Consider the following 71838-nt stretch of genomic DNA (forward strand, 5'->3'; position numbering starts at 1 on the left):
AACATGCTTAACTAGGAAAGTCAATAACACTATCCAAAATTCTAAGTTCCTAGAGAAGCCAATCATTCTAAACTTCAAAGAAAAAAGTGAGATGCCAAAACTGTTCAGAAGCAAAAAGCTACAAGTCCCGCTCATCTAATTAGAATTAATATTCATTGATATTTTGGAATTTAAAGTATATTCTCTTCTTTTTATCCTATTTGATTTTCAGTTGCTTGGGGACAAGCAACAATTTAAGTTTGGTGTTGTGATGAGCGGATAATTTATACGCTTTTTGGCATTGTTTTTAGGTAGTTTTTAGTAAGTTCAAGCTACTTTTAGGGATGTTTTCATTAGTTTTTATGTTAAATTCACATTTCTGGACTTTACTACGAGTTTGTGTGTTTTTCTATGATTTCAGGTAATTTTTGGCTGAAATTGAGGGACTTGAGCAAAACTCTGAAAAAGGCTGACAAAAGGACTGCTGATGCTGTTGGAATCTGACCTCCCTACACTCGAAATGGATTTTCTGGAGCTACAGAACTCCAAATGGCGCGCTCTCAATGGCGTTGGAAAGTAGACATCCAGATCTTTCCATCAATATATAATAGTCCATACTTTATTCGGAAATTGAAGACGTAAAGTGGCGCTCAACGCCAAGTACATGCTGCTGTCTGGAGTTAAACGCCAGAAACACGTCACAACCCGGAGTTGAACGCCCAAAACACGTTATAACTTGGAGTTCAACTCCAAGAAAAGCCTCAGCTCGTGGATAGATCAAGCTCAGCCCAAGCATACACCAAGTCGGCCCCAAAAGTGGATTTATACATCAATTACTTACTCATGTAAACCCTAGTAGCTAGTCTAGTATAAATAGGATAAGATACTATTGTATTAGACATCTTTTGACAATTTAATCTTTTGACTTTGTAGTCTTTGATCATTCGGTCTCTTGATCATTCAGGGGGCTGGCCATTCGGCCATGCCTGAACCTTTCACTTATGTATTTTCAACAGTGGAGTTTCTGCACACCATAGATTAAGGGTGTGGAGCTCTGCTGTACCTCAAGTTTCAATACAATTACTATTATTTTCTATTCAATTCTCTTTTATTCTTATTCCAAGATATACGTTTCACTTCAACTTGATGAATGTGATGATCCGTGACACTCATCATCATTCTCACCTATGAACGCGCGTGATTGACAACCACTTCCGTTCTACTCTAGGCCGGGCGCATATCTCTTAGATTTCCCAACAGAATCTTCGTGGTATAAGCTAAATAGATGGCGGCATTCATGAGGATCCGGAAAGTCTAAACCTTGTCTATGGTATTCCGAGTAGGATTTTGGGATTGAATGACTGTGACGAGCTTCAAACTCCTGAAGGCTGGGCGTGATGACAAACGCAAAAGAATCAAAGGATTCTATTCCAACCTGATTGAGAACCGATAGATGATTAGCCGTGATGTGACAGAGCATTTGGACCATTTTCACTGAGAGGATGGGATGTAGCCATTGACAACGGTGATGCCCTACATACAGCTTGCCATGGAAAGGAGTAAGAAGGATTGGATGAATGTAAGAAGAAAGTAGAGATTCGAGAGGAGCACAGCATCTCCACATGCCTATCTGAAATTCACACCATTGAATTATATGAGTAACTATTTACTATCTTATTTTCTGTCTATTATTTAATCCAATTACATTTGACCCTATGAATCCACTTAACTGAGATTTACAAGGTGACCATAGCTTGCTTCATACCAACAATCTCTGTGGGATCGACCCTTACTCACGTAAGGTTTATTACTTGGACGACCCAGTACACTTGCTGGTTAGTTGAACGAGATTGTGGAAAGAAAATGCTGAGTTAATGTTTTTGTGCACATGCTAAAGAGCCATTATTGTTGATCACAATTTCGTCCACCAGTTAGCCGTGGACCCCAAAGCTAAACCAGTAGCACATAGAAGACGAAAAATGTCACCGGACCGAGCTGCCGAAGTCAAGAAGCAAGTCAAAGCCCTCCTCGAAGCCAACTTCATCAGGGAACTCCCGTACACGACCTGGTTAGCCAACGTCGTATTGGTGAAGAAATCTAACGGGAAATGGCGAATGTGCGTCGATTACACGGACCTCAATAAAGCCTGTCCAAAAGACGCCTTTCCTCTACCAAGCATTGACGGATTAGTAGACGCCGCGTCCGGACATCGATACCTCAGCTTCATGGACGCATACTCCGGCTACAACTAGATTCCGATGCACCGGCCTGACGAAGAAAAAACAGCATTCATCACCCCCGAAGGAACATATTGTTACACTGTAATGCCCTTCGGCCTAAAAAACGCCGGAGCCACTTACCAAAGACTCGTCAACAAAATGTTCCAGGATCTATCAGGAAGCAAACTAGAAGTATACATAGATGACATGTTCGCCAAAACTGAGTCAGGAGAACAACTCGTCAGCGACCTCAACCTCATAATGAGCACCCTACGGAAACACCAAATGCGACTCAACCCAACAAAATGTGCCTTCGGAATGGAGGCAGGGAAATTCCTTGGCTTCATGATCATGCAACGTGGAGTCGAAGCAAACCCGGAAAAATGTCGCGCCGTCCTCGAGATGACAAGCCCAAAAAACCTTAAAGACATCCAAAAGCTCACCGGCCGATTAATGGTGTTATCATGCTTCCTCGGGGCATCGGCTCAAAAAGCGATCCCCTTCTTCAAGCTGATGAAAAAATGAACCCCTTTCAAATGGGAAACAGAATGCGAAGTGGCTTTCCAACATTTCAAGAAAGTCCTGGCGGAACCACCAATACTCACCAAACCCCAAACCGGGGAAACTCTATACTTATACCTTTCCATAACAGAAGAAACACTCGCCGCGGCGCTCATCCAAGAATCTGAGAAGAAAGAACAAAAACCGATATATTTCATAAGCAAAGTCTTACAAGACGCGGAAGCCCGCTACTCACGCTTAGAAAAGCTAGCTTTCGCACTCCTTACAGCCTCCCGGCGCCTACGACAATACTTCCAAGCTCATTCCGTGACGGTACGAACCGACCAGGCGGTCAAGCAGGTCCTACAGAAACCCGACCTAGCAGGAAGAATGCTAGCATGGTCCATCGAACTATCCCAATTCGACATCAAGTTCGAACCCCGATACGCAATTAAAGCACAGGCCATGGCTGACTTCATCGCCGAAATGACCCCGGGAAACCCCCCTCCTGAGACATGGAGATTACACGTCGATGACGCTTCGAATGTAACTTCCGGAGGCGCCGGAGTCATTCTCGAAAGTCAAAACAGCGTCACGATTGAACAGTTGGTACGATACGAATTCCCGGTCTCAAATAACCAAGCAGAATATGAGGCCCTCCTGGCAGGCTTAACCCTAGCCAAAGAAGTCGGGGCGAAAATCCTAGAAATAAACACGGACTCGCAAGTGGTCAGTTCCCAAATTAACGGAGACTACCAAACGCGAGATCCCCTGCTACAACAATACCTCGCCAAAGTTAACAAACTAAAAGAAGAATTCGACCAGGTAACCATACCGCACGTCCCCAGGGAACGAAACGCCAGGGCCGACCTCCTCTCTAAACTAGCCAGCACTAAACCAGGACACAACAACAAGTCGCTAATTCAGGAGATCGTCAAAACACCATCCATATCCCTAACGGTTGACGCCCACCTGACACTCTCCCACCACGAATCATGGACCTACCCCATCCTACAGTACCTCCTCAATGGAACACTGCCCAAAGACCCAAAATAGGAAAGACGAACAAAAAGGGAAGCCACCAGCTACACGGTCGTTGCGGGACAACTATACAAACGCGGACTCTCGCAACCCCTGCTCAAATGCGTCGAGCCCGAAAACACGGAATACATACTCCGCGAAATCCACGAAGGCTGTTGCGGCCACCACGTCGGAGGTAAGACCCTTGCCCAAAAAGTCATCCGTGTCGGCTACTTCTGGCCCACGATTATACGGGATTCGATGCAATTAGTAAAAATTTGCGACCAATGCCAAAGGCACGCCAACATCCACCAAGCCGTTCCACACCAGCTCAGCATTATATCAGCAGAACGGCCATTCGGTACTTGGGGGATCGACCTTGTCGGACCTTTTCCCACGGCACCTGGCCAGCTCCGTCATCTCATTGTCGCCATAGACTACTTCACTAAGTGGATCGAGGTCGAGCCACTAGCCTCTATCACGGCAACCCAGTGTCGAAAATTCCTCTGGCGACAGATAATCACCCGGTTCGGAATCCCCGAGATCGTTATCTCGGACAACGGAACACAGTTTACCGACAAAAAGTTTAGAGAATTTTTAGAAGGGCTACGCATATCCCATCGCTTCAGCTCGGTGGAACACCCCCAAACAAACGGGCAGGTGGAATCCGCAAATAAAATAATCGTCAAAGGACTCAAAAAACGGCTCGACGAAGCCAAAGGACTGTGGGCCGATGAACTCGGGTCGATCTTATGGTCGTACCGCACGACCCCCCAAACAGCCACCGGGGAAACCCCCTTCCGGTTAACCTACGGCACAGAAGCTATTATCCCAGTTGAAATCGGCGACCCAAGTCCACGTAGAACGATCGGGGGTAACGACGAAGAAGCAGAACAAGACCTCACCGACGAAATAAAAAGCATAGCCCATCTTAGAGAGCTAGCTCTAAAACAGAGAATCAGCCTAAGATACAACCACGAAGTCATTCGGCGAGAGTTTGACACCGACGACCTCGTCCTACGACGAAACGATATCGGTCCTCCGACCCCAGGAGAAGGGAAACTCACTCCCAACTGGGAGGGACCATACAGAATCAAGGCTGTAATCGGAAAGGGAGCGTATAAACTTGAACGGCTTAACGGCAACGAAGTCCTGAGGACATGGAACGCCACCAACTTACGGCGATATTACACTTAGACCGACCTAACTAGGTCGCCCCCTTTATTTTATTTTTTGTTTTTATTTTTCTTTATTTTTTCTTCTTTCGTACTTATCCTCCCACCTTACGGTTCCTAAAGTTCTTAAATTTTTTCGCTTAAGTATCAATCCCGGGTACTCTTTCCCGCCATTAACGGAGGGTTTTAACGAGGCCCAACCATCAATAAAAAATTCCATTAACAGCTATTTCTATCCTTTTAAAGTATCCCAAATACGGAACAAAAACACGGCCACGACAGGGGGACTGATCACCCCCCAGGCCCAACGCACGGATATCCACGAAAACCCCGACCAAACGGCGGTCCGAGGGAACAAATAAAACACAAGGAATAGCTTAAAGCGGAACATACAAAGGCCCGGACGGCCAAAAAACACCACAAAAACGGAATATACAAAAGGCCCAGACGGCCGACAAATACCATTAAGCGGAAGTACGATGTTACGAAGTCTCAATTACACGGCCCTTGGCCAGCCAAAATACTCAAAGGAAAAAACAATAAAAAAAACAAAAATAGAAGCTACTCGAGGTCGACGATCTGGCCATCACGGACAGTCTTGAAGGCTCCCATCACAGACACATCCACTCCCGGAGCCAACACCAAAGCCTGAGCCCTCATCGTCTCCTCGGTAGCAGCAATAGCACCCTTAGCATCACTCAACAGCTCCATCTTCTCCTTCTTCAAGGTAGCGACCTCAGCCTTCAAAGTCTCCAACTCACTGAGAAGCACGGCCGCTTGAGAACTCGCATCAGAAGCCCGCTTCCGCTCCCCTGACAATTGAGAAAGGAGTGAACTCTCAACCTTGGAAAGACGGAGAATCTCCGCCCCGGCTTCCTCGGAAGACTTCACCGCTTTCTCCCTCGCAGCCTCAACAGCCTCAAGCTTCTCCTTCAACTCGACCACCTCAGCCTGAGAAAGACGGAGTTTTTTGTCCAACAAGCCGACCTGAGCCATCACAGGTTCGGCCTTCTGAACAACAACAAGAGACCGAAGGAGGGCGCGATACACCGATTTAGCCTGGAACGAAACATCACAGTCATAAAAAAACGGCTCCGTCCCAGGCATCAAATGCTGATCAATAAACCCAGAGGCATCGAAACGTCGGTTCATCACACTCGGCACCACGCCCTCCTCCTCGAAAGTCTCACTACTCGGCTCCGCGGACCTCTTTCTCTTCCGAGAAGCCTCAGCAGCCGTCACCACAACAACTTCAGGCGAGTTCACAGGCCCAGAAGAAACCTGAGCATCGGCCCGCGCACCTGAAGATACCACCTCCTGTGAAACGGCCTGAGAATCCACGGCGGGATGCAAAGCAGGAGTAGCCGGAGACGAGGACCCCTCCTCCCGGGCCATCGCTGCCTTCAGTCGTGCCAACGAAGTCAAACCACCAGCCATCTCAACTGAAAGAGAACAAAAAATTCCAAGTTACGAAAACAGAAAAACAAAAATAAAAACCAAGAAAAAGGCAGACACACACCAACATATGACCGGCAAGCAACCGGATCACCCATCACATCCCGGGGATTAAGAGGACGTTCCCCGAACAACTGCCACAGGACAAGGGCGATATCCCGTTCCTCCGAAGTCAGGAATTCTTGAGAAACCCGAGTAAAAACCGACGGCCCCGCCTTAAAATTCCAATAGGTAGGAAACCGCCGCTCACCCTCCAGTGTCAACCAAAAAGGATGATGCCCCCTCGCAGGGCGAACTTTAAAATATCCACTCTTAAAACCATGAAAAGAATCTTCGTACAACCCGAAGACCCAACGGTGAGGTTGAGCTCTAAAAGAGACATACCCCTTCTTATGCTTCCTCTCCTTAGTCGGAAGGGTACACAAGAAGAGGAAAAGGAAAACGTTTACTGAGGCAGGAAGCTCCAAAAAGTCACAGACAAGCTCAAAAGACCGTATCGTCGCCCAGCTGTTCGGGTGTAACTGGGACGGCGCCACGGAGCACCGGTTCAATAACTGCTGGACAAAAGGAGAAAAGGGAAGCCGAACGCCGAGACGGGTAAACATCGCCTCGTACACCCACATCCAATCCGGCACAGTCGGGGAGTCGAGATTGGTGTAGCAAACCCTCTCGTCAGCCCCAGGAAGGGAAAGCTCATAGTGGCGCTCAATATCACCACCCCCACAAATAGCCCCTTCATCACGGAGCCGTTGGAGGTCCGCCTCCGTCATCCGCGACGGCGTCCCCCAGACATCACTAGTGACCCAAGAGAAAAGACCGGGGACACCCCCCGCCGGGGACACCGGAGCCCTCACACCCTCCGCCCTTCGACGAGCCATACCTAAAATATCGACGAGTACCACCGTCAGCCAAAACCCCACGGCAGAAAAACGGCGGATGAAACCAAAAACAAACATCCCCACCAACCGCCAAAAACAAACGGTGGCGCTCGCCCCCCCCCCCATGGGGCCAAACAGGACTATCCACCACCATACAATACCATCATACACCCTAAAAACTATTCTAAATCTATACTTAGCAAAACAACACAATATGCAACGGAAGATGAAACAGAAGAAGCAAAAAGAAACAAGAGGAATACTAACCTGACGATTCGGAGAAAATAAAGTCCAAGGAAAGAAAGTGCCACGCCAGAAGATCAATAGAAACCACAGAATACGAAAGGAAAGCAGGAAAATGCTCTTTTGGAGAAGAAAGCAATAGAGAAATGAAGCAAACGAGGGAACTGAAGGAGAACCAAAACGGTTTTGAAAAATAAAAATGACACAAACACCCCCGGAAAGCAACACAAACACAGGGACAAAAGAGGGAAACGCTCCCCAGCAATAAATGCCCCATCGAAAAAGGTAACTAATAAATCACGCCTCGAAGAACACAACGGACAGAGCAGACACAGAAGGGTCACGTCAGACCTAAGCGGTCAGACGAATCTTCCACGACACGAAAACCGAGACACCGACCTCATCCCGAAAGAACCAAGCGACTACCCGAGAAAAACGGAAAGTCCCACGATAAAAACAGTATCTCCCAGCGACAAACCGACCTTGCTCGCTCTCCCGCTGCGGGGGCAACTGTTACGGATCCGGGCCACGGATCCTAAACCCGGAACGGCCTCTTACCCGGATTCCCGGGTTCAACCCGCGCCCCATCCGGAAGGCCCAAAAACCAGCCATAACCAACTTTCGAATTCAAACGTCTCCCTTATCTTAAACAGATAAGATAAGATAAGATATTCACCATCACCTATAAATAGAGGACCCAGGTCCCTCCAGGTATTCATTCATTCCCCACGCCTTATACCTCTCAGATCCATTCTGACTTGAGCGTCGGAGTGTCTTTGCAGGTACCTCCCCCCATTGCTCCAGTCAAATGATCCGGCATCTGCCTCAACCCACAAGTTCTCGATCCATCTCTCAACCCGTACCAGAGACATCTTGTACAAGTTGTAACACTGTTGTTCTAAACTGTATTGAATCCTATAATTCTAATAATTGTCTTCCGTCACATTTAAAAGTAAGTAATATCGTACCACTTTTAATATCTCCACAAATGACATCTACTTATGAACAAAGAATTATAGTTCTACCCCATATCACTCGTCTATGTTAAATAGGTAATTAGGTATTAATTTTTCAAGTGGTTGCGTACTTATGTGTAAAAAGTCAGGTACAGTTAAAAGTTGAGATTCCTTAAATGAAATTTTAGTCAATTAAATTATTTAACAATTATTAATTGAATTTTTACTAAATAAAAAATAATTCTGTAAAAAAAAAAGTTTATAAAAAGTAATAAAATTCTAGACGTGTAAATGCAGTAGCAAATTTCTGGGAGTTGAGTCACCAAAAAAATTTCTGGGGGTTGGGAGGTGGCTGTTATTCAGAATTCAGAAGGAGAATCAACAATGCTGTATGCAACAAGGTTTAGGTATTCTGTTCGTCAAATCCCTAATCTTGTTCCACTCTCTACTCTCCCTCCTTCCTGTTCCTGTTCATGGACAAGCCTTCACTTTCATTCTGAGCCTCCATCCCTTCGCCAAGTTGATGAAGCTGTTGATTCCTTCACTCGCATGCTCTCTATGCGTCGCCCTCCATCCATCATCCAATTCACCAAGATTTTGGGATCTCTTGCCAAGACCAACCATTTCCCCACCGCCATTTCCCTTTTTCAGCAATTGCAAGCCAGGGGAATAGCTCCCAATTTATTTACTTTGAATATCCTAATCAATTGTTGCTGCGGCATGGGTCGTATGACGCTTGCTTTCTCTGTATTGGCCAAGATTTTCAGAATGGATTATCAACCTAATACGGTAACATTGACAACAATCCTGAAAGGTCTCTATCTCTGTGGTAGTGTTGAAAAAGCAGTGCGCTTTCATGACAGAGTGCTGGCTCATGGATTTCACTTTAATCAAGTCACTTATGGGACCTTGATCAATGGGCTCTGTAAGACCGGACACACATCAGCTGCTATTCAAATGTTGAGAAAGATCCCACGGTATGGCATTGCTCCTAATGTCTTCATGTACAACACAATTATCGATAGCCTCTGCAAGGATACACTTGTAAGTCAGGCTTTTCATTTATTCTCTGAAATGCTTGCTAAGGGAATTTCTCCCGATGTTATCACATACAATTCTCTCATTTTTTGGATTGTGTCTTGAGGGTCAATATAAGGAAGCCATTGATTTGTTAAGTGATATGGTGCTTAGAAACATTACTCCAAATGTTCATACCTATAATACTTTGATTGATGGGCTATGCAAGGAAGGAAAGATCAAAGATGCAAGATGCTAAGAGTGTATTGGCTGTAATGGCAAAACATGGTGTGAAACCAGATGTGGTTACTTATACCAGCTTAATGGATGGATATTGTTTGGTTAATCAGGTAAATAAGGCAAAATATTTATTCAACACAATGGCTGAGAATAAAGTGTTTCCTAATGTTCAGAGTTACAATATCATGATTAATGGCTTTTGTAAAAGTAAAATGATCGATGACGCCTTGAATCTCTTCGAAGAGATGCGTCGCAAGAACTTGGTTCCAAATACTATAACTTTTAGTATTCTTATTGATGGCTTGTGCAAATCAGGGAGAATATCTTGTGCTTCCTTACTTCTTGTTGAGATGCATGATAAAGGTCAACCTGCTAATATAATCACATACAGTTCCTTTCTTGATGCTTTATGCAAAAACCATCATGTTGACAAAGCACTTGTTTTATTCAACACGATTAAAGATCAAGGCATTCGCCCAAATATATGGTCATACAACATACTTATTGATGGTTTGTGCAAAAGTGGAAGACTTAAAAATGCAAAAGAGATATTTCAAGATCTTTCCATTGAAGGCTATCATCCAGATGTGTGGACATACACCATTATGATCAATGGGCTTTGCAAAGAGGGCCTGCCTCATGAAGCATTGGCTTTCTTGTCAAAAATGGAAGACAACGGTTGCTTACCAAATGCTGTGACTTATGAAATAATCATTCGTGCTCTGTTTGAAAAAGGTGAAAATGATATCGCGGAGAAACTTCTTCGTGAAATGATATCTAGAGGCCTATTGCAAGGATAAAAGTAGGTGAGATTGTTCTTGTTAGACATCATAAAATGTTGTTTGTATCACTTTCTTTTTAACTTGTGTTTTGTTACCTTCTTCCTAATCATCTATCCATTCCATATTATTGATGCTTCTGTTTCTTTCTCTACATGATGGTGATTCTTTGTTGTGTTAGCTACACTTGGATATTTTCAGTCATTGCTTATTTTATGGCTTTTTGTGTCAAGGTGGTTGTCACATGTGTCTTGTGGGGATATATTGTTATTTCCTTTTTTATTATATTTGTGCTTTGATGTTAAGTTATTCCTAACTAAGTTTGTTTTGATTTCTTCGTTCAAAGAGAATCACTTGTTAAGTTTCTCTACACTCTTGTTATTGTCTTCCATTCTTTCATTTTCCCATGCAGCAATATACTTGCTGATGTAGCCATCTAATGTATTTTGGATCATGTTTCCAAAATTATTTCGCAAACATCTTCTCATTTTCTGTGTTCATGCAGTTGCCTTGCCCTATAAGGCTGTACCTGAGGCATATTGTACAAATGCGATTAACTTTAACAAAACAAGATCATTAATTTTCTTCTCATAATAGAATAAATAAATGTTTGAAGGGGAGCCTTGTTGTAACGGTTGAGTTGTCTCAGTGTGACCTCAAGGTCACGGGTTCAAGCTGTGGAAACAGCCACTAATGTAATTATCAGGTTATAGAATAAATGAATGTTTCTTTTGATTCAAGGTCCAAATATCCGTGGCTAACAAAAATCAAGCTTTGATTGAACTACTACTTGGCATATATGAGACAGTTTGCTTCCTAATATTTAATGTATGTGTCCACTTTATATGAAGCTTCATCCAACTTTTTCACATTCCGGTTATTCTATATTTATTATTTTATTTTGATCTGATAACTGCATCTTATCATTTATAGATAGAAATGCAGAATTAGAGACAAGAACCTGATACACATGTTTATCTGTAGTTTTTTTTTTACCTCAAGTATTTCATAGTTTACTGTTAGATTCTGACAGTTCAATTTGCTAATTGGACTTTCCAAAACTATGTAGTCATTCAAATAAATTGTAACAATATTTGGCTGTACTGTTAAACTGCTCGAGTATTAGATGCCAGTGAGTGTAAAATAATCATGTTCCTCTTTTCTTTCTTTTAAATTGTTGCTGTCATTTATGAAAAGTTTGTTATTTTCAAAACAATAGGTGATCATTCTTCTTTTTTTAAAATTGTTGCTGTCATTTACGAAAAGTTTGTTATGAGCTTTAATAGGCAACATAATCATTTCGTCCCACTAGTAGCTAAATACAAGTTACTTTGGGTGGAATATAAAAATAGCAATGCGAGTCACATTGAAACAAATACACACCCTTGTGATTATTTTCTCATCCACATTCTGCTGAGTGCTGATTGCCTTTTCAGGTCACAATACCATTAGGATTTTACGAAAAATGTCCTGTTTCTGTCTCCTTGATAGCTCGGCATGGTAATGATTGCTTTCTACTGGGCACACTACGAACCATGTATTCTACGCTCCAAGAGCTGGTTGATATTTCTGCCAAAAGTAAAGCACCAAGAAATGCTGTCACTAGGGAAGAATCTGCTGAAATTGCGAAAGAAAAGGTATTTCTGCAACTGTGTTAGATAAATTCAGCACTTTATGAGTTCTGATATAATTATGCAACATGGCTTGCACATTTTACGATATCATCTTTGGCTAAAATTCAGCTGCTATAAACCATGCTTATCTTTCATTTGAATCCATGTACATTAAACACTGAATTTTCTTTCTTTCTTCTTCTTGCATTATTATTACTATTTTGTTAATTTATTTTTAACTTTTATTTTTCAGTTTGTTACTTAATCAGGGAAGTCAAGGTTACAAAGACAAGTGGCAGAAAGCCATTGGATTTTATTCAGAAACCATAAAACTAAGCAGCAACAATGCAACATACGACAGTAATAGGTCCCAAGCTTATCTAGAACTTGGAAGGTAGCATATCGTTCTTGCCTTTCACTTCTCAAAAGTTATTTAGCAAAAATATACTTTTTGTCCCTGAAGTTTGACAAAAGTTTCAAAAATACCTCTAAGTTTTATTTTGTTTCAATTTTGTCCCAAAAGTTTTCGATTTGCATCAATTTCACAAGAAACTCAACACAAGCAAATCAAGCATAATTTTTATGCATTATTGTTAGATTGGTCTTAAATTTTTTGAAAATTCAGCCGTCGAAGGTATATTTGATGCAAATAAAAATTTTTTGGGACAAAATTGAAACAAAATAAAACTTAAGAGTATTTTTGAAACTTTTTCCAAACTTCAAGGACAAAAAGTATACTTCACTCTTTATTTTATTATTATCTTTTAACTTTTTATGCAGTTACCTCCAAGCTGAGGCAGATTGTACAAAAGCAATTAACCTTGACAAAAAGGTGATCTACCTCTATAAATAATCCTGAACTTGGATAATTATGAAAGTTCTGTGATGATTGATTTTCTTGTCATGAAGACAAACAACTTTTGCTTATAATCCAAAGTCCAAATATCATGAGTCTGCTTCATATGAAGCTCCTTCAAACTTAGGTTCAGATTCTTGCATATTCTATACTTCCTTGGATCTAGTAGCTGTGCAGAATTTTATTATTTATTGACATTAATTCCCTGTCTTTTTTTCCCACAGAATGTCAAAGTTTATTTTAGAAGAGGTAGAGCTAGAGAGATGCTTGGCTACTATACCGATGCACTTGATGGTAAGATCTTTCATTCAGTTCAGACTTGTGTGCGACAAGTATCTGCACAGGCTACTATATTTCCTTGTTTGCATCTTTGTTCGATTGTTGCTCTTATTTTCATATGAAAGTTTCAGAATTTTCTAAATCATAGGTGAACTATTTTTCTTTGCAGATTTTCAACATGCCTTGGTACTTGAACTAACCAACAAAATGGCATCCTCCGCCGCCGAAAGATTGAGGAAACTATTCCAGTAGATATATCATTCTGTCCCCTATATGTGATGGCTTCGGTAAGTCGTCATCGGCTGCCGAATGCTTCCAGAAACATGAAGGTTTTGAACCTACTCATTTCTTGTTATAGTATTCATACAACATTGTGTTAGGTGGTGTCAGCAAAATTATACTTATTCTTTTTCCTTAAGGGAAGAAAAGCTAGTATTGTTCAAGTTAGACATCACTAGTGTAATTGCCAAAAGTAATATAAGGTCATTAGGATTGTAATGTACTACAAGTGATGTGAGGTACAGTGCTCATGACTAAAGCTCAATATTTTGATTTTGAGATCATTGGTCTTCGAATTTTACAATAAAAGCACTCACTATTGATGTTTGAAGGTGTCTTACTACCTTGTGGTAAGTTCTCAAATGCCTAATTTTTATATTAGTATTTTTTATCTTATAGATATCTCTATAAAATTTCATGCTATTTAAAAATCATTTGATGTATCTATTTGTACCACTATATATAATGTATATATAATAACGTGAGTTGAAAGGATGTAATTTTGTCCCACGTGAAAGGCTCTTTTATCGTATATATTCATAAAAAATTAAAAATACCTTGTGCTGTTTATAAAACTTGCACTCAGTTAGAATATAAATATTTGTCATTTTAACTATTATTATTATTATTATTATTATTATTATACATTTGTCAAAAATAAAAAAGTGGATACACTAGTATATATAAAATCAATGTAATATAATTGTTTGAAACGTAAATATATAAAACTTGTTCAATTACACATTTATTCATATCCAATTTTAACAAAATTCGGTATTAAATTATTGCTGTTATGAATTTAAAATAATTCAACTGTAATAGCAATAAATTTTATATACCAATGAGCTATAGTTCAAATAGTATAATCTTTTCATTTTTACCTAGAAATTTCAGGTTTGAATCTTACTAGTTATTTTTAACTTTGCAAAAAAAAAAAAAAAAAAAATTTACATATTATAAAAATTTTTAAGTGTAGTCTTATCAAAGTTCAAACAATTTTGCAATAGTTTGTTATAAAAATAAAATTATAAACAAAAAATACCAAGGATATGACATGAAAACATTCGGATATCAGATACCATATTGATTTATAATTTTTTTTAGATTGTTTTTATCCTAGTTGGTTACACCACTAATTACTAATTAGTCCTTTGTACTTTTTCTTTTCATAAAGCGGACTCTGATAGGCATGTCTTAGAAACGAATCATGTGGCATTTTTAAATTTTAATATCCTTTCAGCACTTGGTGATGAAACCTTCAAATAAAAAGTGCACTTTTATGCATTATATAGGATTCAAAGGATATTCATTTTCTACGGGCTACGCATGTATGATGCAATTGCCATATATTACCTCAAGTGCCAAATAATTAGGTATCTCTCCAAATGCTCCAATCTCATCTAATATTTTCTTGTATTCTTAGAAAATGGATGGTAGTGGAAAGTGGCATGTGTTGTATTTGGTTCAAGGACATCTAAATTTGGAGCATCCTTTGTTGTATTTGGTTCTCGAGGACAATTAAACTTCTATGGATTTAATACTAGAACAATTAAACCCCTAAAAAACGATAATATTTTGCTGATTATGCTATCAAATAATTGTTTGACACAATAACAGTTAACGTTATACACAGGATAGATCCATTAAGACTTAACAAAGGTTAACAAAGGAATCCGAAAATCTAACCGAATAAATTAATAGAAGCCACAATGTCAATTTTATTGAGTTAAAAGACGAATTGCCATTTAGGTAAATGGTTAAGTACGGAGTGAAGTTTTACTCTTAGAAACTAAAAGTAATATCCTCAAAATAAAGAAAATAAAAATCTAGAAAGTAAATTGTTGGATTCAATGATTCAAAAAGCACTCTCGTTAATTTTCGTTATAGAGTTCTAGTCTAGACATGTAAACGCTTTAGCAAATTTCTCTTAGCTGGGAGGTGGCTGTTATTCAGATTCAGAAGGAGAATCAACAATGTTGTATGCAACAAGGTTTAGGTATTCTGTTCGTCAAATCCCTAATTTTGTTCCACTCTCTACTCTCCCTCCTTCCTGTTCCTGTTCATGGACAAGCCTTCACTTTCATTCTCAGCCTCCATCCCTTCGTGAAGTTGACGATGCTGTTGATTCCTTCACTCGCATGCTCTCTATGCGTCGTACTCCTCCCATCCTTCAATTTAACAAGATTTTGGGATCCCTTTCCAAGACGAAGCATTTCCACGCCGCCATTTCCCTTTTTCAACAATTGCAAGCCAGAGGAATTGCGCCCAGCATAGTCACTTTGAATATCTTAATCAATTGTTGCTGCGGCATGGGTCGGATCACTCTCGCTTTCTCTGTATTCGCCAAGATTCTCAAGATGAGTTTTCAGCCTGATACCGTAACTTTGAATACACTCATTAAAGGTCTCTGTCTCTGTGGTAAGGTTGAAAAAGCACTGCACCTTCACGACACAATGCTGGGTCAAGGATTTCAGTTTAATCAAGTTACTTATGGGACCTTGATCAATGGGCTCTGTAAGATCGGACACACATCGGCAGCTGTTCAAGTGTTGAGAAAGATCCCACGGCATGGAATTGTTCCTAATGTCGTCATGTACAGTGCAATTATTGATAGCCTCTGCAAGGTTACCCTTTTAAATGATGCTTTTCATTTATTCTCTGAAATGCTTGCTAAGGGAATTTCTCCCAATGTCATCACTTACAACACTCTAATTTATGGATTGTGCCTTGCGGGTCAACTCAAGGAAGCCATTGATTTAGTAAATCATATGATGCTGAAAAACATTACTCCAAATGCTTCTACCTATAATATTTTGGTTGATGGACTATGCAAGGAAGGAAAGATCAAAGATGCTAAGAATGTGTTGGCTGTGATGACAAAACATGGTGTGAAACCAGATGTGTTTACTTATAACAGCTTAATGGATGGATATTGTTTGGTTAATCAGGTAAATAAGGCAAAATATGTATTCAACACAATGGCCAAGAATAGAGTGTTTCCTGACGTTCGGAGTTACAATATCATGATTAATGGCTTTTGCAAAAGTAGAATGATCGATGACGCCTTGAATCTCTTCGAAGAGATGCATCGCAGAAACTTGGTTCCTAACACAGTAACTTACAATACTCTAATTGATGGCTTGGGAAAATCAAAGAGAATCCTTTGTGCCTTGGAGCTTCTTGAAAAGATGCATGATCGAAGTCAACCCGCTAATATAGTCACTTACAGTTCCTTGATGGATGCTTTGTTCAATATCAAACAACATGACAAGGCACTTATGTTATTCAATCAAATGAAAGAGAGTGGCATTGATCCAGATATATATACATACAACATACTTATAGATGGCCTGTGCAAAAGTGGAAGACTTGAAAATGCAAAAGAGATTTTTCAAGATCTTTCCATTAAAGGCTATTGTCCAGATGTGAGAACATACACTATTATGATAAATGGGCTTTGCAAAGAGGGCCTACTTCATGAAGCATTGGCTTTCTTGTCAAAAATGGAAGACAATGGTTGCTTACCAAATGCTATGACTTATGAAACAATCATTCGTGCTCTGTTTGAAAGAGGTGAAAATGATAACGCGGAGAAACTTCTTCGTGAAATGATATCTAAAGGCCTGTTGCAAGAATAAAAGATGGTGAGATTCTTCTGGTTAGACATCACAAAATGTTGTTTGTATCTCTTTATTTATAACTTGTGTTTTGTTCTCGATCATCTTTCGATTCCATATTAATGCTTTTAGATCTTCACATGATTGTGATTCTTTATTCTGCTTTACCCACACCTAAGTGTTTTCTTTGTCGTTGCTTATTTTATGGCATTTTCGGTGACTAGATGGCTGTTATATGTAGCTTGTCGGATCTATCATTATTTCCTTTTTTATTTTTGTAATTATATATGTGCATTGATGTTAATTTATTTTTAAGCTGAAATGGTTGTGATTTTCATCATTCAAAGGGAATCCTTGTTAGTTGTGAAGCTTCCTTGTACACTTATTGTCTTTCGAATCTCATTAAAGCTAAAATATTGTGTTAAGAAACATTTATGTGATCAAATCTGGTTTTAATGAAACAATTATGGTAATTTTATATGATTGGAATTGTTCAGTAGAGAGTATTTTCATTTGTTAGCTGAGCTAAACTTGTAGGTTGATGGCTTGATAACTTTCATCTTTATGCTGGCTCTACCATAGATCAATTGATTCATTTGAAACGTTCTTGGAGTTATCATGAAAAACGTTGGTCCATTTGTTTGTTGTTTTTCTCTTTTACAAAAATAATGACATTAAAAATTTTGAAAAAATGGCATTTATGATTGTCTTTTTTATTTTTTATTTTTTATTTTTTGAAGGTATAAATAGAAAATAACTAGTTTACAAGGGCAAGGAATAGCAGAAAGCCATTGGATTTTATTCAGATGCCATTAAACTAAGCAGCAAGAATGCAACATACTACAGTAATAGGACCCAAGCATCTAAGTCTTTATGTACTGGAAAGCATCTAAGTCTAGTAGGTAGACACTGAATATTACTGGCTTAGACTATACGAGATATAGATATTACATTGATCATATTGGATTGAAAATTTGAAATGGCTTGACATTCACAAGTTCATTTCCCTGACATGCACATATGCAGTTGAGCGGTGTTAAGGTAGTTCGAGGCAGGTGTTGTGCAGCTGTTTGTGTAAGATCAAGCTTTGCACTTTTAGTTTTGTTCCATTTATATCTTTGTACCCTTTATTGCTGAGATTGTTAATTTATCCATTACTGGCATTTATTTTTGTACTTAAAGATTGATTAATAAATGTGATGATAGTTGCTGAATGACAATTTTAAGTGCATTTAGGTGAGGGAATGATGAGGAGTTATGTGAATGCATTGTGGATATCAAAGATTGGGGAAGTGTTATACATCACATGCTGCTGCTGCAGCTGGAATTGACATATAATTCATAGTCGATGCATTGCTTATAACAAGTGAAGGCCTTGTCCAGATAAATGTCTTGTGAATTGTGGTTTGTAACAATGTTTGGGTTAAAATCTGAATTCCAACGCCCACTTAGTTGAAACAGTGCTTTTAGCTCGTGTTTGTTACCTCTGCGTATTTTTTGCTTCATAAATATGTAACACAAAGTTATACTGATAAATTTTTGCGCATGAATGTTCAAAATATCAAATATAGGCCTTGGATTCTGAATTATTTTGGAGTATTTGCAAGGATCAATTTCACTTCAACCTGTTTTTATTTATTTATTTAATTAATTAATAAATTCTAAGCCATGGTCAAAAGTCAAAATAGAATAAACTGTTCTTTATTTGATATTGCTAAAAATGTTTTTCCTTTCATGAATGTTGGCCCTCATACACGAATGTTAAAAATGCATTAAGCATTCGGTACTAACATCTTCATGAACAACTGACGTCCTTTTTCTCAATGAGTTTGATAAATTTTCAAACACTTTCCTCATGAAACATTGAAACTGCACCTCTGCAATTTTGAAGTACTCAAATTTTAGTATAGAATTGTCATTTAATAAAGACACCTATTATAAAGATGTCAAAAACATCTCATAAAGATATTTGCTTAAATTTTGAGTTATATGTTTAGTCACATTTTAAATAAAAGATAATACTTTTATAACATACTAAAATCAAACCCTACAATCACTGTCCAATGGCTAAAAGAAGCATTCTCACATGAAGATAATTTAAAATCTTCCTTGGAGTATCCACCTTTAATAAAAACATGAACAATCAAAATAATCCCTTCAACGCCATAGTGAAAATTCTTTATTTGTAGATTCACCTTTTCGAACATCACATTCTTAATTCTGAGTTATTTTAATATGTGCACTCTTGAATGTTTCTTGAATTTAAACAAAAGGATGATGAATCTTTTCCTTGTTTGATCAAAAGAAATTTCCACAAAAGAAATAATAGAAATGTTACCTGTAGATGTTTATACTTCTTGTGACAAGCTGGCATTATAAGACCATTCACAATCCAAGCTGCTACCTCAAGTTCTTCATGAGGAAAACTCTCCATTTTGATCACAATCCTGTGATATCTACTAGCTAAGGACTGAAAATGATAACAGGCCAATGATGCTAAAATAATGACACGAAAAAAGTTTTATGCGTAAAGAGAATGCAGTGGCTAAACTGATAGGCAACTATACTAATGCTACTGAAAATAGAATAATACAAACAAATCATAAAACAACAATTGAATTTTGTAAATAAAACCAGTGAATTCCTAATTTGATAATCTAATAATCCCTCTTTTCCTTTCGCATCATAATACACCAAAGAACTTTCATAATAATTAGTCTAGCTAAGAAATTTACATCAGAAGAATTCATTAGTAACCGTGATTGAATATTATACCTTTCTCAATATACTAATTGACCTTGAAGAAACTAAAGGACAAAAGATTGCAAAACTACAAAACAGTTTAGGGTCAGCAAGATGAAGCCCACGCTGCAATTATAATAGGAAAGCAACAAAACTAGCAATTGAGCAAGTGTTATAGTAATTAAAGACGTTCATGTTGTAGACAACACCAAGCTAGAGTTACTAAAATGAGGAGCTGGAGATAGGTCTAGACTTTTGTCTTAAAATAGTACATTTTACTGTCAAAAGTGAAATCATGAAAAAAAAAAGGAATTACTTTAGCTAGAAGTTCCAAATACATTTTGCACATAAAATTTTCACCCAGGAAATCATGTGATATTTTTAAATAGTCAATTTAAAAAAAGGAGTGCACTTTTACCTTTTTGTTTTTGTTTCAAGAATAATGTTATGTCATCTATCACTTGAAATTTAAATTACAAAAAGTAAAAGAAATGTGGGAAATGAAAATTATAAAGTGATTCTTCATGGAATAGAATTAATGATTATTTGCAAAAAGAGTAGAAAATTCCTCATCTAAGCAAACATATAGCAAATGCTACTAAGTGCTAACACAGTTTTGGATGCAATGTCAAACCATCAAGTAACAAGTCAGAGTAAGAAATTCAACAGGAGAAAACATTATGTCAAAAGTCCATATACCAATGGGATGAACTACTCAGTTACTAACAAATAGCAGCATATATTCATTGTTTTTCATTTCATAATTGTCTATGAGAAGCAATTCATTTAATTTCTGATAACACAGATTGAAGTAGAAGAGTTGAAGAAAAGTGCTCAGCAATTGAAAATGAGAATCAAGGCAGGATTAAAGAGGCAGAAGAAGCACAACTTTTAAAGAGAAAAATGATATATTGACGCAGAGATAAACATGAATAATATAAATTCAGTATCTGCCTACTATACTCACATACGTGCTAAGAATCTATTATTCCTCAAACACAAAATGAATTTATATATCAATCAATCAACTACCTAAGAACTTCATCAAAACTCACATGTAGTTTTCATAGAAAAAGCGAAAAGAATGGAACCTTGATGCCTTTGGAGCTAGTGGCAGAGGCAGAGGTGGAGGGAGAAGGAATGGAGTCAGAGATAGTGGCGCGGACGAGAAACAGGGTAGCAAAGCCAAAACACAATGCAGCAACAGAAGAGGCTGAGGTTGACTCGGTGGCGAGGAAGGGCAACAGGGGGCGCAGCGAGCGGCAATGCACAAATTATCTTTAAGGGTTTTGGAAAGTAAAAACCTGTGGGGTTAATTGTAGAATTATAAACTTACAAATATTTTTAAACATTTAGAAGTAGAAACATGACACAAACAACCTCGAACTAGCTTGATGCTATTCTCACTCTCTCAGGTGGGACCACTCTTCAACTCATCGCATTCCATTTTACCATACTTCTCTTCATTGCAAGAATATTGTCATTGTTCTCATTCTCACGAATCATGTTAAGGTATGCTCTTCTTCAAATCCCAAATTCTGTTCCCCACTCCGCTCTCCGTCTTTGCTTCCCTTCAACTTCATCCCTACACTCTCACTCTCAGCCCCAATCACTTGATGAAGCTGTTGATTCCTTTACTCGCATGCTCTCTATGCCTCGCCCTCCATCCATCATTCAATTCACCAAGATTTTGGGATCTCTTGCCAAGACCAACCATTTCCCCACCGCCATTTCCCTTTTTCAGCAATTGCAAGCCAGGGGAATCGCTCCCAACTTATTTACTTTGAATATCTTAATCAATTGTTGCTGCGGAATGGGTTGGATCACTCTTGCTTTCTCTGCTTTCGCAAAGATTTTCAGGAGTGGTTTTCAGCCTGATACCGTAACATTGACAACAATCATCAAAGGTCTCTGTTTATGTGGTAACGCTGACAAAGCACTGCACTTTCATGACACAGTGCTGGCTCATGGATTTCAGTTTAATCAAGTCACTTATGGGACCTTGATCAACGGTCTCTGTAAGACCGGGCACACATCAGCTGCAATTCAAGTGTTGAGAAAGATCCCACGGCATGGGATTGTTCCTAATGTCTTCATGTACAGCGCAATTATTGATCGCCTCTGCAAGGTTAAACTTGTAAGTCCGGCTTTTCATTTATACTCTGAAATGCTTGCTAAGGGAATTTCTCCCGATGTTATCACCTACAACACTCTAATTTATGGATTGTGCCTTGCGGGCCAACTTAAGGGAGCCATTGATTTACTAAATCATATGATGCTGGAAAACATTACTCCAGATGTTCATGAAAGAGCCTAGCAGCGGAAACGACACAAATGTCCAATACAAGAACAATATGGAAGCACTCATAACAGAATATGGCAGCAACTATAACAAGCAAATATAGCAAGTAAAGCAATAACAAGAACACACCAAGATTTTAACATGGAAAACCCCCTCAATGTGAGAGGTAAAAACCACGGGTCGTCCAGACCAATGAAATAGCTCCATTATAATCAAATGAGGTACAAGAGAGTCTCAAACAAAGCACAAAAATGTGTATATAACCAGCCAAAACATCAATGCACCAAAGCTCACAAATAATATGCAAGAAGATGAAATATACCCAAAAAAAAGAGCTGATGTCGAAGCCAATTTCTCCTTCTGCAGACCTCCAATTAAAATCTCCACCGTTCAGAATGAAGAACAAGATGTGAAGAATCTACAGTTCAAATTTCACGTCGATCCAACGGTGAAAGAATGAGAAACTGCCGTTCCAAAATTTCTGCTCTGTGTAAAAACGGGAAACCTAATTTCTCTCTTGCGAAACCAATTTCTCCTACTACAAACATCCAATCAACATCTCCACCGACCAGAATGAAGAAAAAGACGATAGGAACACGCAGTTTAAATTTTAAGCCGATCCAACAGTGAACAACTGAGAAACTGTCATTTGAAATTTACTGCTTTGGGCAAAAACGGGAATTCTGTTTTCCCTCTTCTCTCTCACTTGGTGGCTATTCTCTCTCTCTCGAAAAACCTCAAAAAACTGAATTAGGGTTGTAACACTAGGGTGTAAGAATACACCCCCAAAATGTTGGGCTTGGGCCTCACAAAGGAGAGAAAAAAATCCAACAAATCTCCCCCTTCTTGACTAGGTGGAGGCCCTCGTCATTCCGGCGATCAAACAACATGTTTCAAACTTTTCTCTTGACAATGCTTTTGTCATCATATCAGCACCATCGTCATCAGTGTGAACTTTCTCAAGTTCCAACAACTTGGAATCTAACACATCCCGTATCCAGTGATACCTAACATCAATGTGTTTAGATCTTGGATGAAAAGTAGAATTCTTGGCAAGATGAATAGCACTTTGGCTATCACACAACAGCACATAACGATCTTGCTTGAAACCAAGTGCTGCAAGAAACTTCTTCATCCACAACAACTCTTTACATGCTTCAGTTGCTGCAATAAACTCTGTCTCTGTGGTAGAAAGTGCAACACACTTTTGTAGCCTTGACTGCCATGAAATAGCTCCCCCTGCAAACTTGATCAAATAACCTGAAGTAGACTTTCGAGAATCAATATCTCCTGCCATGTCTGCATCAGTAAAGCCAACTAGCAAAGGTTTCTCACCACCAAAACTTAAACTCAAGTTAGTTGTACCTTTGAGATATCTCATAATCCATTTAACAGCATTCCAATGTTCTTTACCTGGATTAGAGAGAAAACGACTCACTGTACCAACCGCATGAGCAATGTCTGGTCTAGTACACACCATAGCATACATCAAGCTTCCAACAGCTGAAGCATAAGGAATTTCATTCATTGCTTGTTTCTCCTCATCAGTGGTTGGACACTGCTTGGTACTCAACTTAAAATGAGAAGCAAAAGAACTAGCAACACATTTAGCATCATTCATGTCAAACCTTTGAAGCACCTTCTTTATGTACTTCTCCTGTGATAAATAAAGCTTCTTGAAATCTCTATAACGAGTAATACTCATGCTCAAAATCTGTTTGGCAGGACCCAAGTCCTTCATAGCAAAGAACATGCTCAACTGTTTCTTCAACTCATTAATCCTCAAAGCATTCTTGCCCACAATCAAAATATCATCCACATAAAGCAAAAGAATGATAAAATCATCATCAAAAAATTTTTACACAAATACACAATGATCTGAAGTTGTCTTACGGTAACCATGCTCCCACATAACAGATTCAAACTTCTTGTACCACTGTCTTGGAGCTTGCTTCAACCCATAAAGACTCTTCTTAAGCTTGCACACAAAATTTTCCTTTCCTTTAACAACAAAGCCCTCTGGTTGCTCCATGTAGATCTCCCTATCTAAATCACCATGAAGAAAAGCTGTCTTCACATCCATTTGCTCAATCTCTAAATCAAGAGACGCTGCTAATCCAAGCACAGCACGAATGGATGACATCCTCACAACAGGAGAAAAGATCTCCTCATAATCAACACATTTTCTCTGGCTAAAACCTCTAACAACCAATCTAGCCTTATACCGAGGCTTAGAATTGTATTCTTCATTCTTGATTCTGAATACCCATTTGTTCTTCAAAACTCGCATACCCTTTGGTAGCTTCACCAACTCATAGGTAACATTCTCAAGTAAGGACTTCATTTCTTCTTGCATAACTTCAAGCCATTGAGCTTTGCTTTCATCTTCAACAGCTTCTCCAAAGCATTCAGGTTCTCCCCCATCAGTCAACAAAACAAACTCATGTGGAGAATACCTTGATGAAGGCTTCCTCTCTCTTGTAGACCTTCTGAGTGCATTTGCAGGAATTTTCAAAGCTGGTTCTTCATCTTGATCATCATCACCAACTTTATCAAGTATCGGATCAACTATTCCATCTTCACCTGCACTTGTATCATGCTCATTATTTTGAGCTTCAACTCTACCATCTTCTACCATAGGCATAGAGGGAGTAATATCCATCTCAGAAAAATCATCACTAGGTTGAACCATTGGCTTCTCTGCATGATCAACATCCTTCAATGTTTGGTCTTCAACAAAGACAACATCTCTACTTCGAATCACCTTCTTGTTAACAGGATCATAAAACCTGTAACCAAACTCATCCATGCCATAGCCAATAAAAATACACTGCCTAGTCTTTACATCAAGGTTAGATCTCTCATCTTTAGGAATATGAACAAAAGCTTTACATCCAAAGACTCTTAAATGATCATAAGAAACATCATTACCTGACCATACCTTCTCTGGCACTTCAAATTGCAAGGGAACACATGGTGTCCAGTTCAAGACATGAACAACAGTGCTCAAAGCTTCACCCCAAAAGGATTTTGCCAATCCAGATTGTGACAACAAGCACCTAACTCTTTTAACCAGTGTCCTGTTCATCCTTTCAGCCAAGCCATTCAACTGAGGAGTCTTTGGAGGAGTCTTCTGATGTCTTATACCATGCTCTTTACAATAAGCATCAGATGGACCTGAGTACTCACCACCATTGTCAGTACGAATGCATTTCAACTTCTTCCCAGTTTCTCTTTCAACAGAAGCTTGAAATTGCTTGAACACATTCAAAACTTGATCTTTGGTCTTCAAAGTGTAAACCCATAATTTTTTAGAATGATCATCAATAAAGGTTACAAAATAGATAGACCCTCCAAGTGTTCTTGTCTTCATCGGCCCACATACATCAGAATGCACCAAGTCAAGTATCTCCGGCTTCCTTGAAGGTGGATGGCTCTTAAAAGAGACCCTGTTTTGTTTTCCAGCAAAACAATGATTGCACTTTTGCAAAGCAACCTTACAACCAGATAAAAGATTCCTCTTGGATAACATATTCATGCCTTTCTCACTCATATGACATAATCTCTTATGCCATAAATCAGTTTCATCAACAAACTCAGCAGTATTAACAACATCTTTCACAATCTTTGCTTGAGTTAAATAAAGAGTAGAGTGTCTTGTACCTCTAGCAACAACCATGGAACCTTTGGTGAGCTTCCAGCTATCACGAGAAAATGAGCTATCCAAGTCTTCATCACACAACTTACCAACAGAAAGTAAGTTCAACCGAATATCTGGAACATGCTTCACACGCTTCAAAGTCAACTTGGTACCGTTGGAGGTTTCTAAAAAAACCTGTCCAACACCAGCACATTTTGCAACACCTTGATGAGCCATTTTCACATCACTAAAATCACCAGGAGTATAGGACGTAAACAAATCCCTCCTAGATGTAACATGAATAGAAGCACCGCTATCAATCACCCAACTAGTGCTATTATCAACAAGGTTAACAGATTCAAACTCCTCAACAACAAGAAAATCATCATGAGTTACATTAACCTTGTCTTCCTTGCTACCATCATCTTTATTTGTGCTATTGTCTTTACTTGCCTTGGCTTTCTCCTTCTTTAGCTGCCAACAAAATCTTTTCACATGCCCCTTTTGACCACAATGATGACACTCAATATTCTTATACTTTTCTCGAGACTTGCTTCTGCTTTGATCTCTACCTTTAGGACCTCGACTTTTGCTTCTCCCCCTAGACTCAGAAACAAGAACATCTGAATGTGTAGTCGATGTACCTTGTGACTTTCTTCTCATCTCTTCATTCAAAACACTGCTCTTGAAAAGATCCATAGAGATTACACCATCAGGAGCAGAATTGGACAATGACATTCTGAGAATTTCCCACGAGTCTGGTAAGGAGCCAAAAAGTAACAATCCTTGAATCTCTTCATCAAACTTGATGCCCATGGAAGATAACTGATTCATAATTCCTTGGAAATTATTCAAGTGATCTGTCATTGATGTCCCATCTGTATACTTCAAAGCCAACAACTGCTTGATCAAAAACATCTTGTTATTCCCAGTTTTTCGAGCATACAACTGTTCAAGCTTAATCCAAAGGGTTCGAGCATGTGTCTCTCCAATAATATGGTTCAACATATTATCGTCAACCCACTGCCTAATATATTCACAGACTTGTCTATGCAACAAAGTCCAATCATCATCAGACTTATCATTAGGCTTCTCTGTACCAAAAACTAGTTGATGAAAAACTTGTAGGTTGATGGCTTGATAACTTTCATCTTTATGCTGGCTCTACCATAGATCAAATGATACATTTGAAATGTTCTTGAAGTTATCATAAAAAACATTGTTCCATTTGTTTGTTTGTTTTCTTTTTTCAGGAAAAAAAATTGACATTAAAAATTTTGAAAAAAAAGGCAGTTATCATTTGTTTTTTGAGGGGTTTTCTTTAATGTAGAATAGAAAATAACTAGTTTTTCTATGAAAAAATATAAAGTATATAAAGAACTGAAAACAGAGGGTTCAATTTGAAATATTATTACTAAAATTCGTGGCCGAAACTAAGATAATAAAAAAATTACTAAATCTTTAGTTTTGGCAAATTTTTCAAGTAGAAAGTAGAAACAAATCAACAATTAAACAAATCGAATAAGCTTGATACTACTCTCGCTCTCTCAGGTGGAAGCACTCTTCAACGCATTCCCTTTTATGATACTCCATTGATTGCAAGAAAAGAATGTTGTCATTGTTCTCATCCTCACCAATCAAATTAAGGTATGCTCTTCAAATCACAAATTCTGTTCCCCATTCTGCTTTCCGTCTCTGCTTCCTTTCAACTTCATCCCTACACTCTCACTCGCAGTCCCAATCACTTGATGAAGCTATTGATTCCTTCACTCGCATGCTCTCTATGTGTGGTACTCCATCCATCATCCAGTTCACCAAGAGTAGAGTTTGAAGAAAAGTTCTCAGAAATTGAAAATGAGAATCAAGCTAGAATTAAAGTAGCAGAAGAAGGACAACTAAAAGCAACACAACTTGAAGAGAAAAATTATAAATTGATGCAGACACAGGGAAACAAACTTGTGAATCTCAAATTTCCAAATTCAGTATCAGCCTACTACACTTACATACATACAAATATGTACCAAACTAAGAATCTATTGTTTCTCAAACGCAAAATGAATTTATATACTTTTCATCATCATTTAGTTATAGTCACCATGAAATCAATTGATCAACTACCTATCCACATCATTTAGTTATAAATTCATTTTGTGTTTGAGGAACAATAAATTCTTAGTTTTTATGTATTAGAAAGCATGTAAGTTTAGCAGGTAAATACTGAATATTACTGGGTTAGAGTACACAAAATGAGGATATTATTGTTCATTTCCCTAGCATGCACATATGCAGTTGAGCGGTGTTAAGGTAGTTCGAGGCAGGTGTTGTGCAGCTGTTTGTGTAAGATCAAGCTTTGCACTTTTAGTTTCGTTCCATTTATATCTTTGTACCCTTTATTGCTGAGATTGTTAATTTATCCATTAGTGGCATTTATTTTTGTAATTAAAGATTGATTAATAAATATGATGATAGTTGCTGAATGACAATTTTAAGTGCATTTAGGTGAGGGAATGATGAGGAGTTTATGTGAATCCATTGGTGGACATCATATGCTGGTGCTGGAATTGACATATAATTGATAGTGGATGCATTGCCTTAATTGATATTGGCCTATTTTACTACAGCATATTGTTGAGACGGCAGGGGTGTTCTATTGAAATGGTGGCAACATATGTTAGTTCTGGACAGACACATTAACAGAAAGAATATAATATCGGATGGAATTAATCGTTAGGGATCGCAATATCATTTTTTAATTGACGAGGGGCCAAATGAGAGTTAGCAAAATAGTTGGAGGGCGAGATGAGATTTTACTCAATATAAAATTACAAACTTATGAAAATGAAAAGCAGAGAGTACAATTTGAAATCTTACTACTAAAATTTGTGGCCTAAAATAAGATAATAGCAATGTTTTAGAAATTGGATCGGATTGGTCGGTCGAACCAGTTTAACCAAAAACCGGCGTAAAAAATGGTCTGATCTTTTTCCTAAAATTGCCAATCTCCAAATTGCTCTGAAATCACTGAATCAGTCGATTGGACCGGACCAAGAATCAATTGGTTCTTGTGAAACGGCGTTGTTTTTGTTATTCAAAAAACAAAAAAACAAAATCCCCCACCCCATGCGAGTCCCTAACCCGGTTAACCCCCCTCCACACCCCTCCTTCAATACACACTCACTAGCAAGCCCTAAGGTTGCATTTGTTTATGAAAACAGGATAAGACAAGACATTGGGAACAAGACATAAATGATATAGACACAAAATTTTGTGTTCTTGTATTCTGTTAGGTGATAAACTAGAACAAATTATGAAAATCCAATTTATTCATATTTTTTTCATTCAAAAAATTTGTGACGAAAAATATCATAATAAAAAATATAATTATGAAAAATCAACAAGAATAATGAAAGAAAAATGAAAAATAAGTTGTGTCCCTTTTTAGTGTCTCTGTATCCTTACTGTCAGGATGTACACAAAATACACTAATTCAGTATCTCTGGACACATTGTCTCTGTCCATATCTTCTTTGTCAAACACGATTTTGTGTTTCTATGTCCCTGTCTAGTGTCCTGTCTCTGCAGACAAACGCAGCCTAAGGTTCCCCAAAGTTCCCAAACCAAAAACCCAGCTTCGTCAATGGAACTGCCGCCGCCGTCCACGGTTGTCGGCATCTCCGCGGCCTCCTCCTTCCCCGATCCCAAACCCATACGGCCAGACCTTCTCTTCTAGCTCAGCACGTCGTCCATTTCCCGGTGACTTCACTGTTCGAGGCATCCAGCCACTGCGCTGTCATGTCACCGTCGTGTCTTCGTCGCCTCGCCGTTGTCGTCATGCTGCCAATGGAAGGTTAGTGACACTGTTTAGCTATTTCCTTTTATGTTCTGTTTCAGTGTTTTAATTTTAAATGTTTTTTATTAGTGATTTGTGATTTTTGAATCTAAAATTAATTAAATCATTAATTTTAAATATGAAATTGTGAATGGATTAATGAAAATAAAATAATTGATTTTGTCCAATTAAACACGCTCATTGAGAGAGAATCAAGAAACAAGAAAAGATCAATGGCGTCAAGGGGTGTGTCTCTGACGGGTTAATCGTTAGGGGCTACAATGTCATTTTTCAATTGATGAGGAACGAAATAAGAGCTAGCAAAATAGTTAGAGTTCGAGATGAAATTTTACTCAATATAAAATTACAAACTTACAAAAAATGAAAAGCAAATGGTTCAATTTGAGATCTTTATTACTAAAATCCGTAGCCTAAATAAGATAATAGAAGACTAATAATTTGACAACTTTGAAAATTTTAAGGTTGTGTTTAGTATGCATTTTATTTGTAATGTTTTTTATTTTTTGAATTTTGTGAAGAAAAAAAGTAAAAGCAATGAAAATAATAAAATTTTATTTTCTATTTTTACTTTCTATTTTTATTTTATTTTTCACAAAATTCAAAAAATAAAAATGTTAAAAATAAAAATAAAAAATAAAAACGCAAACTAAATACATCCTTAATTTTTTATGTCTTAATAGTATAAAATTTTACACATACACCAATAAAATTAATTTATTTTCACAATTCTTTTTGGTGTTTGAACAAAAATTTAAAAAACTAAAAAACAAAAGAAAGACACACAGAAAACCTCGATAACTCAAACAACATTTTGATCTTGGAAAAGAACTTCAACAATATTACGAAGAGGATCAAACTACTCAAAGTACTCACTCCAAGCTCTGAGATTTTCTATCAGATCGTTCACCCTATTTTCCTCTGAAAATACTAGACTAAAATAAACCTTTTATTCCCTGCCAAGTATTTTATGATTACGCACCACTAGATCTCCATCTTCCCTGTCTTTTAAAGCATCAGGCTCACTTTGAAAATTAATGAAGGCTTTTTTTAAATCTTATGTAGCACGGATATTTTGTTGAGTTGTCATGTCCACGTGTTAGATACATTTCGAATACGACACTTACCGACATGTATATCTGCGGTGTTTAAACGTGTCTAAATAAAAAATAAAAATTTTTTTTGAACACACCTACACACACTTAAATACTATCATATGTCAACGTGTCTAGTCTTAACATATATTCTTAAAATAAATTTATATATAATATATTATTATTTATTAAAATAAAAAATATTTTAAATACTTAATATAATTAAAATAAGACATTAAAATTTTAATTTATATTTTAATATCAACAAAATATTAAAATATTATTACAATTTATCTAAAAAAATTTTTATATTTTATATGTATATATAAAATTTTAAAATTCGCATGTGAATATATTCCATATTATGTAGTATCCCGTATCCAAGATGTGCATGCATCATAGTTAAATCTATTTGGTACACAATCTTCTTTAAAGTTTAAACCACACTCTACACTAAAACCATTCTTTTCACATTTTAAAAAGTTCAGATCTAAACATATTTACATAAATAGTTATCTAAAAAAAATAATATCCTTGCGTAAAACATTTTATATTCTCAATCCTTCCAAATAAGAGTGGAAAGTGGAAACAATTAAACAAATAACCTCGAACAAGCTTTGATGCTACGCTCACTCTCTCAGGTGGAAGCACTCTTCAACTCAACGCATTCCATTTTACGACCATACTCCTCTTTGATTGCTATAATGTTGTCATTCTCACGAATCATGTTAAGGTGTGCTCTTCAAATCCCAAAGCTCTCTCCTTATTCTGTTCCCCACTCCTCTCTCCGTCTTTGCTTCCCTTCCACTTCATCCCTACACACTCATTCTCAACCCCAATCACTTGATGAAGCTGTTGATTCCTTCACTCGCATGCTCTCTATGCGTCGCCCTCCATCCATCATCCAATTTAACAAGATTTTGGGATCTCTTGCCAAGACCAACCATTTCCCCACCGCCATTTCCCTTTTTCAGCAATTGCAAGCCAGGGGAATTGGGCCCAGCATATTTACTATGAATATTTTAATCAATTGTTGCTGCGGCATGGGTCGGATCACTCTCGCTTTCTCTATATTGGCCAAGATTTTCAGGATGGGTTTTCAGCCTGATACCATAACGTTGAATACACTCATTAAAGGTCTTTGTCTATGTGGTAATGTTGAAAAAGCACTACACTATCATGACAGAGTGCTGGCTCATGGATTTCAGTTTAATCAAGTCACTTATGGGACCTTGATTAATGGACTCTGTAAGGCCGGACACACATCTGCTGCTATTCAAGTGTTGAGAAACATCCCACGGTATGGGATTGCTCCTGATGTCGTCATGTACAGCGCAATTATTGATAGCTTGTGCAAGGATACGCTTGTAAGTGATGCTTTTCATTTATACTCTGAAATGCTTGCTAAGGGAATCTCTCCCGATGTTATCACCTACAACACTCTAATTTATGGATTGTGCCTTGCCGGCCAACTTAAGGAAGCCATTGATTTACTAAATCATATGATGCTGAAAAACATTACTCCAGATGTTCATAGCTATAATACTTTGATTGATGGGATATGTAAGGAAGGAAAGATCAAAGATGCTAAGAATGTGTTGGGCTTGATGACAAAACATGGTGTGAAACCAAATGTGGTTACTTATAACACCTTAATGGATGGGCATTGTTTGGTTAATGAGGTAAATAAGGCAAAATTTGTATTCAACACAATGGTCCAAAGTAGAGTGTCACTTGATGTTCAAAGTTACAGTGTCATGATTAATGGCTTGTGCAAGAGTAAAATGGTCGATGAAGCCTTGAATCTCTTTGAAGAAATGCGTTGTAAATACTTGGTTCCAAACACGGTAACTTACAACACTCTTATTGATGGCTTGAGCAAATCAAAGAGAATCTCTTGTGCTTTGGAGCTTCTTGTCGAGATGTATGATAGAGGTCAACCTGCTGATGTAGTCACTTACAGCTCCTTGTTGGATGGGATGTTCAAAAACCAACAACTTGACAAGGCACTTATGTTGTTCAATCAAATAAAAGAGTGTGGCATTGATCCAAATATACGTACATACAACATACTTATGGATGGCCTGTGCAAAAGTGGAAAATTCGAAAATGCAAAAGAGATTTTTCAAGATCTTTCTATGAAAGGCTATCGTCCAAACGTGAGGACATACACTATTATGATCAATGGGTTTTGCAAAGAGGGCTTGCTTCATGAAGCATTGGAACTCTTCTCAAAAATGGAAGACAATGGTTGCTTACCGGATGCGGTGACTTATGAAATAACCATTCGTACTCTGTTTGAAAAAGGTGAAAATGATAAAGCAGAGAAACTTCTTCGTGAAATGATATCTAGAGGCCTATTGCAAGGATAAAAGTAGATGAGATCCTTCTTGTTAGACATCACAAAATGTGGTTATTATCCGGTGTTAGAAGGTCCTTTTTTTAACTTGTGTTTTGTTACCTTCTACTTGATCATCTATCCGTTTCATATTGATGCGTTTATTTCTTTATATGATGGTGATTCTGCTTTAGCCACATTTAAATATTTTGTGGCATTTTCGGTGTCTAGATGGTTGTCATGTGTCTTGTGCGGATCTATTGTTATTTCCTTTTCTATTATATTTGTGCACTGATATTGATTTCATCATTCAAAGGGACTCACTTGTTAAGCTTCCCTGCAGTCTTGTTATTGTGTTTCAAATCTTTTCATTTTCCCATGCAGCAACATACTTGGTGATGTAGCCATCTAATGTATTTTGGATCATGTTTCCAAAGTTACTTCGCAAACATCTTCGCATTTTCTGTGTTCATGCAGTTGCGTGTAAGGCTATACAAATGCGATTAACTTTGACAAAACAAAATATTGATTTTCTTGTCATATAGAGTAAATGAATTTTTTCTTTTAATCTAAGGTCCAAATATCCATGGATAATGAAAATCAAGCTTTGATTGAACTACTGTTGATTGGCATATATGAAACAGTTTGCTTTTTAATATTTGAAGTATGTGTCCACTTCATATGAAGCTCCATCTAACTTTTTCACATTCCGGTTATTCTATATTTATTTGGATCTAATAACTGCATCTTATCATTTATAGATAAAAATGCAGAATTAGAGGCAAGAACCTGATACATATGTTTATGGATTTAGTTATTTTCTCTCTAGTATTTCAAAGTTTCCTGTTAGAAGTCTGATTTGCTAAAACACTCTTGGACTTTCCTTGTAGTGTATGGGTTGGAATTGATGAAGTCTCAGCTCAAAGTTGCTGCTGTTCTTGCTATTAGGTTGCTCTGGATTCAGCACTCATTTTGTGGTTAGTGGCACCATCCACAATACATTTGGTTTAGTTTAGTAATCACAACTTGTAAACCGATTAGTAATTTACTCCCTAATTGTGTCACTAGAAGGATACCTTGTTATTAATGATATTTAGGCACTTGTCTTTGATATAGTAAGAAGTAAAAAGTGCATTGTTTTAGTGATTTATTAGTTTACATAGGTTTTCTACTTAGTTGTTGCTTCTTCTTGTTTTTGTTAGCAGACGAACCGAACAGGACTTGCCTAAACAAGTGGAAATGTAGATTTTCTTCTTTCCGAAAGTTTGTAATTGTGACTAGTAAGCATGCAATACTTTTTATGTGTTCAACCTTTATGATATATGCTTTACCTACTATGCAGATGCTGAAGATAGTAGTGAATCATTATGGACATGCATATGTGATACCAATGATTTCCCTAAAGTGGCAGTTGGTGGCTGTAGCTCTAGTTACTTTAATCCGGCAACTGCATCTAGGGTATCTTCCTTTTTCCTTTCTGCTTCATTCTGCTAGTATGGCTTTGCATACCATAATTTGATACCCTTTGCTTAATTTTAGCTATGTAGATTTAAATAATGATTTGAAACCCTTTATTTTCAACATATTTGATTTCATGGTGACAATAACTAAATGGTGATGATCAGTATATAAAATTATAAATTCATTTTGTGTTTGAGGAATAGATTCTTAGTCTTTATGTATAACTATATAAGAAAGCATGCAAGTGTAGTAGGTAAATACTGAATATTACTGGTTAGACTACACAAAATGTGGATATTGTTGTTCATATTGGATTGAAAATTTGAAATGGCTTGACGTTCACAAGTTCATTTCCCTGGCTTGCACATATGCATTTGAGCGGTGTTAAGGTAGTTCGAGGCAGGTGTTGTGTAGCTGTTTGTGTAAGATCAAGCTTTGCACTTTTAGTTTTGTTCCATTTATATCTTTGTACCCTTTATTGCTGAGATTGTTAATTTATCCATCACTGGCATTTATTTTTGTACTTAAAGATTGATTAATAAATATGATGATAGTTGCTGAATGACATTTTTAAGTGCATTTAGGTGAGGGAATGATGAGGAGTTTATGTGAATCCATTGGTGGATATCAAAGATTGAAAGAGTGTTAAACATCACATGCTGCTGCTGCTGCAATTGACATATAATTCATGGTGAAAACTCAAATGCAGTCTACTTCACGTGAAGTTGATAGCTGACAGTAGTTAGATGAAAATGTAGTCAAATCAGTCAAATCATTTGGGGTATTCACTCGGATCAATTTCACATCATCTTGAGTTTTCTGCTATTTAATTAATAAAATCCTAAGCTATGGTCTAAATAGAATAAACTGTTTAATGGTTTTGCTAAAAATGTTTTTCTTTCATGTATGTTAGCCCGCAAAATACAAGTGTTACAATGGATAAACATTCGTTTCTAATTAAATATTTTTGTGAACTACCAGCCTCATTTTCCTCAATTCCATTTCTTCAGTTGTTATACAATGCTCTCTGGATGAAACTGCACCTCCTGCAATTTTAAAGACTAAAACTTTAGCCTAGACTTACCAGTTAATAAAAGCATGAACAATCAAAATCCTTCAATGCTAGAGAGGAAATTCTCTCTTGTACATTCACCTTTTCAACGTCAAATTCTTAATTCTGAGTTTATCCTAAGATGAATTTTATGGTACCTATAATGAGAGTCACTCGGATAAAGACAACTAAAATGTCTTTTTTTAAAGATAGTTTTTAATAATTAAAATTTAACACATATAATCGATTAAATCGTGTTATTTTTGTCAAAATTAGGCTAGACAAATTGATTTGAGAAAAAAATGGTGAATCAAATTTTGAACTAGTCTAAATTAATATTATTTTTTATAGAAAATAATTACAATACTCTTATTATAAAAAATGATTAAAATACTCCTATTATATATATATATATATATATATATATATATATATATATATATATATATATATATATATATATATATTCTGAAAATTCTAAATCCAAACCTTATAACAACAGAAAAATAAAAGACTAGAATTTAAGATTCTCAATATATATATATATATATATATATATATATATATATATATATATATATATATATAATAGAAGTATTTAGTCATTTTTTATAATAGAGTATTGTAGTCATTTTCTATAAAAAATAATATTAATTTAGACAAGTTCAACATTTGATTCACTATTTTAGGCGTCTTTATTGGTACTTAATTTTTGTCAAACTTACCTTTTATATCAAATTATAAATTTTAAAAAAAGTGATTTGTCTGGCATTAACTTCAGAAAAGGAGTTTAGCAATATTTTGAATTACAACGTATGTCCCTTCCCTCTACTCTAAATGGTTTTTGGAATCCCCCATCTATTGGTACTTTTAAGATTAATTGTGATGCTAGTTATTTTGGTTCAGGTGATAGTGTTGGTTTTGCTTATGTTATTAGAGATTGTAATGGGAGTTGGCAAAGGGGGTGTTTGGGAATGATTGAGAGTAATAGTATTCTTCAAGGAGAATTGTTTGCTATTTGGAGAGGATATCTCTTAGCTTGGGATGTGGGTCAACGAGATGTTATTTGTGAGACGGATTGTGTGGAAGCATTTAATCTTGTTACTCAAGATGGTTTTGGGTTTATTGATCCATTGGTGCTCAAAATAAGAGATATCATGCATTGGAATTGGCGTGTTGACTTTCGTTTGATATTGAGAGATGCAAACACGGTGGCAGATACTATGGCAAAGATGGCGATGAAGTTACAATTTTCGCATGCGGAGCTTCTTTCACCTTGGGAAGAGTTTAAGAATAGTCTTAAACGGGACTGCCCCTCTATTTAAGCAGTTCCTTATTTTATTTGTTTTGTTTTTCTTTGTTTAATTTATTTTGGTCACCAAAAAAAAATATAAATTTTAAAAAATTATTTATTTATATACTTTTTAAATTAAATATTAATTTTTAACCTTTTTCAGCAATTTAAGCACCACCTTTTAAATACCATAACAATCACCTTAATATGCAGCACTCTTGAGTGAATTTCAGCAAAGGATGATAAATCTTTTCCTCCAAAAAACCCCAAAACATAAAACCAAAAAGGAGTAGGATTGTTATATGTATGTTTATACTTCTCCATTCTCAATCCAGGCTGTCACCTCTAATTTTTTATGAGAAAAAATATCCTATTCAACCACAAGGCTGTGATAATGAAAGAATTAAAAATGATAACCGGGCAGGGAAGCTAAAATAATGACACAACTCAATTTTGAGTAAAGAGAATGCAATGGCTAAATGGATGGCTAATTATACTAATGTTAGTGAAAATAGGAAGTTACAAACAAATCATAAAACAAGAATTGAATTTTGTAAATAAAAGTAGTGAATTCCTACTTTGTTAATCTGGAAAATGCTTTATCTTTTCCTTTCGCATCATAATACACAGAAGAACTTACATAACAATTAGTCTAGCTAAGAAATTTACATCAACAATTCATTAATAAACATGATTGATATTATGTCATTCTCAATATACTAGTTGACTTTGAAGAAGCTAAATGGCAGATATTGCAAAATTATAAAACACTTTAGAAGAAATGCAAGGTCAGCTAGATGAAGGCAACAAAACTAGCAATTGAGCAAGCACCACAGTAACTAAATAGGATTCTGTTTTGGACAATAAGCTAGAGTTACTAGCTAGTAAATAAAAGTGAGGAGCTAGAGGTAAGTATAAATTTCTGTCTTAAAATAGTTTGTTTTATTGTCAGAGAGAAACGGTAAAAACAACAGAAATTATTTTAACTTGAAGTTCCAATACATTTTGCAGATAAAATTTTCACCCAAAAAATTATATTATATTTTTAAATAGTATAATTTAAAGAAAGGAGTATATTTTTAACTTTGTTTCCAAGAAGAATATTATGTCATTTGTTACTCGAAATTTAAATTACAAAAAGTAGAAGCAAATGTGGGGAATGAAAATTATAAAAGAATTTACCATGAAATAAAATTGATGATTATTTACAGAAGAATAGAATTACAGAAGAATATAAATTCCAATCCTAAAAATCTATTGTTGCTCAAACACAAAATGAATTTATAACTTATCATCATCATTTAATTATAGCCACCAGGAAATCAATCGATCAACTATCTATCCACATCATCATTTAGCTTGATTCTACCCTCACTCTGTTGGTGGTTGCAAGAATGTTGTCATTCTTCTCATTCTCACGAATCATGTTAAGGTATGCTCTTCAAATCCCAAATCCCTCTCCTTATTGTGTTCCCTACTCCCCTCTCCGTCTTTGCTTCCCTTCAACTTCATCCCTACACTCTCACTCTCAGCCCCAATCACTTGATGAAGCTGTTGATTCCTTCACTCGCATGCTCTCTATGCGTCGTATTCCTCCCATCATCCAGTTTAACAAGATTTTGGGATCCCTTTCCAAGACGAAGCATTTCCACGCCGCCTTTTCCCTTTTTCAGCAATTGCAAGCCAGGGGAATCGCTCCCGACTTATTTACTTTGAGCATCATAATTAATTGTTGTTGCGGCATGGGTCGTATGACGCTTGCTTTCTCTGTATTGGCCAAGATTTTCAGAATGGATTACCAACCTAATACGGTAACATTAACAACAATCCTGAAAGGTCTCTGTCTCTGTGGTAATGTTGAAAAAGCAGTGCGCTTTCATGACAGAGTGCTGGCTCATGGATTTCACTTTAATCAAGTCACTTATGGGATCTTGATTAATGGTCTCTGTAAGACCGGACACACATCTGCTGCAATTCAAGTGTTGAGAAAGATCCCACGCTATGGCATTGTTCCTGATGTCTTCATGTACAGCGCAATTATTGATAGCCTCTGCAAGGATACACTTGTAAGTCAGGCTTTTCATTTATTCTCTGAAATGCTTTCTAAGGGAATTTCTCCCGATGTTACCACATACAGTCCTCTCATTTTTGGATTGTGTCTTGTGGGTCAATATAAGGAAGCCGTTGATTTACTAAGTCATATGATGCTTAAAAACATTACTCCTAATGTTTATACCTATAGTACTTTGATCGATGGGCTATGCAAGGAAGGAAAAATCAAAGATGCTAAGAATGTGTTGGCTGTGATGACAAAACATGGTGTGAAACCAAATGTGGTTACTTATAACAGCTTAATGGACGGATATTGTTTGGTTAATCAGGTAAATAAGGCAAAATATGTATTCGACACGATGGCCGAGAGTAGAGCGTTTCCTAATGTTCAGAGTTACAATATCATGATTAATGGCTTTTGCAAAAGTAAAATGATCGATGATGCCTTGAATCTCTTCGAAGAGATGCGTCGCAAGAACTTGGTTCCTAACACGGTAACTTACAATACTCTAGTTGATGGCTTAGGAAAATCAAGGAGAATCCTTTGTGCTTTGGAGCTTCTTGAAAAGATGCATGATCAAGGTCAACCTGCCGATATAGTCACTTACAGTTCTTTGCTGGATGCTTTGTTCAATATCAAACAACATGACAAGGCACTTATGTTATTCAATCAAATGAAAGAGTGTGGCATTGAACCAAATATGTATACGTACAACATACTTATAGATGGCCTGTGCAAAAGTGGAAGACTTAAAAATGCAAAAGAGATTTTTCAAGATCTTTCCATTAAAGGCTATCGTCCAGACGTGAGGACATACACTATTATGATAAAGGGGCTTTGCAAACAGGGCCTACTTCCTGAAGCATTGGCTTTCTTGTCAAAAATGGAAGACAATGGTTGCTTACCAAATGCTGTGACTTATGAAATAATCGTTTGTGCTATGTTTGAAAGAGGTGAAAATGATAACGCGGAGAAACTTCTTCATGAAATGATATCTAGAGGCCTATTGCAAGGATAAAAGTTGGTGAGATTCTTCTTGTTAGACATCACAAAATGTTGTTTGTATCTCTTTCTTTTTAACTTGTGTTTTGTTTTCGATCATCTTTCGATTCCATATTAATGCTTTTAGATCTTCACATGATCGTGATTCTTTATTCTGCTTTACCCACAACTAAGTGTTTTCTTTGTCGTTGCTTATTTATGACATTTTCGGTGACTAGATGGCTGTTATATGTGGCTTGTCGGATCTATCATTATTTCCTTTTTTATTTTTGTAATTATATATGTGCATTGATGTTAATTTATTTTTAAGCTGAAATGGTTGTGATTTTCATCATTCAAAGGGAATCCTTGTTAGTTGTGAAGCTTCCCTGCACTCTTATTGTCTTTCGATCTTTTCCTTTTAGTTTTGTTCCATTTATTTTGTACCCTTTATTGCTGAGATTGTTAATTTATCCATCACTGGCATTTATTTTTGTACTTAAAGATTGATTAATAAATATGATTATAGTTGCTGAATGACAATTTTAAGTGCATTTAGGTGAGGGAATGATGAGGAGTTTATGTGAATCCATTGGTGGATATCAAAGATTGGGGGAGTGTTATACATCACATGCTGCTGCTGCAGCTGGAATTGACATATAATTGATAATCGATGCATTGCTTATAACAAGTGAAGGCCTTGTCCATATAATGTCTTGTGAATTGTGGTTTGTAACAATGTTTGGGTTAAAATCTGAATTCCAACACCCACTTAGTTGAAACAGTGCCTTTAGCTCGTGTTTGTTACCTCCACGTATTTTTTGCTTCATAAATTTGTAACACAAAATTATACTGATAAATTTTTGCGCATGAATGTTCAAAATATCAAATATAGGCCTTGAATTCTGAATTATTTTGGAGTATTTGCAAGGATCAATTTCACTTCAACCTGTTTTTATTTATTTATTTAATTAATTAATAAATTCTAAGCCATGGTCAAAAGTCAAAATAGAATAAACTGTTCTTTATTTGATATTGCTAAAAATGTTTTTCCTTTCATGAATGTTGGCCCTCATACACGAATGTTAAAAATGCATTAAGCATTCGGTACTAACATCTTCATGAACAACTGACGTCCTTTTTCTCAATGAGTTTGATAAATTTTCAAACACTTTCCTCTTCTTCAGTATATAATGCGCTCTGGATGAAACTGCATCTCTGCAAATTTGAAGAACTCAAATTTTGGTATAGAATTGCCATTTAATAAAGACACCTATTATAAAGATGTCAAAAACATCTCATAAAGATATTTGATTAAATTTTGAGTTATATGTTTAGTCACATTTTAAATAAAAGATAACACTTTTATAACATACTAAAATCAAACCCTACAATCACTGTCCAATGGCTAAAAGAAGCATTCTCACATGAAGATAATTTAAAATCTTCATTGGAGTTCCATCTTTAATAAAAGCATGAACAATCAAAATAATCCCTTCAACGCCATAGTGGAAATTCTTTATTTGTAGATTCACCTTTTCAAACATCATATTCTTAATTCTGAGTTATTTTAATATGTGCACTTTTGAATGTTTCCTGAATTTAAGCAAAAGGATGATGAATCTTTTCCTTGTTTGATCAAAAGAAAATTTCACAAAAGGAATAATAGAAATGTTACCTGTAGATGTTTATACTTCTTATGACAAGCTGGCATTATAAGACCATTCACAATCCAGGCTGCCACCTCAAGTTCTTCATGAGGAAAACTCTCCATTTTGATCACAATGCTGTGATATCTACTAGCTAAGGACTGAAAATGATACCAGGGCAATGATGCTAAAATAATGACACAACTCAAAAAGTTTTATGAGTAAAGAGAATGCAGTGGCTAAACTCATGGGCAACTATACTAATGCTAGTAAAAATAGAAAAATACAACAATTGAATTTTGTAAATAAAACCAGTGAATTCCTAATTTGATAATCCGCAAATAATCCATCTTTTCCTTTCGTATCATAATACACCAAAGAATTTTCATAATAATTAGTCTAGCTAAGAGATTTACATCATAAGAATTCATTAGTAATCGTGATTGAATATTATACCATTCTCAATATACTAATTGACCTTGAAGAAACTAAAGGACAAGAGATTGCAAAACTACAAAACAGTATAGAAGAAATGCAGGGTCGGCAAGATGAAGCCCACACTGCAATTATAATAGGAAAGCAACAAGACTAGCAATTGAGCAAGTACTATAGTAACTAAAGACGTTCATGTTGTAGACAACACCAAGCTAGAGTTACTAAAATGAGGAGCTGGAGGTAGGTCTAAACTTCTATCTTAAAATGGTACATTTTACTGTCAAAAGTGAAACGATGGAAAAAAAAAAGGAATTACTTTACCTAAAAGTTCCAATACATTTTGCACATAAAATTTTCACCCAGGAAATTATGTTATATTTTTAAATAGTCAATTCAAAGAAAGGAGTGCACTTTTATCCTTTTGTTTTTGTTTCAAGAATAATGTTATGCCATCTGTCACTCAAAATTTAAATTACAAAAAGTAGAAAGAAATGTGGGAAATATGATGCCTCATGAAATAGAATTAATGATTATTTGCAAAAAGAGTAGAAAATTCCTCATCTAAGCAAACATATAGACTTGTCCGTGTTAAGATAGCAACTGCTACTAAGTGCTAACACAGTTTTGGATGCAATGTCAAACCATCAAGTGACAAGTTAGAGTAAGAAATTCAACAGGAGAAAACATTATGTCAAAAGTCCATATACCAATGGGATGAACTACTCAGTTACTAACAAATAGCAGCATATATTCATTGTTTTTCATTTCATAATTGTCTATGAGAAGCAATTCATTTAATTTCTGATAACACAGATTGAAGTAGAAGAGTTGAAGAAAAGTGCTCAGCAATTGAAAATGAGAATCAAGGTAGGATTAAAGAGGCAGAAGAAGCACAACTTTTAAAGAGAAAAATGATATATTGACGCAGAGATAAACATGAATAATATAAATTCAGTATCTGCCTACTATACTCACATACGTGCTAAGAATCTATTATTCCTCAAACACAAAATGAATTTATATATCAATCAATCAACTACCTAAGAACTTCATCAAAACTCACATGTAGTTTTCATAGAAAAAGCGAAAAGAATGGAACCTTGATGCCTTTGGAGCTGGTGGCAGAGGCAGAGGTGGAGGGAGAAGGAATGGAGTCAGAGATAGTGGCGCGGACGAGAAACAGGGTAGCAAAGCCAAAACACAATGCAGCAACAGAAGAGGCTGAGGTTGACTCGGTGGAGGAAGGGCAACAGGGGCGCAGCGAGCGGCAATGCACAAATTATCTTTAAGGGTTTTGGAAAGTAAAAACCTGTAGGGGTAATTGTAGAATTATAAACTCACAAATATTTTTAAACATTACCAATTCAACATTTAGAAGTAGAAACATGACACAAACAACCTCAAACTAGCTTGATGCTATTCTCACTCTCCCAGGTGGGACCACTCTTCAACTCATCGCATTCCATTTTACCATACTTCTCTTGATTGCAAGAATGTTGTCATTGTTCTCATCCTCACCAATCATGTTAAGGTATGCTCTTCTTCAAATCCCAAATTCTGTTCCCCGATCCGTTCTCCCTCTTTGCTTCCCTTCAACTTCATCCCTACACTCTCACTCTCATCCCCAATCACTTGATGAAGCTGTTGATTCCTTCACTCGCATGCTCTCTATGCGTCGCCCTCCATCCATCATCCAATTCACCAAGATTTTGGGATCTCTTGCCAAGACCAACCATTTCCCCACCGCCATTTCCCTTTTTCAGCAATTGCAAGCCAGGGGAATCGCTCCCAACTTATTTACTTTGAACGTCGTAATTAATTGTTGTTGCGGCATGGGTCGTATGACGCTTGCTTTCTCTGTATTGGCCAAGATTTTCAGAATGGATTATCAACCTAATACGGTAACATTGAATACACTCGTTAAAGGTCTCTGTCTCTGTGGTAGTGTTGAAAAAGCACTGCACTTTCACGACAGATTGCTGGCTCATGGATTTCAGTTTAATCAAGTCACTTATGGGACCTTGATCAATGGCCTCTGTAAGACCGGACACACATCAGCTGCTATTCAAGTGTTGAGAAAGATCCCACGGCATGGCATTGCTCCTAATGTCTTCATGTACAGCGCAATTATTGATAGCCTCTGCAAGGTTGCGCTTGTAAGTGATGCTTTTCATTTATATTCTGAAATGCTTGCTAAGGGAATTTCTCCCAATGTTATCACTTACAACACTCTAATTTATGGATTGTGCCTTGCGGGTCAACTCAAGGAAGCCATTCTTTTGCTAAATGATATGATTCTCATAAACATTACTCCTGATGTTTATACCTATAGTACTTTGATCGATGGGCTATGCAAGGAAGGAAAGATCAAAGATGCTAAGAATGTGTTGGGCTTGATGACAAAACATGGTGTGAAACCAAATGTGGTCACTTATAACAGTTTAATGGATGGGCATTGTCTGGTTAATGAGGTAAATAAGGCAAAATTTGTATTCAACACTATGGCCCAAAGCAGAGTGTCACTTAATGTTCGAAGTTACAGTATCATGATTAATGGCTTGTGCAAAAGTAAAATGGTCGATGAAGCCTTGAATCTCTTTGAAGAAATGCGTCGTAAGTACTTGGTTCCAAACACGGTAACTTACAACACTCTTATTGATGTCTTGAGCAAATCAAAGAGAATCTCTTGTGCTTTGGAGCTTCTTGTTGAGATGCATGATAGAGGTCAACCTGCTAATGTAATCACTTACAATTCGTTGTTGGATGGGATGTTTAAAAACCAGCAACTTGACAAGGCACTTATGTTATTCATTCAAATGAAAGAGAGTGGCATTGATCCGGATATATATACATACAGCATACTTATAGATGGCCTGTGCAAAAGTAGAAGACTTCAAAATGCAAAAGAGATATTTCAAGATCTTTACATTAAAGGCTATCTTCCAAATGTGTGGACATACAACATTATGATCAATGGGCTTTGCAAAGAGGGTCTGCTCCACGAAGCATTGGCACTCATGGCAAAAATGGAAGACGATGGTTGCTTACCAGATGCTGTGACTTATGAAACAATGATTCGTGCTCTATTTGAAAACGGTGAAAATGATAAAGCGGAGAAACTTCTTCGTGAAATGATATCTAGAGGCCTATTGCAACGATAAAAGTAGATGAGATTCTTCTTGTTAGACCACAAAATGTTGTTTGTATCTCTTTCTTTTTAACTTGTGTTTTGTTACCATCTTCTCGATCATCTTTCGATTCCATATTAATGCTTTTAGATCTTCACATGATTGTGAATCTTTATTTTGCTTTACCCACACCTAAGTGTTTTCTTTGTCGTTGCTTATTTCATGGCAGTTTCGGTGACTAGATGGCTGTTATATGTGGCTTGTCGGATCTGTCATTATTTCCTTCTTTTTTTTCTTGAATTATATATGTGCATGGATGTTAATTTATCCCTAAGCTGAAATGGTTCTGATTTTATCATTCAAAGGGAATCACGTGTTAGTTGTGAAGCTTCCCTGCACTCTTATTGTCTTTCAATCTCTTCATTTCTCCCACATTTAAAGTAAACTCCCATGTAGCAGCATACTGGCTGATGTAGCCTTAGATGAAATCTCAAATGTTATTTTGCAGACATCTTCTCATTTATCTGTGTTCATGCAGTTATACCTGAGGCATATTGTACCAAAGCAATTAACATGACCAAAAAGGTAACTGATTTTCTTGTTATATGGAGTGAATAAATTTTGGTTTTAATTCAAGGTGCAAATATCAGTGGGTAACAAAACCAAGCTTGATTGAACTACTATTGATTGGCATATATGGAACAAAGGAAAGAAGAGGCAGAACAATTGCTTGCCTCAAGCCCCAGCTAAGAAGGGTAGCACATCAGCCAGGGGGACCACCTGCTTAGTTTCGTCCACGAAGGCAGCCATCCTGCCGAGTAGAAGGAGATGGTCAATAGCAGTCAAATGGACCTGTCTGAAAGCATGTATATAAAGGAACCGCGATTCAAACTTCAAAGTCAAAGGATTTTGATCAACCACCAGCCTCTTGCACAATCTCCAAGCACCCCAAAGAGTAGCAAGAAACATTTGCACAGGTTAATGCTCACAGGTTTTCTTTAACGTAGAATAGAAAATAACTAGTTTTTCTATAAAAAAAAAAATTAAAGTATATAAAGAACTGAAAACAGAGGCTTCAATTTGAAATATTCTTACTAAAATTCGTGGCCGAAAATAAGATATTAAAAAGATTACTAAATCTTTAGTTTTGGCAAATTTTTCAAGTAGAAACAAATCAACAATTAAAGAAATCGAATAAGCTTGATACTACTCTCATTCTCTCAGGTGGAAGCACTCTTCAATTCAATGCATTCTCTTTTATGATACTCCATTGATTGCAAGAGAAGAATGTTGTGGTTGTTCTCATCCTCACCAATCAAATTAAGGTATGCTCTTCAAATCCCAAATTCTGTTCCCCATTCTGCTTTCCGTCTTTGATTCCTTTCAACTTCATCCCTACACTCTCACTCGCAGTTCCAATCACTTGATGAAGCTATCCATCCATCATCCAATTTACCAAGAGTAGAGTTTGAAGAAAAGTGCTCAGAAATTGAAAATGAGAATCAAGCTAGAATTAAAGTAGCAGAAGAAGCACAACTAAAAGCAACACAACTTGAAGAGAAAAATTATAAATTGATGCAGACACAGGGAAACAAACTTGTGAATATCAAGGCAGTTCAAATTTCCAAATTCAGTATCTGCCTACTACACTTACATACATACAAATATGTACCAAACTAAGAATCTATTGTTTCTCAAACACAAAATGAATTTATATACTTTTCATCATCATTTAGTTATAGTCACCATGAAATCAATTGATCAACTACCTATCCACATCATTTAGTTATAAATTCATTTTGTGTTTGAGGAACGATAAATTCTTAGTTTTTATGTATTAGAAAGCATGTAAGTTTAGTAGGTAAATACTGAATATTACTGGGTTAGACTACACAAAATGTGGATATTATTGTTCATATTGGATTGAAAATTTGAAATGGCTTGACATTCACAAGTTCATTTCCCTGGCATGCACATATGCATTTGAGCGGTGTTAAGGTAGTTCGAGGCAGGTGTTGTACAGCTGTTTGTGTAAGATCAAGCTTTGTACTTTTCATTGTCATTTTGTTCCATTTTTATCTTTTTACCCGTTTTTGCTGAGATTGTTAATTTATCCATCAGTGGCATTTATTTTTGTACTTAAAGATTGATTAATAAATATGATGATAGTTGCTGAATGACAATTTTAAGTGCATTTAGGTGAAGGAATGATGAGGAGTTATGTGAATCCATTGGTGGACATCACATGCTGGTGCTGGAATTGACATATAATTGATAGGCGATGCATTGCCTTAATTGATATATTGTCCTAGTTTACTACTGCAGCGTATTGTTAAGACGGCATGAGGCATTTTATTTTTTAAAATGGTTTCTTTGACACGTTATCAACTAATGTGATATGTAGATAAAATATGTTAGTTCTGGACGGAGTCGTTAATAGAGAGAGTATAATGTTGGACGGAGTTAATTGAGATGAGATTTTACTCAATATAAAATTACAAACTTATGAAAAATGAAAAATAGGGGGTTTAATTTGAAAGCTTATTACTAAAATCCATGGCCTAAAATAACATAATTCATAATAGAAGACCAATGATTTGGCAACTTTGAAAATTTTAAGTTTGTTTTTAGTTTGCGTTTTTATTATTTGTTTTTATTTTTAATGTTATCTGTATTTTGGATTTTATGAAGAAAAAAGTGAAAATAGTAAAAACAATAAAATCTTATTTTCTATTTTCACCTCTTATTTTCACTTTTTCTTTCACAAAATCCAAAAGGTAAAAAATATTGAAAGTGAAAACAAAAATAAAACGCAAACCAAATGCATCCTTAATTTTGATGTTTTAATAGTATAAAATTTTACACATACATTAATAAAATAAATTTATTTTCAGATTTTTTTTGGTATCTAAACAAAAATTAAAAAAAAAACTAAAAAATCAAAAGAAAGACTCTGAGAAGGCCTCTATAACTCAAACAACATCTCAATGTTGAATAAGAGGTTCAACAATGTTACCAAGAGAATCAAACCACTCAACGTACTCGTTTTGACTCCAAACTCCGAGCTTTGTTGTTAGATCGGCCATTCTACTTCCCTCTCGAAGTACTAAGCTAAAATGAACCTCCCACTTCCTGCCAAGTATTTCATGAATATGCACCACCAGAAAACATGCTCACTCTGAACACTAATAAATGCTTCCTTGAATCTTTTTCGCATACAATCTTTTTTAAGCCACACTCCTAAGCTAAAACTATCCCTCTCCCTATTGCAAAGAGTTCGAATCTAAAAATAATTACATAAATAATTATCTAAAAAGTAAATATAATTGTTGTGATAGATATGAATGGATGCCCATTTAATACATTGTGACTTTTTTCACAATGTTGGGCGGCTAGCTTTTCCAATAGAGAATTTCAATTTCTCAAGAATGACTAAGCTTTATGAAGCTTTGAAAAAGAATGCATTGTACAAGTATAAATAGGAGGAGGATCTGAAGCATAGTATGCACAGAAATAATAAAACTAATATATTCCCTCCTTATGTTACAATTAAATACTCTTCTCCTTATATTTCTACTACAATTCTTCCTCTTCTTTTATTTTATAAGTATTTTAAATTCTATTTTCTATTACTCTTTACATATAATATTAATAGCAATATTAATCATCTTTATTATATTGAGATAGTAATAATAAACAAATGCAATTCTCTCTTTCTTTATTTTTAATACTTCTTTCTATCTTTGTATATATATACACAATACAACATATAATATTATTATATATATATATATATATATATATTATTGAGCTAATTATATTAATAATAGAGTCTTCTATTTATACATCTTTATTATATATATATCTTTTATTTCACAACACGTTATCAGCACGAGACTCTGATCAAATTTTTAGGAAGACTCAGGTAACAAATTTTCATTATGTCGAAGCTCTCTCATCTTGAATTCAATGCTCTTGATATATCTGGAAACAATTATTTATCATGGATACTAGATGCTGAAATCCATCTTGATTCAATGGATCTTGGAGATACCATTAAGGCTGAAAATAATGCATCCCAGAAGGATAAAGCTAAAGCCATGATTTTTCTTGAAAAATAAATATCTTACATTAAAAGATCCTGCAGATCTTTGGAAAGACCTTGAAGAAAGGTATAATCATCAGAAAATGGTGATACTTCCTCAGGCCCGATATGAATGGACGCATTTGCGTTTACAAGATTTTAAATCTATAAATGAATATAATTCTGCAATGTTTCGAATCACCTCACGAATGAAATTGTGTGGGGAAAAAATAACTGATCATGATATGTTGGAGAAAACTTTCTCAACCTTCCATGCCTCGAATGTGCTCCTGCAGCAGCAGTATCGAGAGAAAGGGTTTAAAAAATATTCTGAGTTAATTTCTTGCCTTCTTGTTGCCGAACGCAACAATGAGTTGTTATTGAAAAATTATGAAGCGCGCCCAGCTGGCGCCGCCCCATTTCCTGAAGTAAATGAGGCAAATCATTACCCCAGAAGAGGTAAATGACAAGCTTTTAATAACAAGAAAAATTATGAAAGGAAAAAGAATTATGTTCAAAAGAGAGGATCTCACCAGAAGTGGGATAAAGATAGGAATATCGGGCAGAATAAATCAACTGAGGAGAAGTGTTTCCGCTGTGGTGGAAAGGGCCATTGGTCACGTACCTGTCGTACCCCAAGGCACCTAATCGATCTTTACCAGGCATCTTTGAAAAAGAAAAAAGAACGACAAAGGAAAGGAAACAAATTTTGTTTCAAATGATGCTGAGAACTCCACCACTTATTATGATGTATCTGATTTCTTTGAGGATCCTGAAGGAAATATTGGTCATTTGATCAATGATGGAATAGTTTAATATGTGGGATTGTGAAGTATATATGTAAATAAATAATGTAAAGAACTTATTGTTAAGTTTTATTTTCTATGTATTTAAGTTTCAAATGTAATGTACATAAATAATGAAATATTAATATGAATTTTAAAATTATTAAATGTGTCAAATTTTAAAATAAAATTTCAGTATATGACATTATTTTATGTACAGTGTTCCTTAGAAAAATAATTCTGATCAAGTATTCAATTTAACTGTGCATACTACTCATTTTATTATTATTTATTTTTGAAGAGAATGGCAAGGATATGTAATGAAGATGTATGCCTTACGGATAGTGTAAGTTCGCACACTATTCTCAAAAGTGATATATATTTTACCTATCTTGTGCCAAAAGAGGAATATGTTAATACTATTATTGGCTCAGGCAATGTGATTGAAGGCTCCGGAAGAGCTATAATTTTGTTTCCTGGAGGAACAAAATTTATAATAAATAATGCACTGTTGTCTACCAAGTCTCGAAGAAACTTGTTGAGCTTTAAAGATATTCGACGAAATGGATATCATATTGAGACTATGAATGAGGGAAATCATGAGTATTTATATATCACAACTCATGATTCAAATAAAAAAGTTATATTAGAAAAATTACCCTCACTTTCATCTGGGTTGTACTATACAAAGATTAGTGCAATTGAATCACATGCCACTGTAAACCAGAAGTTTACTAGCCCAAATGAATTCATAACTTGGCACGATCGATTGGGTCATCCGGGAACAACCATGATGAGGAGAATTATTGAAAACTCTCATGGATATTCACTAGAGAACCAGAAGATTCTTAAAACTAGTGAATTTTGTTGTGCTGCATGTTCTCAAGGGAAGTTAATTTTAAGGCCATCACCAGTAAAGGTTGGATTTGAGTCCCCTGAATTCCTAGAAAGGATTTAAGGTGATATATGTGGACCTATTCATCCACCATGTGGATCTTTTAGATACTTTATGGTCCTAATAGACGCATCTTCGAGATGGTCACATGTGTGCTTATTATCTTCTCGCAACGTGGCGTTTGCGAGATTATTGGCTCAAATTATTCGATTAAAAGCACAATTTCCAGAAAATCCAATCAAAGCAATTCGTCTTGATAATGCTGGTGAATTTACTTCCCAAGCTTTTGATGCTTATTGTATGGCTAATGGAATAAGTGTTGAACATCCAGTAGCTTATGTTCACACACAAAATGGGTTAGCAGAATCACTTATTAAGCGCCTCCAATTAATTGCTAGACCCTTGCTTATGAGAACAAATCTCCCAACCTCGGTTTGGGGGCATGCTATTTTACATGCCGCAGCACTTATTCGTTTGAGGCCAACGAGTTATCATCAATTCTCTCCTATGCAATTAGCTTTTGGCCAGCAACCAAATGTTTCCCATTTAAGAATATTTGGGTGTGCGATATATGTTCCCATTGCACCACCTAATCGCACCAAAATGGGACCCCAAAGAAAATTGGGAATATATGTTGGATATGATTCTCCCTCTATAGTGAGGTATCTTGAGATACAAACTGGAGATGTATTTAAAGCCTGGTTTGCGGATTGTCATTTTGATAAATCAAAATTTTCAACATTAGGGGGAGAGAATAAGCTTCCTGAAAAGGAACTTAATTGGAATGCATCATTGTTGATGCATTTAGATCCTCAATCAGGGCAACGTGAACTAGAAGTTCAAAAGATTATACATTTGCAAAGAATAGCAAATGAATTGCCTGATGCATTTTCCGATACAAAGAGGATAACCAAATCTTACATATCAGCGAAAAATGCCTCAATTCGAATTGACATCCCAGTAGGACAAGTAGCCACTGAAGCAAATTCACGCCAGAAGCGTGGCAGGACGGAAAATACCCCTATTCGAATTGATGTCCCAGTAGGACAAATAGCCACGGAAGCAAATACACGCCAGAAGCGTGGCAGGCCTGTCGGTTCCAAAGACAAAAATCATCGAAAGAGAAAAGAGGTAAATAATATTCCTGTTGAAAAAGACATAGTAAAGACACCGGCAGTTGTCCAAAATTCTGATATAACGCCAGAAGACGTTCAGGTACCTGAAAATTGTGAAAATAATGAGATCTCGATAAATTATGTCTGTACAGGAGAGAAATGGGACCGAAATAAGACAATTGTCAATGAAATATTTGCATATAATGTGGCATTAGATATCATGTATGAAAGTAAGGATCTTGAGCCAAGATCAGTTGAAGAATGTCGACAAAGGAATGATTGGCCAAAATGAAAAGAAGCCATGAAGGCTAAATTAGACTCACTTGCAAAACGTGAAGTCTTTGGACCTGTAGTCCGTACACCAGAAGATGTAAAACCTGTTGGATATAAGTGGGTATTTGTGAGAAAATGAAATGAGAAAAATGAAGTTGTGCGCTACAAAGCCCGACTTGTGGCACAAGATTTTTCACAAAGGCCCGGTATAGATTATGAAGAAACGTATTTCCCTGTAGTAGATGCGATAACATTGCGTTATTTGGTCAGTTTATCTGCATATCATAAATTGCATATGCATTTAATGGATGTGGTAACAGCCTATTTGTACGGCTCATTAGATCGGGATATCTATATGAAAGTCCCTGAAGAACTAAAAATATCTAAACCATCCAATGAATATTCGCAAGGGTTATACTCAGTCAAATTGTAAAGATCTTTATATGGTCTAAAACAATCTGGACGAATGTGGTATAATCGTCTTACTGAGTATCTGGCCAAAAACGGATTTAAAAATGATGATATCTGCCCATGTGTTTTCATAAAGAAAACTACATCTGGGTTCATTATAATTGCTGTGTACGTTGATGATTTAAATATCATTGGGATTCCTGAAGAGATTCCAACAATTATAAAAACTCTAAAGGAAGAGTTTGAGATGAAAGATCTTGGAAAGACTAAGTTTTGTCTCGGCCTGCAGATCGAGTATATAAAAGGTGGGATCTTTATTCATCAAACTACATACACAGAAAGGATCTTGAAAAGATTTTATATGGATAAGTCACATTCATTAAGTACACCAATGATCGTAAGATCTTTGGATGTGAAAAAGGATCAATTCCGTCCTAAAGAAGAAAATGAAGATATCCTTGGTTCTGAAGTACCATATCTTAGTGCCATTGGAGCGCTAATGTATCTTGCTAATAATATGCGACCCGATATATCATTTGCTGTGAATTTACTAGCAAGATATAGTTCCTCTCCAATCAGAAGGCATTGGAGTGGAATCAAACAAATCTTTCGATATCTTCATGGGACGGTTGATATGGGATTGTTTTATCCCTATGGATCCAAGTCACAACTAGTTGGCTATGCAGATGTCGGATACTTGTCTGATCCACATAAAGGGAGATCTCAAACAGGATACCTGTTCACATATGGTGGTACAGCTATATCTTGGAGGTCCACGAAACAGACGATTGCTGCAGCATCCTCTAATCATGCTGAAATACTGGCAATTCATGAAGCTAGTCGCGAGTGTTTTTGGCTGAGGAGTCTGATTCAATATATTCTATCATCATGTGGACTGATTGATCATAAGATAGCTCCAACTATCCTGTTTGAAGATAATACAGCATGCATTGCTCAACTTAAAGGTGGATACATCAAAGGTGATAGAACAAAGCATATTTCTCCCAAATTCTTCTTCACTCATGACCTTCAAAATCAAGGGACAATTGATGTCTAACAGATCCGTTCAAGTGACAATCTGGCAGATTTATTTACAAAGTCACTCCCAAAATCCTCCTTTGAAAGATTGGTACATGAGATTGGAATGCGCCGATTTCGAGACATTAAATGATGTCGGCAAGAGGGGGAGACTGTACTCTTTTTCCCTTGGTCAGGTTTTTTTTCCATTGGGTTTTTCTTGACAAGGTTTTTAATGAGGCAGTCCTCATCACAAAGAATATTGTACTCTTTTTCCTTCACTAAGGTTTTTTCCACAGGGTTTTCCTTTAGTAAGGTTTTAACGAGGCAATAATCCTAAATGGTCATCCAAGGGGGAGTGTTGTGATATATATGAATGGATGCCCATTTAATACATTGTGACTTTCTTCACAATGTTGGGCGGCTAGCTTTTCCAATAGAGAATTTCAATTTCTCAAGAATGACTAAGCTTTATGAAGCTTTGAAAAAGAATGCATTGTACAAGTATAAATAGGAGGAGGATCTGAAGCATAGTATGCACAGCAATAATAAAACTAATAGAATAAATGACCATTTGTACCCATGAGAGATGAAAACGCTGACATTCGTACCCATGATAGCTCGAAACTAGACTTGTACCCATGAGAGATGCGGTCCGTGTGACAAAAGTGACCCGCCTTGGTTCTGAGCTTGGTTCGTGGCTTTCCGAACCTACGTGGCACTTCCACCCCCCCAAAAGCCTTTCTGACGTGGAATTGAACGTTGTTAATCAAAAGGGATAAGCTGAACTCACGAAATGAAAACCCTAGGTAGCTTCACCCCTCCCCAATACAAACCAGGATCCAGAGAATCGAAACTTGTTGGATGTCAATGAGTGTGACGTTGAATCTCAATCGAAGCTTGGTTCGTACCTCCCTCAATGTCTTTCCGCAGATTTACCCCTGCTCCAAGTGATGGCAGTGGCAGTTCTTCGTCAAGTTCGAAGAAGAAGAAGGTGAAGAAGCTGGATGGCAGATGCTTCTGTGGAAGAGAGTTTGCGTTGATGGAGTCTGGCACCGTTACGAACCCTAATCGATGGTTCATCAGATGTCCTCTATGGGCGGTAAGGGTAGATGCTGTTGGAGTCCAGGTGAGAAAGTTTTGTTTGCATTTAAGTTGACGAATCGGTGCATTTGTGTTGTTTTGGCAGACAAGAGACTGCAAATACTTTGTATGGGTTGATGAAATCGAAGAAGGATGGGAGGGCATAGCAAGATGTTTGGCCAGAAGACAGTCAGGGAGTTCTTATCCAAGGCATGATGATGGGCTCATTGTCACTGAAGTTGGGGAAAATCACCAAGCATCATCAATCCTGGCGAGAGGGATAGAGAAACTTAGGGTTGAAATTAGGGGTGAAATTAGGGGTATTAGAGTGTTGCTTGTATGGATAGCGTTGGTTGTTGCATTTTGTTTGATCTTTCTGCTGTATTTCTTTCTGAAAATGTAAAATTTGTATGGAATTAGGGTCTTTGTAAATCATGAGAGTATGAATGTGTTTCTTGTTTTTGACATAGACAGTTTGATTCTGTTGCTGCTCTGTTACTTCTATATGAGAACTGTTATTGGTACTCAGTTGGATATATATGCACATGCAAGTATATTTTCTACTTAAAGAATCAGAATTAAGCTCAATATGTGACATAGAGACCTGATGGTTGTGGGGATGAAGTATAAAACCATGAAAGCTAGCTCAAAAAGTGGACTGAGCATGATATAAACCAAAAAACATAGTTAAATAGAGTAAGAGTAGCATGTCACAGGCAGAACAACCAAAACATGAATGCTGCCTACTCCAACATAGTGTAATAAACCAACCAGTGGTTCAAAAATTAGTATATGAGTAATGGCAATTACATCAGAATAGCAAAAAAACATAAGCAACACAGTCTATGACATTGGTGTTGAGTTACTGCTCCCGCTGGAAATTCCATTTTTTGCTCCGCTTGATGCACCTCTCCTGCCTCGACCTCTTCCTTCACCCCTGCCTCTAACATGTATGCCTCTAGTTCTAGAAATACCGTCCACATCCATTGTAGGCATGAACTGCACGAACCTTGTGGTTGTCCCTGCACTAGCACCCTGCAGTGGATTTGGGGTTGTTTGAGAGTTGTGTGTGGAAGGGGTTGTGGTTGGATTCTTCGGAGATGGTGCAGAAGCTTGTGTGGTATGTGCAGAAGGGGGTGGTCGCTTGACACTTCTCCTTTTATGTTGTTTCTTGGCTGCTCCAGTGGTTGTTACAGCATGGGGTTGTGTGGCTGCTGGTTGTGGCATCGAAGGTGGAGGCTGGATTCGAAAGAACAACCAGTTTACCAATATGGCTCGTTAAACAAATGTAATTAACGAACTGAATCAAGTAACTAACTAACCTGTGAAGTCTGGGCTGCTGTTGAACCGTTTCCCACTTCAGTTGCTGCTGCTTCAGCGTCAGCAGCTTCTAATGTCTCCTCATAGTACATTTCAGCCAGCATATCTTCATCCTCATCACTTGCAGGGACTTGTGGGGCAGCACTCCCTTCACCCATTGCTTCCTTTCTCTTCTTACAGCTTCGCTTGTTATGACCAGGCTACACATGAACTTAAACAACGAATTAAACAACGAATTATAGTAAACATGAACTTAAACAACGAATTATAGTACACTGCACACACCTGGAGGCAGTATTTGCACACGTTGGTGGCAATCCTCCTCTTAGTTCTATGAGGATCACTCTTATCCTTAGGGGCATCATTTCTTTTGTCTCTTTTCATTGAAGGTCTTCCGATTGGCTTCTTGTACCTGGGTGGCAGAATTGGTAGGGTGTCGATATGCTCCCAGAACTCTTGGCTTGGAACTGGGCGCATTGAAGTCTGATATGCAGCATTATAAGCACCCATAGTTAGCCAGTTATGTGCATACTCTTCAGGTCTTCTATTCTGGTAAGCTAGAGCAGCACATGCATGTCTACAAGGTAGCCCAGTCAACTGCCACAGTCTACAACTACATGTACCTTTGCCCAAGTCCACACTGACCTTCATGGGAAGACATTGGACTTCATAAACATTTCCCGCATCATCTCCGGTTGGAAGGGGTCTCCATTTGTTGCTCTCTCTCTTTTCTCTTTCTAATCTGCTCTGTTGGGTTGGGGCTAACCTCCCACTGTACCCAATCAAGGCCTTTTTGTTTCTTGCCATGATTCGCATGACGTAGCACCTAACTTCTTCCAACATGGTTATGATAGGCTTCCCCCTCATCTTTTTTACCTTGGCATTAAACACCTCGCAGTTGTTATTGGTGTAGTTGTCCATCTTAGGATACTCGCTAAAATGTGCTCTACTCCACTGTTTTGGACTGATCTTGTCCAAGTATTCCCAAGCCCCTACGTTGATCTTTTTCAGCTTATCCATTGCAGCATTGAAGTCTTGTGTCGTAGAGGCCTTAGCACATGACCACATACACTTCTTCAGCTGCAAGTCACCCCATTTCTTGCGAAAGTTTTGCCATATATGCATGGCACAGAACCTGTGGTTGGCATTTGGGTACATTTCTTGGATTGCAGGAATTAACCCCTGCATATAACCATTCATATGACCAGCAATCAACTATCACCTTAATAATGACATTAACAATATTTCAATAACAATCCTTGTACAGTAGTTCAATTTTCATACTTCAGCGACCATAAACAGCATTCATGATAATGGCATTTGAAGCATGTAAATCTAAGCATGTAAATCTAAACCAGACTAATCAGTATTCTACACTAAGCATGTATATCTAGTTGATTAATGAAGCATGAAAAACTATACATAGCATAAGTAAAACACATGTGCAGCATTAAAACATGCATACCTTCTGCATGTCCGACATGAAGTTAATTCCGTTCGCCTGAAAGTCTCCCACATCATCCTGAAGGATATCTAAAAACCACTTCCAGCTGTCCTTGTTTTCTGATTCAACAATTGCATATGGGGTAGATGTGGTTATTCGCATCCTGCCCTATAGCTGTTAATAGCTGCCCCCCATAATACCCTCTAAGGAATGTGCCATCCAACCCTATGAATGGTCTACAACCACCTATAAATCCCTTCTTGCAAGCCTCAAAACATACATAGATCCTCAGAAAAATGGGATTTGAATCAGGCATGGGATTTGTGTGTATCCTAACTGTAGACCCAGGGTTAGTCTTAAGAATCTCATTAGCATAGTCGCGAAGAATTGCATACTGTGCAATCTCAGATCCCTCAATCCTCTCCTTCGCCTTCTTCATAGATCTATAAATCTTTCTCTCGTTGATAAGTATATCATACTCAGATCTGAAAAACTGGTCAGCCTCTCTCACACTCAAGTTTGGCTGAAGTCTTATTCTTTCTTCTAGCTCATCAATCACCCATTTACCATCTGCTGACTTGCAGTGATTGTCCCTACTGCAAGTGTGTTCGTTGACAAAGGTCTTAACCTGATAACTTGCTGGAAATGTCCTCTTGGCACAGTATATCTGCCAAGGACAATCTTCATCATAGCATATAGCCTTCGACCTTGTAGAGTCACAGCGTGCAAAGAAAATGCTTCTTCCGATGTTTATATTAAATTTCCGGACTGCTTTCCTAAATTGATTTAGAGTCTCAAATTCCATTCCAACTTCCAACCTCACCTGGCTAACAGGGGCATTGGCATTACTCTGAGGAAAGGCTGTGGTCTCATCAGAATCTTCATCACTAGGTATGCTATGCAAGTCCTCAGACTCATAGCAATGATACCCAGCGTTGTCATCAGAAAAATCTTCCTGATCAACTGGGACATAGAAGGTTGGAGGCTTGTCTGGATCAGGATTAGGTATGAATGACTGTCCTGTAGGAGGGGGCCTCTTTGTTGATCTTCTCCTGTTCTTTTTTCTCTCACCCTCAGCCTCATCTGAAGGATTAGTTTCATTGTTCTGGGGAGTCCTGTTGGAGTCAGAAGGTGGGGCTGACTCAGGGATTTCTTGTGAAAGTGGATTTGTGTAAGGATGTGGGATGTATTGGGTGAGCTGCTCTGGTGCAATATGGTCAGATACATTGGCCTGAGAGGGAATGAATTGGTCTGTATCATCAGACTGCCAAGGTTGCTGTGAAGCTTCAGATACATTGGCATCATGGGGAGGGATTGGGTCTGTCCCATGAGTTTCAGATGGTTGCTGCTCTACCTCAAGAGGTGGCTGTGAAGGTTGGGAATGAGTTGATGGTGGTTCATCCGGCTGGACAGGTGTTGGAGGAGGTTCAGAAATGTTATTCGGTTCCTGAGTTGCTACAGGAGCTGGGCTGTTCTCTTGATGGGCCTGTACCATGGGCTGTGGGCCAGCACTTTTTTGGGCCTGCTTTTCAACTTGGACATTACTAACTATCTCAGCATCATCATCATCTTCCACTACTGCTAATCTTCTTCTTGGAGTCTTCTTTGGAGTTGGTACCCTTTTAACACAGACCTTTCTTCTCCCCTTTGATGGAGTCAATTCCTTAACCTCCACTACAACAGGCTGATCCACAGGATGCTCTGTGTACAAATTAATTCTATTTCCATTCTTCATGGCTGCCTCATACATCCTAACTACATCCATATCAACCCTTAGTAGTCTCAACCCATCATGAAGCTCCTTCCCAGGTTCTAGCCAGTAAAACTCAGAAATGGACGTATAACCAATGTCCTTCAGCAAGTCAGAGATGAAAAAACCATTGAGGGTATCAACGTTTACCCTCTCTATCTCCGTCACTTCTCCACCAATGTAGCTAACCTTACCAACTGGCTCTCTCTCAAACCTTCCTCTATGATGAATTGACAAAGTTATGTGGATGGTGGCCATCCCTGGAAGTCAAATTTAAGAAACCAATAAACACACATTCTCTGTAACTGATGCTAACACAAACCCTAAAAGTACTCTCTATCAATTCTGAACGAAATACAGCAACTCATTCGGTTTCATTAGCCAGTAACGTTTGTCTAACCACTTGCAACGACATATCAAATTATTCATTGGTGGGAAACGACATACCTGTGTAATTCTTCAAAGGGAGTGACCACCTCGATGTCGAATACCAAAGGACTGGTAAAAGCCCCTCCTTGCTACTCGATTCGGCGTACTCTGGCCGTCTTCTCCTGCTTCGAATGGACCAACAGTGACGATGAACCTCTGCTAGGGCTCCACTGATTCTCGCGGGAATTGACGTTTCTTTTTCCTATCCCTTTTGATTAACAACGTTCAATTCCACGTCAGAAAGGCTTCACATGGCATTATCAAATGATACAAGTCTTGGATAAGAATCTACAACGCACTAGAACGACCTTGTTGACGATATTATCTATTGTAATCTCCGGATTATTATCTAATTTTAAATCCATATATTTATATAATGATTTTTCAACCTTCCATATTTCTATATAGAAATAGAAAGAGATAGACTAGAAACGACATCTCTTATCTCACTGACACCAAAGAGGGGGATCTAAAATGAGTGGAATTTTGATATGGGTGGAATATTAGCAATAGCAAGTGCATCTTTGATGCAGTCATCAATTCTCCCGAGAGGCTATTTGAGGGGGGGGGGTGGAAGTGCCACGTAGGTTCGGAAAGCCACGAACCAAGCTCAGAACCAAGGCGGGTCACTTTTGTCACACGGACCGCATCTCTTATGGGTACAAGTCTAGTTTCGAGCTATCATGGGTACGAATGTCAGCGTTTTCATCTCTCATGGGTACAAATGGTCATTTATTCTAAAACTAATATATTCCCTCCTTATGTTACAATTAAATACTCTTCTCCTTATATTTCTACTACAATTCTTCCTCTTCTTTTATTTTATAAGTATTTTAAATTCTATTTTCTATTACTCTTTACATATAATATTAATAGCAATATTAATCATCTTTATTATATTGAGATAGTAATAATAAACAAATACAATTTTCTCTTTCTTTATTTTTAATACTTCTTTCTATTCTTGTATATATATACACAATACAACATATAATATTATTATATATATATATATAAATATTATTGAGCTAATTATATTAATAATAGAGTCTTCTATCTATACATCTTTATTATATATATATCTTTTATTTCACAACAATAATAATATCATTGCGCAAAACATTTTATATTTTCAATCCTTCCCCCCAAATAAGAGTGGAAAGTGGAAACAATTAAACAAATAACCTCGAACAAGATTGATACTACGCTCACTCTCTCAGGTGGAAGCACTCTTCAACTCAACGCATTCCATTTTTACCACCATACTCCTCTTTGATTGCTATAATGTTGTCATTCTCACGAATCATGTTAAGGTGTGCTCTTCAAATCCCAAATCTCTCTCCTTATTGTGTTCCCCACTCCGCTCTCCGTCATTGCTTCCCTTCCACTTCATCCCTACACTCTCACTCTCAGTCCCAATTACTTGATGAAGCTGTTGATTCCTTTACTCGCATGCTCTCTATGCGTCGTACTCCTCCCATCATCCAATTTAACAAGATTTTGGGATCCCTTTCCAAGACGAAGCATTTCCACGCCGCCGTTTCCCTTTTTCAGCAATTGCAAGTCAGGGGAATCGCGCCCAGCATAGTTACTTTGAGCATCGTAATTAATTGTTGTTGCGGCATGGGTCGTATGAAGCTTGCTTTCTCTGTATTGGCCAAGATTTTCAGAATGGATTATCAACCTAATACGGTAACATTGACAACAATCCTGAAAGGTCTCTGTCTCTGTGGTAGTGTTGAAAGAGCAGTGCGCTTTCATGACAGACTGCTGGCTCATGGACTTCAGTTTAATCAAGTCACTTATGGGACCTTGATCAATGGCCTCTGTAAGTCCGGACACACATCAGCTGCTATTCAAGTGTTGAGAAAGATCCCACAGTATGGCATTGCTCCTGATGTCGTCATGTACAGCGCAATTATTGATAGCTTGTGCAAGGATACGTTTGTAAGTGATGCTTTCCATTTATACTCTGAAATGCTTGCTAAGGGAATCTCTCCCGATGTTATCACGTACAACACTCTAACTTATGGATTGTGCCTTGCGGGCCAACTTAAGGAAGCCATTGATTTACTAAATCATATGATGCTGACAAACATTACTCCAGATGTTCGTACCTATACTACTTTGATCGATGGGCTATGCAAGGAAGGAAAGATTAAAGATGCTAAGAATGTGCTGGCTATGATGATTAAAGATGGTGTGAAACCAGATGTGGTTACTTATAATTGTTTAATGGATGGGTATTGCTTGGTTAATGAGGTAAATAAGGCAAAATTTGTATTCAACACAATGGCCCAAAGTAGAGTGTCACTTGATGTTCAAAGTTACAGTATCATGATTAATGGCTTGTGCAAAAGTAAAATGGTCGATGAAGCCTTGAATCTCTTTGAAGAAATGCGTCGTAAGTACTTGGTTCCAAACACGGTAACTTACAACACTCTTATTGATGGCTTGAGCAAATCAAAGAGAATCTCTTGTGCTTTGGAGCTTCTTGTCGAGATGCATGATAGAGGTCAACCTGCTAATGTAGTCACTTACAATTCCTTGTTGGATGGGATGTTTAAAAACCAGCAACTTGACAAGGCACTTATGTTATTCATTCAAATGAAAGAGAGTGGCATTGATCCGGATATATATACATACAGCATACTTATAGATGGCCTGTGCAAAAGTGGAAGACTTCAAAATGCAAAAGAGATATTTCAAGATCTTTACATTAAAGGCTATCTTCCAAATGTGTGGACATACAACATTATGATCAATGGGCTTTGCAAAGAGGGTCTGCTCCACGAAGCATTGGCACTCTTGTCAAAAATGGAAGACAATGGTTGCTTACCGGATGCGGTGACTTATGAAATAACCATTCGTACTCTGTTTGAAAACGGTGAAAATGATAAAGCGGAGAAACTTCTTCGTGAAATGATATCTAGAGGCCTATTGCAAGGATAAAAGTAGATGAGATCCTTCTTGTTAGACATCACAAAATGTGGTTATTACCCGGTGTTAGAAGGTCCTTTTTTTAACTTGTGTTTTGTTACCTTCTACTTGATCATCTATCCGTTTCATATTGATGCGTTTATTTCTTTATATGATGGCGATTCTTTGTTCTGCTTTAGCCACACTTAAATATTTTCTGTGGCATTTTCGGTGTCTAGATGGTTGTCATGTGTCTTGTGCGGATCTATTGTTATATCCTTTTCTATTATATTTGTGCACTGATACTGATTTCATCATTCAAAGGGACTCACTTGTTAAGCTTCCCTGCAGTCTTGTTATTGTCTTTCAAATCTTTTCATTTTCCCATGCAGCAACATACTTGGTGATGTAGCCATCTAATGTATTTTGGATCAAGTTTCCAATGTTACTTCGTAAACATCTTCGCATTTTCTGTGTTCATGCAGTTGCGTGTAAGGCTATACAAATGCGATTAACTTTGACAAAACAAGATATTGATTTTCTTGTCATATAAAGTAAATGAATTTTTCTTAATCTACGGTCCAAATATCCGTGGGTAATGAAAATCAAGCTTTGATTGAACTACTGTTGATTGGCATATATGAAACAGTTTGCTTTTTAATATTTAAAGTATGTGTCCGCTTCATATGAAGCTCCATCTAACTTTTTCACATTCTGGTTATTCTATATTTATTTGGATCTGATAACTGCATCTTATCATTTATAGATAAAATGCAGAATTAGAGACAAGAACCTGATACACATGTTTATGAATTTAGTGCTTTTTCTCTCTAGTATTTCGAAGTTTCCTGTTAGATTATGAAGTCTGATTTGCTAAAACACTCTTGGACTTTCCTTGTAGTGTATGGGTTGGAATTGATGAAGTCTCAGCTCAAAGTTGCTGCTGTTCTTGCTATTAGGTTGCTCTGGATTCAGCACTCATTTTTTGGTTAGTGGCACCATCCACAATACATTTGGTTTAGTTTAGTAATCATAACTTGTAAACCGATTAGTGAAGGATACCTTGTAATTAATGATATTTAGGCACTTGTCTTTGATATAGTAAGAAGTAAAAAGTGCATTGTTTTAGTGATTTATTAGTTTACATAGGTTTTCTACTTAGTTATTGCTTCCTCTTCTTGTTGTTAGCAGACGAACCTAACGAGACTTGCCTAAACAAGTGGAAATGTAGATTTTCTTCTTTCCGGAAGTTTGTAATTGTGACTAGTAAGCATGCAATGCTTTTTATGTGTTCAACGTTTATGATATATGCTTTACCTACTATGCCGATGCTGAAGATAGTAGCAAATCATTATGGACATGCATATGTGATACCAATGATTTCCCTAAAGTGGCAGTTGGTGGCTGTAGCTCTAGTTACTTTAATCCGGCAACTGCATCTAGGGTATCTTCCTTTTTCCTTTCTGCTTCATTCTGCTAGCATGGCTTTGCATACCATAATTTGATACCCTTTGCTTAATTTTAGCTATGTAGATTTAAATAATGATTTGAAACCCTTTATTTTCAACATATTTGATTTCATGGTGACTATAACTAAATGGTGATGATCAGTATATAAAATTATAAATTCATTGTGTTTGAGGAATAGATTCTTAGTCTTTATGTATAACTATATAAGAAAGCATGCAAGTGTAGTAGGTAAATACTGAATATTACTGGGTTAGACTACACAAAATGTGGATATTATTGTTCATATTGGACTGAAAATTTGAAATGGCTTGACGTTCACAAGTTCATTTCCCTGGCTTGCACATATGTATTTGAGCGGTGTTAAGGTAGTTCGAGGCAGGTGTTGTGCAGCTGTTTGTGTAAGATCAAGCTTTGCACTTTTAGTTTTGTTCCATTTATATCTTTGTACCCTTTATTGCTGAGATTGTTAATTTATCCATCAGTGGCATTTATTTTTATACTTAAACATCACATGCTGCTGCTGCTGCTGCAATTGACATATAATTCATAGTGAAAACTCAGATGCAGTCAACTTCACGTGAAATTGATAGCTGACAGTAGTTAGATGAAAATTTAGTCAAATTAGTCAAATCATCTAACTGTTCTCATGATTGTTCAATATCAATATAGGCTTTTAATTCTAAATTATTTGGGGGTATTCACTAGGATCAATTTCACATCATCTTGAGTTTTCTGCTATTTAATTAATAAAATCCTAAGCTATGGTCTAAATAGAATAAACTGTTCTTTAATGGTTTTGCTAAAAATGTTTTTCTTTCATGTATGTTAGCCCGCAAAATACAAGTGTTACAATGGATAAACATTCGTTTCTAATTAAATATTTTTGTGAACTACCAGCCTCATTTTCCTCAATTCCATTTCTTCAGTTGTTATACAATGCTCTCTGGATGAAACTGCACCTCCTGCAATTTTAAAGACTAAAACTTTAGCCTAGACTTACCAGTTAATAAAAGCATGAACAATCAAAATCCTTTAATGCTAGAGAGGAAATTCTCTCTTGTAAATTCACCTTTTCAAACATCAAATTCTTAATTCTAAGTTTATCTTAAGATAAATTCTATGGTACCCATAATGGAGTCACTCAGATAAAAACAACTAAAATGTCTTTTTTTAAATATATTTTTTAATAATTAAAATTTAACACGTATAATCGATTAAATCGTGTTATTTTTGTTAAAATTAGACTAGACAAATTGATTTGAGCGAAAAAATAGTGAATCAAATTTTGAATTAGTCTAAATTAATATTATTTTTTATAAAAAATAATTACAATATCCTTATTATAGAAAATAATTAAAATACTCCTATTATATATATTAATTCTTCAAAAAAATAAAAAACTAAAATTTAAAATTTTTAAAATTAATATATATATAATAAAAATATTTAGTTATTTTTTATAATAAAATATTATAGTTATTTTTTATAAAAAAATAATATTAATTTAGATAAATTTAACATTTGATTCACTATTTTAGGCGTCTTTGAGCGACTCCCACCTAATAACATAAAACCAAAAAGGAGTAGGATTGTTATATGTATGTTTATAATTCTTGTAATGAGCTGGCATTATAAGACCATTCTCAATCCAGGCTGTCACTTCTAATTCTTTATGAGAAAAAATATCCTATTCAACCACAAGGCTGTGATAATGAAAGAATTGAAAAGGATAACGGAGCAGGGAAGCTAAAATAATGACACAACTCAATTTTGAGTAAAGAGAATGCCGTAGCTAAATGGATGGCTAATTATACTAAATTACTAATGCTAGTGAAAATAGGAAGTTACAAACAAATCATAAAACAAGAATTGAATTTTGTAAATAAAAGTAGTGAATTCCTACTTTGTTAATCCAGAAAATGCTCTATCTTTTCCTTTCGTATCATAGTGTATGTTTTGGTGTCATTATTTTCTTAAAAAAAAATCTTTTTTCAATAATTTTTTTTTAATTTTTTAATGTGTTTGGTAAATTTCTAATAGTAAAAATAAAAGCACTAATAAAATAAAAAAATCTTTTTTAAAAAGCTGTAATTTACATCTTCTTTTAAAAGATCTTTTTTCCTTAAAAAAAGATGTTTTTCATGTAATAAATAAACAAAAAAGTACTTTTATATTATTATACCCAAACATAATTGATAGATAAAAAGACCTTTTTACATGAGATATCCAAACATAAAATTATTTTTACTTCTCTATAAGATCTTTTAAGAAAAGATAACTTGAAAAAAAATCTTTTCTTAGAAGTTCACCCAAACAAGCCCATAATACACCAAAGAACTTACATAACAATTAGTCTAACTAAGAAATTTACATCAACAATTCATTGATAAACATGATTGATATTATATCATTCTCAATATACTAGTTGACCTTGAAGAAGCTAAATGACAAGATATTGCAAAATTATAAAACACTTTAGAAGAAATGCAAGGTCAACTAGATGAAGGCAACAAAACTAGCAATTGAGCAAGCACCACAATAATTAAATAGGATTTTGTTGTGGACAATACTAAGTTAGAGTTACTGGCAAATAAAACAGAGGAGCTAGAGGTAAGTATAAACTTCTATCTTAAAATGGTATGTTTTATTGTCAGAGAGAAACGGTGAAAACAACAGAATTATTTTAACTTGAAGCTCCAATACATTTTGCAGATAAAATTTTCACCCAAGAAATTATATTATATTTTTAAATAGTATAATTTAAAGAAAGGAGTATACTTTTAACTTTGTTTCCAAGAAGAATGTTATGTCATTTGTTACTCGAAATTTAAATTACAAAAAATAGAAGCAAATGTGGGGAATGAAAATTATAAAAGGATTCCCCATGAAATAAAATTGATGATTATTTACAAAAGAATAGAATTACAGAAGAATATAAATTCCAATCCAACATGAACAATATCAAATTCAGTATCTGCCTACTACACTTACATACATGCAAATATGTACCAAACTAAGAATCTATTGTTCCTCAAACACAAAATAAATTTATATACTTATCATCATCATTTAGTTATAGCCACCATGAAATCAATCGATCAACTACCTATCCACATCCTCAAAAACAAGACGTAATTTCTAACTACAAGAACTTTATCAAAACTCCACGTAGTTTTCATAGAAAAAGCGAAAAGAATGAACCTTGATGCGTTTGGAGTAGGTGGCAGAGGCAGAGGCAGAGGTGGAGGGAGAAGGAATGAAGTCAGAGTTGGTGGCGAGGAAGAGAAACAGGGCGAAGACAGCGAGACACATTGCACAAACAGCAATGGCGGAAGAAGACAGACTGCCGGAAATATCAAGAACCATAGCAGAATCACAAATTATGTTTAAGGGTGGAGAGGGGAAATTTGGAAAGTAAAAATCGTAGGGGTAAATGTAGAATTACAAAAAAAGAAAAAAGAGGGTTCAATTTGAAATTAATAAAATCCGTGGCCTAAATAAAATAACAAAAGTAGAAACAATTAAACAAATAAGTAAATAACCTCGAACAAGCTTGATTCTACCCTCACTCTGTTGGTGGTTGCAAGAATGTTGTCATTCTTCTCATTCTCACGAATCATGTTAAGGTGTGCTCTTCAAATCCCAAATCCCTCTCCTTATTGTGTTCCCTACTCCCCTCTCCGTCTTTGCTTCCCTTCAACTTCATCCCTACACTCTCACTCTCAGCCCCAATCACTTGATGAAGCTGTTGATTCCTTCACTCGCATGCTCTCTATGCGTCGTCCTCCATCCATCATCCAATTCACCAAGATTTTGGGATCTCTTGCCAAGACCAACCACTTCTCCACCGCCATTTCCCTTTTTCAGCAATTGCAAGCCAGAGGAATCACTCCCGACTTATTTACTTTGAGCATCATAATTAATTGTTGTTGCGGCATGGGTCGTATGACGCTTGCTTTCTCTGTATTGGCCAAGATTTTCAGAATGGATTACCAACCTAATACGGTAACATTGACAACAATCCTGAAAGGTCTCTGTCTCTGTGGTAGTGTTGAAAAAGCAGTGCGCTTTCATGACAAAGTGCTGGCTCATGGATTTCACTTTAATGAAGTCACTTATGGGACGTTGATCAATGGGCTCTGTAAAACCGGACAGACATCAGCTGCTATTCAAGTGTTGAGAAACATCCCACGTTATGGCATTGCTCTTAATGTCTTCATGTACAGCGCAATTATTGATAGCCTCTGCAAGGATACACTTGTAAGTCAGGCTTTTCATTTATTCTCTGAAATGCTTGCTAAGGGAATTTCTCCCAATGTTATCACATACAATTCTCTCATTTTTGGATTGTGTCTTGTGGGTCAATATAAGGAAGCCATTGATTTGTTAAGTGATATGGTGCTTAGAAACATTACTCCAGATGTTTGTACCTATAATACTTTGATTGATGGGCTATGCAAGGAAGGAAAGATCAAAGATGCTAAGAGTGTATTGGCTGTAATGGCAAAACATGGTGTGAAACCAGATGTGGTTACTTATAACAGCTTAATGGACGGATATTGTTTGGTTAATCAGGTAAATAAGGCAAAATATATATTCAACACTATGGCCGAGAATAAAGTGTTTCCTAATGTTCAGAGTTACAATATCATGATTAATGGCTTTTGCAAAAGTAAAATGATCGATGACGCCTTGAATCTCTTCGAAGAGATGCGTCGCAAGAACTTGGTTCCTGACACGGTAACTTACAATACTCTAGTTGATGGCTTAGGAAAATCAAGGAGAATCCTTTGTGCTTTGGAGCTTCTTGAAAAGATGCATGATCAAGGTCAACCTGCCAATATAGTCACTTACAGTTCTTTGCTGGATGCTTTGTTCAATATCAAACAACATGACAAGGCACTTATGTTATTCAATCAAATGAAAGAGTGTGGCATTGAACCAAATATGTATACATACAACATACTTATAGATGGCCTGTGCAAAAGTGGAAGACTTAAAAATGCAAAAGAGATTTTTCAAGATCTTTCCATTAAAGGCTATCGTCCAGACGTGAGGACATACACTATTATGATAAATGGGCTTTGCAAACAGGGCCTACTTCCTGAAGCATTGGCTTTCTTGTCAAAAATGGAAGACAATGGCTGCTTACCAAATGCTGTGACTTATGAAATAATCATTTGTGCTATGTTTGAAAGAGGTGAAAATGATAACGCGGAGAAACTTCTTCATGAAATGATATCTAGAGGCCTATTGCATGGATAAAAGTTGGTGAGATTCTTCTTGTTAGACATCACAAAATGTTGTTTGTATCTCTTTCTTTTTAACTTGTGTTTTGTTTTCGATCATCTTTCGATTCCATATTAATGCTTTTAGATCTTCACATGATCGTGATTCGTTATTCTGCTTTACCCACAACTAAGTGTTTTCTTTGTCGTTGCTTATTTATGACATTTTCGGTGACTAGATGGCTGTTATATGTGGCTTGTCGGATCTATCATTATTTCCTTTTTTATTTTTGTAATTATATATGTGCATTGATGTTAATTTATTTTTAAGCTGAAATGGTTGTGATTTTCATCATTCAAAGGGAATCCTTGTTAGTTGTGAAGCTTCCCTGCACTCTTATTGTCTTTCGATCTTTTCATTTCCCCCATATTTAAAGTAAACTCCCATGCAGCAGCATACTGGCTGATGTAGGTTTAGATGAAATCTCAAATGTTATTTTGCAAACATCTTGTCATTTTTCTGTGTTCCTGCAGTTATACCTGAAGCATATTGTACCAAAGCAATCAACTTGATAAAAAAGGTTACTGATTCAAACTTCAAAGCCAAAGGATTTTGATCAAACACTAGCCTCTTGCGCAATCTCCAAGCACCCCAAAGAGTAGCAAGAAACATTTGCACTGGTTAATGCTCAAGAAAGTTGGAATATTCTATCACGAATCGCATGCTCCCATATAATCATGTTAAGAAAAATAATAAACCTATAAACTTTACAATTAAAATGAGAAACTTTGGTGGTATATTCGGGCTTTTAAGTTCGAATCTCAATAAAGCTAAAATATTGTGTTAAGAAACAATTATGTGATCAAATCTGGTTTTAATGAAAATATGGTAATTTTATATGATAGGCATTGTTCAGTAGAGAGTATTTTCATTTGTTAGCTGAGCTAAACTTGTAGGTTGATGGCTTGATAACTTTCATCTTTATGCTGGCTCTACCATAAATCAATTGATTCATTTGAAACGTTCTTGGAGTTATCATGAAAAACATTGGTCCATTTATTTGTTGTTTTTCCTTTTCACAAAAAAAAATGACATTAAAAATTTTGAAAAAATGGCATTTATCATTGTCTTTTTTTTTTTTTTAAAGGTGGAAATAGAAAATAACTAGTTTACAAGGGGAAGGAGTAGCAGAAAGCCATTGGATTTTATTCAGATGCCATTAAAGATGAGGAATGATGAGGAGTTTATGTGAATCCATTGGTGGATATCAAAGATTGAAAGAGTGTTAAACATCACATGCTGCTGCTGCTGCTGCTGGAATTGACATATAATTCATAGTCGATGGCATTGCCTTAATTTGTTGTTGTTAGGTGTATTGTGTTTCTGTAGTGTCTCTGCAACGGCTTTGATTGGTTCTTGTATTTGTAATGCTTTTTCATTTATCTCGACGGCTTATTAGGCAAAATGCTCTTTTGTAGGGGTGGCAACACTACCCGAACCCGCGGGTATTCACCCTGTCCCTACCCGTTCCGCACCGGGGCGGATTTTAACGGGCGGGTTCTTGGGCGGGGCGGGGTGGGGCCGGATTTAGGTTAAATCCGCCCCGGTATATATAATATATATATAAATATATATTTTTAATAGATAATATCTGTAATATATATAAAATAATTAATAAAATGATTAATAATATTATATCATATTTAAATTTCTATTTTAATTTATATTATGTATGTAAATAATTGTTATGTAATTTTTAAAATTTTATTTTATTTATTAGATTTAATAATTATAGGGGCGGATAGGAGCGGGGCGGATACCCGTAGGAGCAGGTTAGGGTTTAACATTTTATTACCCGCGGGTAGAGGCGGGGTGGGTTCGATGCGGGTTTTTGTTTGGTGGGGCGGTGTCGGGTAGGACAAAAACCGACCCCTACCCGTCCCGTTGCCACCTCTACTCTTTTGTGAAAAAATTATAGTTAAAGAATTATGTTGGAGATTAAGTATGATTTGGTACGGTTTAATTATATATATATATATTAGTAACATTTAAACGTTACATATTAAAAAAAATTACATTTGATATTTTCAATCAGAAAATGAATGAAGTTAAAAAATATGGTTCAAAATAATCTACATTTTGCATAATAGGGGAAAAAGAGAAAATAAAAATGAATTGATTTAAGAAAAATAAATTATTGAGAAATGATTCAGTAATTTGACTATGAAAAAAAATAAAAAAATAGTAAGAATATTAAATAGTGTCTTCACTGGCCTAACAATTTGTATGCTATGCTTCTATCTTGTTCTTACGTTTAAAATAAGGTATGTAACAAGTCGATTGAGTCATTAACTTAGTAAGATCACGAATACTATTTTCTTTTTGGTATTTTTTTAATGGTGAAACACAAGGATTTTTTTAATTAAAAAAATCATATTAACTCTTAAATATTTTTTCAATTTTTTACCGGTTTAAACATTCACTAACAATTTCG

At 36.5% G+C, this 71838-nt stretch overlaps 6 protein-coding genes, 1 long non-coding RNA gene and 1 other non-coding gene across 18 annotated transcripts; 7 read left to right on the top strand and 1 right to left on the bottom strand.

Annotated features, from left to right (window-relative positions):
- The first annotated feature begins 8725 nt into the window (after positions 1–8725).
- LOC140173007 (uncharacterized) lies at positions 8726–17245 on the top strand. The gene is made up of 2 exons (XM_072196070.1): positions 8726–10480; positions 15421–17245. Exons 1-2 carry the CDS (start codon positions 9659–9661, stop codon positions 17125–17127), a joined length of 2529 nt encoding a protein of 842 aa, XP_072052171.1. The 5' UTR covers positions 8726–9658; the 3' UTR covers positions 17128–17245.
- Positions 10255–13816, top strand: LOC112802326 (translocon at the outer membrane of chloroplasts 64). Of its 2 annotated transcripts, none has more exons than XM_029298480.2 (6): positions 10255–10485; positions 11899–12099; positions 12329–12469; positions 12856–12907; positions 13156–13225; positions 13380–13816. In XM_029298480.2, the coding sequence occupies exons 2-6, from the start codon at positions 11960–11962 to the stop codon at positions 13460–13462; spliced, it is 486 nt and encodes a 161-aa protein (XP_029154313.1). In that variant the 5' UTR covers positions 10255–10485; positions 11899–11959; the 3' UTR covers positions 13463–13816. The 2 variants fall into 2 exon arrangements, with proteins under 2 accessions (XP_029154313.1, XP_029154314.1); XM_029298481.2 differs by having other exon boundaries at positions 10360–10489.
- Positions 17246–17866: 621 nt separating the features above from the next.
- On the top strand, positions 17867–18326 carry LOC112803884 (uncharacterized). Its single transcript, XR_003818728.2, has 2 exons — positions 17867–18008; positions 18133–18326. It is a non-coding gene; the product is annotated as an uncharacterized protein (transcript).
- A 12959-nt stretch (positions 18327–31285) lies between these two features.
- Positions 31286–35503, top strand: LOC112802315 (uncharacterized). 10 transcript variants are annotated; one of them, XM_025845469.2, is made up of 5 exons: positions 31286–33037; positions 33959–34045; positions 34271–34309; positions 34411–34526; positions 35114–35503. In XM_025845469.2, exons 1-5 carry the CDS (start codon positions 31351–31353, stop codon positions 35123–35125), a joined length of 1941 nt encoding a protein of 646 aa, XP_025701254.1. In that variant the 5' UTR covers positions 31286–31350; the 3' UTR covers positions 35126–35503. The 10 variants fall into 10 exon arrangements, 5 of the variants coding, with proteins under 5 accessions (XP_025701254.1, XP_025701252.1, XP_025701253.1 ...); XR_011882346.1 differs by having other exon boundaries at positions 31288–33163; XR_011882345.1 differs by having other exon boundaries at positions 31288–33163; positions 34274–34309.
- A 2634-nt stretch (positions 35504–38137) lies between these two features.
- LOC112802318 (uncharacterized) lies at positions 38138–40821 on the top strand. Its single transcript, XM_025845474.3, has 2 exons — positions 38138–39951; positions 40468–40821. Exon 1 carries the CDS (start codon positions 38269–38271, stop codon positions 39943–39945), a length of 1677 nt encoding a protein of 558 aa, XP_025701259.1. The 5' UTR covers positions 38138–38268; the 3' UTR covers positions 39946–39951; positions 40468–40821.
- A 96-nt stretch (positions 40822–40917) lies between these two features.
- On the bottom strand, positions 40918–43597 carry LOC112802327 (uncharacterized). Its single transcript, XR_003202306.3, has 3 exons — positions 43092–43597; positions 41587–41718; positions 40918–41126 (listed from the first exon to the last, which is right to left on the bottom strand). It is a non-coding gene; the product is annotated as an uncharacterized lncRNA (long non-coding RNA).
- LOC112802319 (uncharacterized) lies at positions 43322–47303 on the top strand. The gene is made up of 4 exons (XM_072237638.1): positions 43322–45705; positions 45828–46097; positions 46345–46445; positions 46534–47303. Exon 1 carries the CDS (start codon positions 43486–43488, stop codon positions 45151–45153), a length of 1668 nt encoding a protein of 555 aa, XP_072093739.1. The 5' UTR covers positions 43322–43485; the 3' UTR covers positions 45154–45705; positions 45828–46097; positions 46345–46445; positions 46534–47303.
- A 13598-nt stretch (positions 47304–60901) lies between these two features.
- On the top strand, positions 60902–69737 carry LOC112803886 (uncharacterized). The gene is made up of 3 exons (XM_072196071.1): positions 60902–62676; positions 67288–67499; positions 67668–69737. The coding sequence occupies exons 1-3, from the start codon at positions 61011–61013 to the stop codon at positions 69378–69380; spliced, it is 3591 nt and encodes a 1196-aa protein (XP_072052172.1). The 5' UTR covers positions 60902–61010; the 3' UTR covers positions 69381–69737.
- Positions 69738–71838: the final 2101 nt, after the last annotated feature.

This window comes from Arachis hypogaea, chromosome 5 (assembly GCF_003086295.3).
Source record: "Arachis hypogaea cultivar Tifrunner chromosome 5, arahy.Tifrunner.gnm2.J5K5, whole genome shotgun sequence".
Lineage (NCBI taxonomy): Eukaryota > Viridiplantae > Streptophyta > Magnoliopsida > Fabales > Fabaceae > Arachis > Arachis hypogaea.

Bases quoted from the DNA above. Each gene is read 5' to 3' on its own strand.
- LOC140173007 (XM_072196070.1), top strand. From the start codon at position 9,659: ATGGGCTATGCAAGGAAGGAAAGATCAAAGATGCAAGATGCTAAGAGT. The intron at 10,481-15,420 runs TAAAAGTAGGTG...AATTTCTCTTAG, and splicing joins CTAGAGGCCTATTGCAAGGA to CTGGGAGGTGGCTGTTATTC.
- LOC112802326 (XM_029298480.2), top strand. From the start codon at position 11,960: ATGGTAATGATTGCTTTCTACTGGGCACACTACGAACCATGTATTCTA. The intron at 12,100-12,328 runs GTATTTCTGCAA...TTTATTTTTCAG, and splicing joins CTGAAATTGCGAAAGAAAAG to TTTGTTACTTAATCAGGGAA. The intron at 12,908-13,155 runs GTGATCTACCTC...TTTTTCCCACAG, and splicing joins CAATTAACCTTGACAAAAAG to AATGTCAAAGTTTATTTTAG.
- LOC112802315 (XM_025845467.2), top strand. From the start codon at position 31,351: ATGCTACGCTCACTCTCTCAGGTGGAAGCACTCTTCAACTCAACGCAT. The intron at 33,038-33,958 runs GTGAAAATGATA...CTTTCCTTGTAG, and splicing joins TCGTACTCTGTTTGAAAAAG to TGTATGGGTTGGAATTGATG. The intron at 34,046-34,270 runs GTTAGTGGCACC...TGTTTTTGTTAG, and splicing joins GATTCAGCACTCATTTTGTG to CAGACGAACCGAACAGGACT.
- LOC112802318 (XM_025845474.3), top strand. From the start codon at position 38,269: ATGTTGTCATTCTTCTCATTCTCACGAATCATGTTAAGGTATGCTCTT.
- LOC112802319 (XM_072237638.1), top strand. From the start codon at position 43,486: ATGTTGTCATTGTTCTCATCCTCACCAATCATGTTAAGGTATGCTCTT.
- LOC112803886 (XM_072196071.1), top strand. From the start codon at position 61,011: ATGTTGTCATTCTCACGAATCATGTTAAGGTGTGCTCTTCAAATCCCA. The intron at 62,677-67,287 runs AAAAGTAGATGA...AACTCCACGTAG, and splicing joins TAGAGGCCTATTGCAAGGAT to TTTTCATAGAAAAAGCGAAA. The intron at 67,500-67,667 runs GTTTAAGGGTGG...ACCTCGAACAAG, and splicing joins ATAGCAGAATCACAAATTAT to CTTGATTCTACCCTCACTCT.